Source organism: Perognathus longimembris, chromosome 4, assembly GCF_023159225.1.
Source record: "Perognathus longimembris pacificus isolate PPM17 chromosome 4, ASM2315922v1, whole genome shotgun sequence".
Taxonomy (NCBI): Eukaryota; Metazoa; Chordata; class Mammalia; order Rodentia; family Heteromyidae; genus Perognathus; species Perognathus longimembris.
This window is the reverse complement of record NC_063164.1, coordinates 73,862,772-73,934,860: the sequence shown is the minus strand read 5'-3', so window position 1 is coordinate 73,934,860 and position 72,089 is coordinate 73,862,772. Positions and strand designations below refer to the sequence as shown.

Here is a 72,089-nt window from a genome sequence, read left to right as displayed (position 1 = left end):
CTTTGACAGACTTTGCAATTTTCTGATAGTTTGATAATAGTTAATCTAACAGGAAGGAAATGATGCATTTTTATTTTGACATATTTCCTAGTGTGGAGTGATGATTCAGACTGTCTCATATATCTTCTAATTAGGCACTCATGTTTAAAATAATTTGTATGTAAGTGTATTGCCCATCTTTTGATCAGCATATTTGGTATTAACTTTCTGAATTCTATCAGTTATATATCCTGGATGTTAACAGTTCAAGTATACAATTTTCATTTTTTTCTTTTATTCTATGGTTTATGAAGATCTATTTCAATTTTTTTACTGCTTCCATGGTGGACCAAAGCATTTTATTTAGATGTAGCCACACATATTTTTACTTTTGTCTGTCCTTTGGGTTCATAACCAACTATTATTACCAAAATACAAAGAAAATTTTTCTCTGTTTCTTATATAAGTTTTTCAATTTCTTAAAAGTCGTTAATGTGTTATATATTGACTTGGGTATATGTTGTAAGTTAAGTGTCCAATTTAATCTCTTTGCAAGAAGATATTCCATTCCAATCATATTTGCTTAGCAGATAGTCTTTTTTGCTATCATATATATTCTTAGCATATTTTTAAGGGTTAGTTCACTTTTTATTTATCAGTTTGACTTGTAAACATCTTCAAATCATTTTTATTGTGTGCATATAAAAACAGAGTTAAATCCTCAGCAACCATGGGGCAATTCCTATTTAGGTTTGTCTTTATTTAATTTCATCAGAGCCTGTAGTTAACAGTATATTGACATTCCAACTATTCCTCTTGTGATATCTTATTCTATTGTAAATGATGTTTTCCTGATGTATTTTTAAACTAAACAGTATTGACCTCTCTGTTCTTATACTTAAATCCGCCAAGTAGATAAGATTGTAGGTATGTATGACCATGCCTGACTGTTGAACCATTATTACATGCCAGTTATAAGTCCTATTGCCCTGTTATGTTTATATAAAAGATTATATATTTTCATAAACTTTATATGAAGCACCATATATTTACATATAATCCTGACCTATTACAGAATTTTGGTAGGCATTTTGTACTTGAATTTATCAGGGAAAATGATTTATCTCTGATTTACATTTTGTTCATTCAAGGCTATGGTTATCAGAAAAATGTGAGTATTATAAAGGTTAGAAATTCTGAGGTATTATTAAAATTTGTGGTTGTTATTCTAAGGTTAAAAATTTTGTCTGAAGGAGTAAATTTGAGAATGATTGTTATTCAAACTTTCTAAAATCTTTGTTATAATCACTAGTATATTCATCCATTACAGAAATTACTTTGCTGGAAGACTTTTGAGTACTAATGCTTACTGATTATTACTTGTGTGGTTATATATTTTTGGTTATTTATGCTATTGTACTTAAAGTTTAGGTGTTTGTGTGAACTTATTCATTTTTGTAGGTATGCAAATTGCTATAATTGCTCTTATTCTTTGTGTTTCATATATGTCCCTTCTTTAGAAAATTTACTTGTGTCTTTTATCTTATTCTTTTGTTAATCTAGCCAATGTGTCGCCAGTTTTATTTAAAATAAAAGAATGCTAAATTGTTTATTTTTTCTATTTTTTTTATTCTGTAGTTATTAGTTTTGGTTCTTTCTTTTTCGCATCTTTTTATTTTAATTTAGTCTTGTGATGTAAAATTTGGTTGTTCATTGGAAATAAATGTAATTATTAGAACAAACTTTTTTGTCTGTCATGAGGCTTCAGGGCCTGCATACTGCCCCTGAGCTCTTTTACTTAAGCTTTGAGCGACAACTCCACTCCTTGTTTTCTGGTGGTTAGTTGGATGGAATTACCTGTCCAGCCTAGCTTTGAGCTGTAATCCGCAGATCTCTGCCCCCTTATCATCTAAGAGTACAAGTATAAGCCACCAGAGCCTGGCTAAACTTTATAACTCTTTTAGGCTGTACCTAAAAAAGTTTGCTATGTTGTGTCTCAATTTTTTGTTTGTTTGATTCACATAGATTTTATGTATAGTTAATTTTTAGTTTTTCACTAATTTCCAAGCATTTTTAAATTATTGCTACACAATTTCATTGTGGCCAAAAGAGATGGTATTATTTCAATCTTCCTGAACTTATTAGGAATTGTTTTCTGATTGAATACGTGATTATCTGAGAGAATATTAGGAGTACACTTAAAAATGAGGTGTCCTCAGTTACTATCAAATTGAATTTTCTGTTACTGCTATGTCTTCTGCACTGTAGTTCAAGTCCAATATTCTTAATGATTTCTCTTTGTTTAAGTGGGAACAATACTAAATTCCCCTATAATAACTGTGTAGCTTGCAGCTTCTTTGTCCCAAGATGTTAGGATATAGTTATATTTTTAGGTACTGTGAAGGTGGATACATATATTTATACTAATTGAATATTTTGATGAATTTTATCTTCTATCATATAACAATGACCTTCTTTGTATCTAAAATCAGTTTTGTTCAACTTAGTCAGCTTCATCTGATATTAGCATTGTGCCTTATCTTCTTCAGTTTCCCATTTCCATGAATGTATTGTAAACCATATCTTAAAGATAATATATGTCTTTTCTTCTGAGCAGTCTTTGTATTTTAATTTATTCAATCCCTAAATACCTTTTCACTGGAGAATTTACACCATTTTTATTTAGGATAACTATTGTCAGTAAAATTCTTGTTTCTCTTTCATTAATTGCTTTATGATTATACTGGAATGTATTTCTTTTCCTGTTTTGTAATGCTTTCGGTAGTGATGTGTTTTAAGTTTATTCTTCTTATCTATATACTCCATAGTTTTGTTTTTACAGTTGTTAGGGAAATTCATAAAATAAAATTGTAGTGGACTGTTAGAAACTCACAAAACCTTACCTTTGCTTTTATTCAAGTATATATACGTTTTACACTGTCATCATTTTCCATTTTTATGTTATATGTTACTTTTTCTGTTATAATCTATTAGCAACATACAAAAATTTATAGTTAATAAATTTTAGCTTTTAATTGTTGTACTAGAATTAAAAGCATTTTATACCAAAAATGTACTACCCTAAAATTCTGAACATTACGATATACTTATCATTTCCAAAATATTTAATAATATTATATCTATATATCTGATGCACATTTTCTTATTTTTTACATAATTATTTATTTTTATGTTAAAAATAATTTTAGTTTGCCCAGGTTTGTCAATTATATTGAGAATAATGATAATATTAAATTATTCTTTACATATTATTTAAGTATAATTTTGGACACAGTAAATTGTAATATTTTGTCCTTACAAAATTCTCCTTAGCTTTTTTGGTAAAGTAAGTATAGTGATAATGGACTCTATAAGTATTTTTTCCTGGTCCTAGGGCCTGGGTGCTGTCCCTGAGCTTTTCTGCTTAATTCAGGGCTCTTGCACTTGAGCCACACCTCATTTTCAAACAGTGTGTGTGTCTGTGAGTGTGTGTGTGTGTATATACATGCTTGTGTGCATAGTTAGCAGGAGACATATCTCACAGATTTCTCCTGCCTTGGCTGGCTTCCAATCCCGATTCATGAGCCATTAGTGCCAGGCCCTTATTTATTTATTTGTTTGTTTGTTTGTTCATATGTTTTTTCATCTTTTATTTCTGAAAGTGTTTTTCTGTGGTAGATATTCAGGCTTGAAGCATACCACATTATTTCGTCACTTTGAATATCTCAAAAATTCTTTCACTAGATTTTTTGTTAAGAAATATGCTGATAGGTTAACAGAAGTTTCATTTTATGTAATAAGTATATTTTACATGGTTGCAAGTGCTTTTGATTTTTGAAAATTTGGATAACATAATTATTGATTTCTTTGTTAGAAAGTTTGTATGTTTTCCTCAAATAAATAGTTTTAATGTTTGTCAAGTTTCTATAGACTTTTTTTCAATCTGACAGAGATAACTGGAAGAATATTTTTCTCTATGGGCTTAAATACTTTTGTTTGTCATGTTCTTTGAAGCCTTATATGCAATTTCATAAATGAAGAAGCAACCAACTCATTTATATTTACTGAATGACTTTGATAGTTTATAGGCTAAAATTTCTGACAACTTCTTAATTATCTACTACTACTTTGCCCCAGTGGAGGAAAGTCACCTGCCAAGGGATATGAGCTAAATTTTCTTGGGAATAGGGTTGTACAAATACAATAAAATTATAAGTTTGTTTTCACATATCTTTTCTCATATATTTTATTTTTACTAAGATTGATTATATTCTTACGTTATATAAATCATCTTACACACTTTGAAATATTCATTTTTTTAGTATAACAGTAATTCTCTGTATATCAGTGCTCTATTTTATTTTCCATACTAATTACCCAACTACTTAATATATCTGAATTAGCTACAAGTTTATGAACACATACTATAGTAGACATTAAGGAGATAGAAAATAGGTGTTAATATCCATAACAATGTATTCTGGGTGATGAGAAAATCAGAATTGCCAGAGAATGTGGTATGCTTCTGAGCGGTGATTAGAACATTCCTACATATATTTGTGTTACTATCTGATATCTGAACACTGTAGTTGAATAGTTAAGCTTTCTTTTTTTAAAATCAAAAAAGTTATGATTTTATTTTTTAGTCTTAATACACCAAAATATTTTTCTTATGTTGTGAAATAAGCACTTGAAAAGAACAGTTCCAATATTGCTGTGATTTGCTTTGTAAGGTGTGGATGGATGGGCTTCCATCTGGATACAGGCTCAGGGGGCCCTGGAGAAGCAAAACCTTCCAGTAGTTTCCAAGGAAGTAGAGAGCAACCTACAGCCTAGGGATCCATAGCCCAGAGCTTGTCTGACACTAAGACCACGTGATCAAAGCTCTACCGGGCTACTTCTAGATTTGTTTTATTTATTTCCACTGGGAGAAAGTTCCACATGACACCAAACACTGGGAAAACTATCATATTAAAATACCAACACGGGCTGGGGATATAGCCTAGTGGCAAGAGTGCCTGCCTCGGATACACGAGGCCCTAGGTTCGATTCCCCAGCACCACATATACAGAAAACGGCCAGAAGCGGCGCTGTGGCTCAAGTGGCAGGGTGCTAGCCTTGAGCGGGAAGAAGCCAGGGACAGTGCTCAGGCCCTGAGTCCAAAGCCTAGGACTGGCAAAAAAAAAAAAAATACCAACACAATCTTTCCATGATGTCCTAAATGGGTTGCCAGTGTGGCCTGGTCCTGATCTATGGGATGAGCTTCTCAGTTCACCAGTTACTCCAGTATACTGCAGTGCAGTAGTGGGTGTGAACTTCCGGTAAAACACATCTGATTGTCACTTTCACCTGCCAGAGCTCAATGGCAGAGCTGTTTCCAAGATCTCCACACACCCCTCCTTACTGCTACAGCAACTTCTGGGTGCGACTTCCTTAGAAAACCCATGCCCCAGGAACCCCTTCCTCCCTTGCAGGCTTCAATAGTTAAGCTTTCTATGATTTAATATGCATCTTCCTTTATAGTAATGTGTTAGTATGTTTAGTATGTGTTATAACACATACAATATATACCACACATATAGTACATATATAGTAACAGCACACATTCCAAATAAGCTGTGTAAACAGTGGGATATATTTGCCTTTGAAGACAACATCAGTGTTGGGGAAGAATGTCTACTAAACAGGCAAAATTGATTGATTATAGAGGAGTCAAATTTAGGACCAAAAGCCAGAAAAACAAAGACTTCACGTGAGCAAATAAGGGAAGTGAAGGAAAATAAGCACATGACTCAGGAAATAACAGAGAAACAAACTGAGAAACATACCTAGTTCTGTTCTGTAAGTATTTTAAGTATTTGAACTGTTTCAATAGTGAAAAGTCATGGAAATAATATATTAAGTGAAGTAAGCCAGACACAGAGAAAGATAGGTGGCCATATTTCCCTTATAGTAACAAGAATGTGCCTATAAATCTACAAATAAACATACTGGATCAATAAAAAGGATACACTGGGACATGAAAAATTATACAGGTCTCCAGGCATTCACACACAATGAGACCAAATGAGGATATTTTTATGAGAGGAACACAAAGGGTCAATTCCTATGTGCTTCTGATCATATAAAATAATATTTATCAAAACAAATTCCAGGAAATGGAAACAAGAAGTTTGTCTATTTATCTGCCTTTGGGAAGGTCAGCAGGGGTGAGGAGATAACAGAAATGGGGGCATAAAGGGTGAACAAATTCATCCCAGTTACTCACTAGACACTATGTTGAAAATGAACTGTACAACTTGTAGGTGGATATAGAAGGGGAAAACCTGGAAGAGTGAGGAAAGTGGTGACATTGTTCAAATGAAAATACTTTTTATGTGACATATAACTGTAATTTCTATATCACTTTAAAATAACAATTTAAAATTCATAAAGAGAGATAATTAATCATAGGATTTTTTTTCTCAGTAAGGGTAGAATACAATTTCACTCTGTTATCGCTGTTTTAAACTTTTGCTTTTCCCTTCATATAATACAAAATTGTATGAGGGATGAGGTAACAAACAGTACAAGTAATGTATCCAATGCCTAACGTATGAAACTGTAACCTCTCTGTACATCAGTTTGATAATAAAAATTTGAAAAAAAACAAAATAAACAATAACTACATAATAAATGTGTATGACTAATATTAATCAATGTATACAACAATAAAAGTACATTTATTATAATAAAAGTATACATAAATAATAAGAGTAATGTCCCTACCAGGTACATTTTAATGTTCAACAAATTAGTAATGAATATTTGAGGGTTTTTTCCATATCTCTTAACTACTCAGAATGGAAAAGCTAACCTGCAGGTTCATTTCTTTACTAAGCTACTTTAGGGAGAGACAGTTTGTCAACTCAGGATATTAATGTAGGAGGTACTGAGGAAGAAATCATGCTAATATTTCATTTGCATGGCTTCTGAATCAACCTAACAAAGAATGATTATCATAGTAGACATGGAACATGTTGGAGAGAATCGTGTATGTGATAATTATGCCAAAAGGAAAAAATAACCACATTTCTATGCATCCTAAAACCAAAATTTGAATTAAAATTCTTCCAAAGCTTAGGAACTAAAAGAACTCACGAATAAGTAATATGAAAAACAAGTTAGAAAGAAATTCACAGGGCTAGGAAGGTGGATTAGTAGTAGAGTGCTTGCCTAGCATGCAGGAAGCCCTGGGTTCGATTCCTCAGTACTACATACATAGAAAAGGCCAGAAATGGCAATGGGACTCAGTGGTAGGGTGCAAGAGTTGAACAATGAAAGTTCAGGGATGGTGTCTAGGCTTTGAGTTCCAACCCACGGACCCGCAAAAGAAAAAAAAAGTGGACTTTTGGTCTGGGAATGTGGTTTAGTAGTAGAGTGCTTGCCTAACATGCATGAAGCCCTGGGTTTGAGGCCCCAGTACTACATAAACAGAAAAAAGCCTGAAGTGGTGCTGTGACTCAAATGATAGAGCTCTAGTCTTGAGCAGAGAGAGGCTCAGTGACAGAGCTTATGCCCTGAGTTCAGCCATAGGACTGGACCAAAACAAAACAAAACAAACAAACAAAAGCCAAGCAAGAAATTTTAGATTACATAATTTAGTGGAACCCCATGCAAAATTGATCTCAATTATTGATCAATATTCCTGTCTATGTACTGCTTAGAACAGGATGTAATTGCAGCTTTTAATTATATATGGTACTTAGGAAACATGTGACCTAATACGGTTACCAGGTTATGTGCCTCCTACATGGGAGATCATTTCATTACCCTTAGATTCCTTGTAGACTACATTTTGCTCTGTTTGAGTAACAGGTAATATTCTCAAGAATTATTCTCCATATGCCTTGATGCCAGAGTAAGGATAACAAGACCATGCTGAACTCTTACTAAGTTTTGTTATATTTCATAAAATTAAGTAGTTTGGTGATTAATCATTATTGCATTATATTTTACAGTACTTTCTCCATCAAAATGGAATAGAAGTCATAAGAGAAAACAAAGAAGAATGAAAAAGGAGAGAGAAGAGAAACAAAAATAAATGCTACAACAATGAAAAGAAAGCCCCAAGAAACCTGGAGAAATGTCTTGGCAATTCCAAGTTCTGAAATACATTTAAGAGAAATAGAGAATAATCTGTTTCCTCTACTTTTTAAGTGTTTAAAACTATTAGGTTCACGTATGTATTAAAATAATCTGAAACAGTGATAAAATAAATTACTTGCAAAAATTAAAAATAGACCAACACTATATATTATGCAAATAAATGAGGCAAAGTCAAGATAAGGAGGAGAAAATCTTTTCCTGTGAGCGGTCTATAGAGTAAATCTTTCTAAACTTAATCATTCTAAAAGTTATCAATGTAAATAACAGACAGATTCTCCATATCATAATATTTATTTGAGTATATACAATGGGACTGCACATGCCATAACAATCTATAAATGTATTTGGAGTAGTTGAAGTAAGAAAAAAAAAATAATGCAAAGAGGAGAAATTTAAGTAAGATACATGAGTAAAAAGTTCATTGTTCTTGGAGTTTCTATCAGCTCTTCCGTGGAAGTACTTTTGGTGGGCAATTTTTCTGTAGAGATTATCTTGTCTTAATATGTTTTTCTTAGTTTCTTTAAAGTAATTACCAAAGTGATATATTAAAAGTACAGTGTATAATATGAGAGGTCAACTGTAGCTTCCTTGTGTGTACGGGGGAAGGGGATGTCTTGGGCTTGAACTGAGGGCCTAGGCACTGTTCTTGGGCTTCATTTTTTTTTTTTTTTTTGGCCAGTCCTGGGACTCAGGGCCTGAGCACCATCCCTGGCTTCTTGCCGCCCAAGGCCAGCACTCTGCCGCCTGAGCCACAGCGCCCCTTCTGGCCGTTTTCCATATATGTGGTGCTGGGGAATCGAACCGAGATCTTCATGTGTAGGAGGCAAGCACTCTTGCCACTAGGCCATATTCCCAGCCCTTGGGCTTCATTTTTGACCAAGGCTTTTGCTCTACCTCTTGAGCTGCAATGCCATTTCTGGCTTTTTCTGAGTAGTTCATTGGAGATAAGTCTCATGGACTTTCCTGCCTGGGCTGGGTTTGAACCATGATCCTCAATCTCAAACTCCTGAGTAGCTAGAATTACTAGCATGAACCACCAGATCTTGCACAAGTTATTAGTTATTTAATATGATAGGATTTTTAAAAATAAAAACATTATTTTTTAACGAAGTGCATTTTATTTTCCCCACATAATGCCAGCCAGATCAAATGAGATCACTCGCAAATTCTCTGTAATGATTCTTGCAAGCTACATGGCTCAAATGTATGGCAACCATTTCTAAAACATTAAAATAGAAAAAAATATACATATATGTCCCTCTGTACATCGCTTTGACAATAAAGAAATGATAAATAAATAAATCAGGAATGTGAGGAAATTTCATAAAATATGTTAAAAATCCAATATTTCTCTTTGAGAGACCTTATTATTTTATGAGATTACCTAGAATATGGATGAATTTTCAAAAGACCATGAACAAAATTAAAGCATAATAATTTTCTTATGTAAACATATGTAGCACTTTCTATTTAAAACCAAGTATGTGAAGGAAAGCATTAACATTGTTTTAATCCGTAGCAAAATTTGGAGGAACATCTTTTGATCTGAAAGTATTGGAAAGAAATCTGAAAAAACGTCGACAGTGCAATTGCTAGTACAAAATATTATGCTTTGGACAGGATATTTGCTTTTGGAGCCCTAAAGAAATATGTATCATTTAATTTACTTATCAAATGTGGTGTTTTATTAGAAAAAAAATTTCAGTATTTAACTCACTCTAAGTTATCAACTACAAATACAAGCTAGAGAAATCAACATGACTACGAACATGAGAGTGATGTGAGAAATGTAGTTATATGTAAACATATTTAAGTCTTTTCCTTTTTGGCAGGATGATTAAGAACTATTGCTGTGGTGACACATAAACTATTAAGGAAATTAAGAATTTACAGATAGGCAGGTAATAATAAAGGTAAACATATCAACATTCTCTTTATGAACTGTAGGTTGAAGTATATTCTATGTTAATTCCCATACTATTTGATCAATGAACACTTTTAACTCTATACAATATTCTGAGAATTCAAATAAGTATATCCTTCGTCTTCAGAGAAAAAGTATTCAAAAACATGTATTCATTTAAGGGGCATAGTTGCATCATTAGGCTATTGCAGACAAAGAATGATGGAGTGGGGTTTAATTTCATTTGAGATGTTATTCTCTTCAATGTAGAAGTAGATATACTCTCTTAATCTATACACAGCTTAGTTCTCATAAGCTGTTTAAAATATCTCCTCTTAATTAGTTTAGGAGTTATGGTAGATTATCCAGTGAAAGATTAATTACATGCTCTCCAGTGAAGTACTGTAAACCATAAGTTTAAAGTTGGACCAGATGCATTTAAGCTCTGAAAACACATTAACCATCTGACCATGTTGCACATATGGTAACAAAGTGAAGAATTTATCCAGGCACACACACACACATAAACACTTGTTCATCATCAGAGGACAACCATGTCTTAAAACATGCCAGTAAGCTTCCTATTTATGATATCTAAAAATATTTGGAGGCAATCAATCCCCAAAGTGGTTTCAAATGGTAAATGTGGAAAACTACACCAATATTAGAGTCTCTATGCTGTTTTTCTTGCAAAATTCAGCATTCAGTCTTCTTGATCTCAAGCTTAAATAGACCTTTTAAGTCAAATCATGAAATCCATGGTGGGTGTCAACTTTTCTATTGATGTGGCACCCAGCTGATCTCAAATTTTATTGTGGGGCAAAGCTAAAGTTTCTATTTGAAAAATAAATAACATAAAAAAGATTTGTGGGTATAATCCCCCTGTGTTAAAGCACTTGAATTCAAAGACTAATACAACCAATAAAAATAAAAATATGTGATAACATAGTCAATACATGTTTGTCAAACTGGTTTACTAAAGTAATTTATTCTGCCTTTTGATTTATGTTTGAATTTGTTTGATTTATGCTTGGATTTCTTTTCTGATCTGAAGCTTCCATATGTGCTTTGGTCACTTCCTTTTCATCATAATAATACAATGAAATAATATACTAAATATACCATAAAAATAATCAAAATGTATCCAATATTGAGCTCAGGCAAGGAGTGTGTTGCCATGCCTCAAGTCAATGTTAAGAGAATAAATAATGGGTTATACAAAAATAATTCATGTAAATATGAGATGGCTCATATTTGTCTCACTAAATGCAGAAGGATTGGTCAGATGACATTGCAAGCTCCATTCTCCCTTGCCTGAATCTTATCAAGGAAACTACTCTACCCTATTGATATTAAATGTTGACTTTATTTACACTTCATACAACTTTTAAGTTATTTATGTTATAGATCTCAATGTATATTTATTTTTTTAGATAAATCCATATCATATAGTTTTAGTCAGTTACTTGCAATTTTATTCTTTGTTGTTTATTTGTATCTCTACATGTGAACAATTTTCTTTTGGCTGAAGTACTTTTAAATGGCGATCTTTCTACATGAGCTCTGAAGAATAATTCTCATTTTCATGATCAAAAACATCTTTAGCTTCCCTGCCTTTTTGACTATTTTTATTGGAGAGAAAATTTTACTTTGTAATTTATTATTGTTTATTTTTAAATACTTTATAAATGTTGTTCCAATATCTTCTAGATTCTGTTTTTATTTTAATTTTACTGCCAAGATGATGTACACAAGGATTACAGTTACATATGTAAGGTAGTCATACTTGTTACCCCTCCCTCATTTTTTCTCCTGCCTTCCCTCTCCACAAGTCCTCCTCCCCTGAGTTGTACAGTTAATTTACAACATTGTCTTGTGAATATCACTGTTGCATTGGTTATTCTACCTAAGTTTGGTGGCTGTGATCCAAATACTTCAAATATTTCTCCCAGTTTGGTTTTGATTTGTTCTATTTACTCTTCCAGTTTTTCAATTTAGTCTTAGCAGGACATGTTTACTCATGATATAGGTAACTAGAAGCAGGACTCTTCTTAAATAGATTTTTAGTTGTACATTGAGCTAAATAAAAGGAAATATCTAATTCTATTCTCATGACATTATTTTAAGTATTTATGTATCTTGTGTTTATTTAACTCTGATAACTAGAGCAATATCAGCAGCATTTACCCTTTCTATATATTGTGTACTCATTAAATGTTGTCTTCTGTCAGCTTCTTACACTTTGGAATGAATCATTTAATAAACCCTCTTAGTCATGAATAGATAAGTCAAGTACCTTCACATTATTTTGGCATCATGCCTAAATATTTGTTGAGCGATACAAAAGCCAATTTTCAATAAGAGGTTAATAGTATTTTCATTATGGTGTGAAAGGTGATACCAGCTGCGTAGTATAAAGTGGCCATCTCATTAAAAGAATGCTTAGTCTTGAATAGAAGTGGAGATGACGTGGGCTGAGCTTACAGAATAAAATGAATAGCCAAACAAGATAGGGGGATAACTGACTAGGGGCTTTGTATTAGAAGAATAAAGAAAACACTGCAGGAGAAGGAAGTTATGCTGGATGGTAGAAAATTTTAGTATTTTGTTTCTTCATTTAAATCCTTTTCCTTATTAAATAGTGTACTCTCAAGGAACTGTGTCCTTTATCCTCAGAGCATCTGTAAACACAAACACTTGAGGTGACTCCAAAGGAGAAATGGATAGGAATTTCATATATTTGTATTCTGCAGAGTTCTTACCTAAGAATGTTAGTAGATATTGTACAATTTCAGGAGGTGGTTTGTATGACAACCAGAAAACACAGCCTCAGAATTGTAGAAAGTGTTAGCAAGCATCCATCTAAGGAATTTTCATAGAAAGGTTTTCAAAGGTCATTATATTTAAAGGAACAAAAATGTATACTTGTAACTAAAATAAAACCATAATGCATAATAAGAGCATTGTATAATTATATCAAACTGATCATACTCATAATGTATTTATTGTGAATATCTCCAAGGTAAACTAAACAGTCTTCTCTTTGTCTTTGGAGAACTAGCACCTGTCATAGGGAAACAAAGAATCTTTGACGACATTCACTTGAATGCTGAGAAAGGTAGCTTGAGCTGATAAGGTGTTCAAGTATTTAACACAGACAGCTGCTTAGAATGAATAGGCCTCTGGTAACAGCTTCTAATATGTAAGTTAAGTCGACTTTTAGTTATGCTTTTCTCTGTGATGCCAAAAAATGGAAAAATGTCTAAAATTCAAAAACTTCAAAGCATTGTTGTAAATTGATTTACACTGTAAAGTGACATCTATTAGGAAGTAAAGTAAGTTTTCTTCCCTTTCACTCATACTTCTTTAAAATGTCTGCAGATACTAAAGGTATTTTGGGCAGCTTTGAGAAATAGGCAAAATAACAGTAGGACTTCTCATTTGCTTACTACTATGCAGATCTTACTAGTCCGCTGGAATACACTCTTCTAATATAGACAGTTAACCAATTGGTTATTTTAGTTCCACATTTACATTTCTACAATAATTTGAAGAGATATTTCAATAAATAAGCAAAAAGTTTATGGCTTGCTATGAACATATTTTCTGCAGAGTAAGTGAATTTTAATAGAGTATTTTACACCTTCCTATGTTTCTCTTTCCTTTCCTCCCTTAGCAAATATATTTGACATATATGTAAGATTTATATCAATTTAAATTTAAAAATCTATACTTCTTTTAAAATTTTTTAACTTTTTGTCGCTATTATAACAATAATGTACAGAAAGGCTATTGCATACATCGAATATTGTGTACACATCTTTGTGGACAATGTCATCTCTTTCCTTCCTCTCTCACGTTCCACCACCCCCATCTACACTTATATTTCCTATCAACATATATGCATATATGTATATACATATATATTATGTATGTGTATAAATAAACAAATATATAATAAATAAAATAATATTAAATGGTCTTATATTTTTATACCAGTTCCCAGCACAACCTCAGTTCAATAATCAACTAATAGAAATGTGTTCTGATGTTGGTGCAGCCATGGTCTTTGTTCCATGTCAGTTGTTTTAGTTTAGTCTGACACATAGCTGCAAGGCAGGACAAAACAAAGTAATTAAAGTTCCAGTCATTTACCTTTCTATGTTCCATGTCAACTCATCTAGCCTTACCGTAAATTCCTAGGATTATGGCATTGTAGGGTGTGTGTGTGTGTATGTGCTTGTAAATAATATAGAAATGCATTACCTCTGTGGTGTGAAAAGAATTTGTCATCATTTTCCATTTGCTTAGATATCAAGAAATTCTTTTCATACTAGATAGTTAATAAATGTTCAGGCATTCATTGAATTAGAATCCAAAACAGGGACTTTGTCTTAGTACAAATAATTATAATCACCAATAGGGAAGAGTAGTTTCTTTGCTAAGATTCAGACAAGGGAGAATAGAGCTTGCAATGTCCTCTGACCAATCCTTCTGCATTTAGTGACACAAATATGAGCCATCTCATATTTACGTGAATATTAGTACAATCAGCCTCTTACAGATTTCTCAGATGAAGATATCATTAATAATTTATTCCTGCAGTTCTAAGTACTGTTTTCCTAATTCAAGATTGTATACATAAGAGGGGTCTAGAAGGCGAGGTTACAGGAAAGGGGGTAGGAAGGGTGAGCAAAAGTACTGATTAGATTCAATATACCTTATGTAAAAAATGAACTTTGCAACTTGAAGGACAGAAGGTAGAAATTTAAGGAAAGAAGGAAAATGTGACAATTACCAAGAAGCATTTTACTCATAAACTAATGGATGTATAAACCCTTTGTACAACTACTTCATAGTAACAATAAAATTGGAAATAAAATAATTAGTTCATTTAAAAAATTGAGTTTGCTACAGTAGTTAACTTTATTTACATGATGCTCAAATTTGAATCGCAGCTATACTGATTCACTCAAGGAAACATTTCCCATTATTTTTTAAATGTTTCTGTTTTCAACATAATGAGGCCAGGATTACATTCATATTTGTATTGTGATGGTACAACCAAAATAATGTCAATACCCTAGGATTTTTATTTGTCATACCAAATGATTACATTTGATGTCTTGGTCATGAGGTCTTTTAATATTTGTATTTTTCCACTGAGATGTCATGTGATAACCATCTCCATATTTCATCTTTTAAGTAGATAATTCTTGGTTTGTTTCTACTCTTTTTTTTTTTTTGGCCAGTCCTGGGCCTTGGACTCAGGGCCTGAGCACTGTCCCTGGCTTCATTTTGCTCAAGGCTAGCACTCTGCCACTTGAGCCACAGCGCCACTTCTGGCCATTTTCTGTATATGTGGTGCTGGGGAATCGAACCCAGGGCCTCATGTATATGAGGCAGGCACTCTTGCCACTAGGCCATATCCCCAGCCCCTGGTTTGTTTCTTTATTAGCAATCTAGATGGAAATGAAATGTTCTTATGTTTCCTAAAAAAGAAGCAAAGTATTTTCCAGTAGACTACCAGATCTGATATGACTGCTAAGCTTATTAGATCTATGGTATTACTATTATATTTCAGTTAAATAAGTTGATTATTAGTAGAATTATGAAATAAGGCAACATTGTTAGTATTTGATCAGTGGCCTCTATTAGATACTTCATGCTGATAGATGGATTTAGGATACCATATTTGTTCTAAATTTGATCTATGAGGTATTATTTTGATCTTGATAGTTATTGTGTAAGCTTTACCTGGCCTCTGGCATTCAGTTGCTTAAATGAGCATCTTCACACAGTTCTGAATTCTGGATGCTTAGTATAGAATCCAGTCAGTGCAACTCTGAGTCACATGAGATAAATTTTTACCACAGGTTTGATGTTCTTTGTTTTGTTTTTTGCTGAGAAGTGATCCATTTTTTATTTCTTTTATTTTTTGTTTTCTTATTTATTGTCAAAATGATGTACAGAGAGGATAGTTTCATACATTAGGCCTTGGGTACATTTCTTGTACTGTTTGTTACCTCCTCCCTCATTCTCCCCTCCCTCTTCCCCTTTTCCTCTCCTCCCCCCCTCCATGAGTTGTTCAGTTGTTTTACAGTTTTTGTGTTTTGTTTTGTTTTTTTAATAGAATGATTATGCCTTCCTAAGTTCAGGAAAGATTTCTGTATGTTTTGTTTTCATTATTTTATTAAATAGAACTCACTACAAATTGTCTGACATTTTAGTTAGGCCAACCTTTGTTGGCCCAAGAATTTGTTATAAAAGATAGCCAGAAATGTTACCCTGTGCTTGCCAAATTTTAAATAAATCAGTTGCATATAGAAAAAGAGGACTGACCAATTATACATCTATGGATCCACATGTACACATAATTTTTTGATTTTTTTTTTATACTTTGCAAAGCACAAACAAAAAGTAAAACTTCCACAATGGTCTACTCACAGGATCAATAAATCAAGAATATGTTAATGGAAACTATGCTATAGGTCTGATTTCAGAACTAATGTTTAATTTCTGAAATATGAGCAATTGGCAAGATTATATACAGTTTATTTTAGAACCTTTACGTTTGAATATAAGATATCCAATGATGTTTGCATGCACATAAATTTGACAGTAATTTCTGATTTGACAAAAAAGCATGGAAGGACAAAAGTATTTCACTAGTTATATCAAATTTGGTTAACAAAGAAAATGTTCATAATGTACAATTTGTGCAAATGTGAGATATATTGTAAATTTAAAATCTTCTGGAGAGATTAATCTGATCAAAAATCACATGTAGTATTTCCAATGGTGGTTCTTGTATCTGTGCCTCTGCAAAACATGCTTAAAATTTTTTCTCAGTAATTATGTGGACTGACATAGTCCTAGTGTATGTACGGAAGTGACAATGAGGATGTGAATTTGCATCAATAGATAAACTACATGTACTGAATCAGCTAGTGCAGAATAAAGGCAATTGGGCTCTCTCTCTCTTCTCTCTCTCTCTTTCTCTCTCTCTCTATATATATATTATCAAACTGAATTATAGAGAGGTTACAGTTTCATACATTAGGCATTGGATACATTTCTTGTACTGTTTGTTACCTTGTCCCTCATTCCCCCTTCTCCCTCCCCCTTTCCCTCCCCACCATGAGTGGTTCAGTTCATTTACACCAAACAGTTTGGCAAGTATTGCTTTTGTATTTGTTTGTCTTTTTTTACCCTGTGTCTCTCGATTTTGGTATTCTCTTCTACCAGTATACCTGGTTTCCAATATACTCAGATAAGATACAGAGAAAGTGTACGTACAACCACAGGAAGGTGATACAAGAAGATCATCAATAATAGAGGCTACAATTACATATGGCACACTGAAAGTAGTTACAACAATCATTTCCATAACATGGAGTTCATTTCACTTAGTATTATCTTATGTGTTCATAAGGGTATAGCTATTAGGCTCCTGTGATCCTCTGCTGTGACTTGCCTAAACCTGTGCTAACTATTCCCTATAAGGGAGACCATAGAGTCCATGTTTCTTTGGGTCTGGCTCACTTCACTTAGTATAACTTTTTCCAGGTCCTTCCATTTCCTTACAAAATAACTACCAACCAAGAATAGTGTACCCAGCTAAACTCTCATTCATAGCCGAAGGTCAAATAAAAGTCTTCCACAGTAAGGAAAAACTGAAACAATATATCTCCGCCAAACCAGCTTTACCAAAGATCCTTAATGATTTACTATGCAGGGAAAATAATCAAGATCCCAATGCAGACAGAGAAATGAACCCTAAATAGTAAATCAGAATATCAGATCAACTCAGTCTTTAACAAGATAGGGATAATGAAAGGAACAAATGATCAGCTCTCAATCCTAACTCTCAACATTAATGGACTTAATTCTCTAATCAAACGACATAGGCTCATAACTTGGATCAAAAATCGAGATCCATCTTTCTGCTGCCTCCAAGAGACACATCTATCCAGCAAAAGTAAACATCTTCTAAAAGTGAAAGGCTGGAATCAAATCTATCAAGCAAATGGCCCCCATAAGCAGGCCAGAGTTGCAATCCTAGTATCAGACAAAATCTACTTCAAATTAAAAAAGGTAAGAAGGGACAAAGAAGGTTACTACATACTAGTAAAGGGATCACTCCTACAGGAAGATATAACCATCCTAAATATCTACACACCAAATACAGGAGCACTGAAGTTCATCAAACAAACACTACTGACTCTAAAAACACTCATAGTCCCAAACACATTGATAGTTAGGGACTTTAACACTCCACTATCACCTCTGGATAGATCAACACTACAAAAACTGAACAAAGAAACCACAGAACTAAACAATTGCATAGACCAACTAGACTTAATTGACATCTACAGAATATTCCACCCTGCAACAACAGAATACACATTCTTCTCAGCGGCACATGGAACATTCTCCAAAATAGATCACATCTTAGGGCACAAAGAAAATCTGTACAAATTCAGAAGTATCAAAACCATTCCCTGCATTCTCTCAGACCACAATGGGATAAAATTAGAACTCAACTCAAACATCCACCAAAGAAAATCCTACAGTTCATGGAGATGAAACAACACACTGCTGAACCATCAGTGGGTCATTGCAGAAATTAAAAAGCAATTGGGCTTTTATTTGATACATTTTTAGGGAAAATTATTTGAATGAAGGGATTTTTTATTGTTATAATTCCTCATCTTTATATAGTGTAATTTGATCAAATTTCCCTCCTCTAATGCTCATTATTATCCTTCTTGCCTTCTTGTATTTTAAGTAATTTATTGGTTTTCATTATTACTTTCACATATATAATGAACCGAATAATGTTCATCAATTCATACTAGTCCCTATTTGGCCAGATATTGACATGTTACTTTTATTATTATTAATATTATTATAGGCCTATACTCTGTAGATTTAAAAATAATATTTTTTTATCTCAGCTGAGCTTATGTCACTAATTATGACATCTCAAATATTACCATATTTTTTAGAAAATTATATAATTTTATTCTTATTTATGGATGAATAATATTCCATGGGTTTATGTATGACATTTTCTTAAATTGTTCACTGAATGTTGGTTATCATATTTGATTCCATAGTTTAGCTATTGTGAGTAGTGGTTTGATAAACATCGTTGCAAAGTTATCTCTATTGTATTTTGATTTACCTTTCTCCTGGAAAACATAAGAGTGATAGAGTAGGATTATATGAGTTTTATTTATTATTTTTGAAGAATCACTATACTTCATTCTATAGCTAGTACTCATATTTCCATTCCTAGCAATGGTTTATTGATTTTTTTTCTCCCATATCTTTTCCAGCATTGAATACAGTTAATTTTCTTTATGATTGCTACTCTCACTGGTAGGAGATAGAATCTCAGTGTTATTTTGATTTGTATTTCCTTTATGACTAAGAGTTTTCAACATTTTTTTCTCCATATATTTACCATGTGTGCTTCGTATTTTCAAAACTCTCTGTTCAGAACATTGATCCGTTTGTTCATTGGATTATTTGCTGTTTGGAGGGAAAGCTGGAGGACCATCTTTGCTGAATGTAGGTGTCCCATGGATGAGTCCCAAGATTTCTTGTTCTTCTGTGTATACACATCAATTTCATTGTATTTGGTAAATTTAAGTACCTTTTACAGGATATAAGAACTTGGATGAAGAACAATATTCTACCTTCACTAATTTCTAACTGAAATGAATATTCCTTTTGTTCATGAATAAAGTAATATTTCATTGTGGTTTTTTTCATCAGCTGAAATCACATTTTTATATTCAGTTACAGTTGTTTTAAATATCCGGAAATAAGGTTTACTATGATGAAATTACAGTAATTAGTATCCATACGAATCTTCTATTGAAAATATGAACAAATGCAAGTTTTTTATATTGTTTTTGTTCTTTCTTTACTCTCAGGCTTTCATGGATCTGTTTCTTAACTGTGTTAAGTATAATTGCTGGCTGCAGTTCTTTGTAAATGGCCGCCGACAGACCACTCGTGCTTCAAAAAAGACTCCAAAATTTGACCTCTCAAAATGAGGCTTCTCTATTTTCTCAGAACTTGATTTATATATCAGATTTATGGTACAACAGAGCTGTGGCTCAAATGGCAGAGGTCCTGCCTTGAGTGGAAAAAGCCAAGTTAGAATGCAATGCAAAACCCAGAGTTCAAGCCTCAATACCAGCACACACATATACTAAAGATGATTACAAAGGAAAAGTGTATTAAATAGTAATTGAGACATTTTTAATCTTAGAATCACTATTGAATATTTTGCTGAAGTTTGACTGTCTGCTTCAGTTTCTCTAATTTTAAAGATTTTAATTATGCAAACTTCTACAATCCATTAGAGAGTTTGTTTATGCTCATTTAACTTGAAAGGTTAAAATACTGTTATCTCCCAACGTAGAGACTAACATATATATATATATATATTTTTTATATATATATATATATAAAATAATGGAAAGTAATAGTTAAATGTCATTGTGATGAATAAATTGAAGTCAGTTTAATAAGTTTAAACTTTAACCTAGTTGTGCTTATTTTTTTACAACTATTACTAAGTACGCTGAATCCTATTCATGATGGCTTTGTATTACTTGTAATAAAAGAACTAGAAGATTAATATACAACACCAGAAACTAATCTGATAAATGTTCTCAGATTACTTTAATATTGGCTGTAACTGTATTCTGGCCATATTCCAACACCTCTAAATATGCAGTATGTATTTACTGGAAGCCAATTGACATGTATTTTGAAATTCTGAACAGATGCTTGCATTGTATAAACTTCTGCATAGATAACATTTATTATCTTTCTCATCTGTGCCAGAATATCATATAGGCACAATTTAAATTCTGATATTGAGGCAAACCTTCTATTGTGTTGGACATGGAGCTTGAACTCAGGGCTTTGTACTGTCACTGAGGTTTATTTATTTATTTTTTAAGTTTTGCTGTTTGGTTTTTACTCAAGGCTATCTATTTACCACCTGAGCAATAGTTGTACTTTCTGTTTTTGTTTTTGTTGTTTTCCTAAGGGGGTTAAATTAAAAGGGGAGTTACCTAACTAAAGATAAGAGTCTCATGGACTTTCTTGCCTGGGTAAGCCTCAGATCCCAGCCTCCTTAGTAGCCAGGATTACAAGCATGAGCCATCAGTACCCAGCCTGACATAGAAATTTAAAACCTCTACTTGTTAATGCCGGCACTGGCACAGTGCCCGGCACAGCACCCCTGCTCTCAGCGCAGCTAACACGCACAGTGTAGACCTGCGAGAAATACTCCAGATGGCAGCTGAGCACGGACGACCTGACATCGCAGAGACAGCGTGAGTACCCTACAAAAGATATTCTCACTCGTGCCCACAGACCAGCTTCTGGAAGGCATCCCTGTCCCTACCGCCAGAGCAAAGCACCATCTTTGCCACTGGCATAGGGTCAGACCAGATTGGAACTGAAGCGGGCCTGGGGAAAGCGAGGTCAAAAAAGCCATCTTTGAAAAGGGCAGGAGGGGCGGAATCAGTGAGAACCAGCTCCGCCCAGAAGAATGCCCCCTGCCCTGGTGGCAGGCGAGTCCTGGGCCTCGCCTTAGCCAGAGGTGCCCCGCCCTGCCCGCCAGAATTTCTAAATTTAAAGCAAAAGCTGTGAGCAGCTACCGGGGGCACGGAAACACCAGAGGGAGGAACAAACAGTTCCTGGGACAGATAAATGGGCCCATCACAGAGGAAGCTAATTCCCAGCCCAAAATGGAGCTGCATTCCATACCCACCTATGCCAAGGAGGCCGCCTCCCCCAGGCAAGCAACTCTCAGCCTAGCAAAACAGGCCAGAGGTTCCCCTCTCTGCTGAGTTCACAGCCTAGTCAAGTCCAGGCATCAAAGGCAGTGGCCCCACAGCAGAGAGAGGAGCCACAGTTCCTGAGACTGCTCACTTCCCCATCTACAGAGGATGCCCAAGGCCTGCCTGCAAGCTGTGCGAACCTCAGAGACCCACGATTGCACCAACAGGGGAGAAGGGTCAGAGCAGATCCACCCCTTGCCAACTGAAATCAAGTCAAACCAGCCAATCAGGAAAATAGACTGCAGACCATTGCAGGGAAACCAGAGACTGGGGAGAAACCACCCAAACAAGGAGGACTCCTTTTTTTTTTTTTTCTTTTCAAACATATTTTTAAAACTTTTTTTTAAATTTTCTTTTTAATTTTTTCACATCTGAAACATCATTGTTTTTTTTTGTTTGTTTGTTTTTTACTTGTTTGTTTTCCATTTTTACCAGTTTGTTTTATCAAGTTTTATTTTGTGTTTGTTTATTCGTTTGTGTTGTTCCTTTTCTGTTATTTTCCTTTTTATTTACTTTTTCTTCTTTTTAAAATAATTTTTCTCTGTTTTGTGTATCTGTCTTCCAGTATTTTTACTTTATTTCTCTCGTTGCGTTCTCTTCCTTTAAAAATTACTTTCCTATGAATAACACCTCCACTCTTTTCTGCTAACTCTTCAGTGTCTGTCATTTTAACCTTGTTCTTTCTACCGATTCTACAGTTCTCCACATTTCCACGTCACTGAAACTAAACCAAATTCACCCTCCCCCCAATACACTATACTCTATTCTCTTTACTACCTCCAACTTACCCTCCTGACTTACTGCCTGGACCTCCAGGTTCCATTGACCCCTGGTAATTGGATAGAGGGTATCCCAGCTTAATCCGAGTGAATCAAAGGGGTTCATAGAGAAAGCAAGTCCTAAAAGAACTTAATATAAAAACAAGAATTGCATATAGGGTTGTAACAGTAAATAAGTAACTACTGAATACAGGGCCCAGGATCGGTTCTTATATTGAAATTGTATTCTTTAGGAACACCAAATCTAATTTTATAGACAGGTATACAAGTTATCTGTATATAATTGTGAAATTGTAAGATTTATACAACAGTGCTTGGTAAGGGCTGCTTTGGGTCTAAAACAGTGCTCACAGGTGCTGGTAGACTAGCATTCCCAATTCAAATGGGCAAAGAAACACAAGAAAGATGGCAAACAATGAAGTCTTATCCCCCACTCAAAACAAGCAGGAAGCAGAGCAGTCAATCAAAAACATAGAAGAAAACCCACAAAATGCTCTACAAAGTCTACTGATAAACATGATAAATGAAAAGTTTGAATCTCTTCAGTCAATTATGTTAGAGCATGAGGAGGCAAAGCAAAAATTAGTGGAGAATTTCATGGCATCCACAAATAGAAAGATAAATGAGCTTCAAGAGTCAAATGAAAAGATAGCTACCCAACTTAAAGATTTGAGAGACAACACTCAAAACCAAACTAATGAAGTTAATGAAGTAAAGAAGTCCATACAGGACCTAAGAAATGACATGGAAATCATCAGGAAATACCAGTCAGAAGGAAAAGAGTTTCAAAATCAAGTAGCTAGCCTACAGTCCCGACTAACTGAAGCAGAGGATCGAATCTCAGGAGCTGAAGATTCCGTAGATTCTATGGAGAAAGATCAAAAATCAATACAAATCCAGTCCAAGCAACAAAACATATCGCTACAGGAGATTCAAGACACGATCAGGAAGCCCAATTTAGGGATAATAGGTATTGAGGAAAACGGAGAAAGAGGTTAATGGGATAGGCAACCTATTTAACAGAATATTAGCTGAGAACTTCCCAAACATCCAGAAGGAAAGGCCTATACAGATACAAGAAGCATTTAGAACCCCAAATCGACCAGACCAGAATAGGACATCCCACCGACACATTGTGATCAAAACAGCTTCAGCAGAGTGCAAGGAAAAAATACTCAAAGCTGTTAGGTCAAAGAAAACAATCACATATAAAGGAAAAGCAATCAGAATCACCCCAGACTTCTCAGCAGAGTCCATGAAAGCAAGGAGAGCCTGGAATGAAGTATACCAAACTCTAAATAAAAATAACTACCAACCAAGAATTCTGTACCCAGCCAAACTCTCCTTCATAGCCGAAGGTCAAAAAAAAGTCTTCCACAATAAGGAAAAACTGAAACAATATATCTCCACCAAACCAGCCTTACACAAAATCCTTAAAGATGTACTATACAGGGAAAATAATCAAGATCCCAATACAGACAGAGAAATGAACACTAATGAGTAAAGACTAGATCAAGAAATAGGAAGACACAGCTTTCAACAGGATAGTGATAATGAAAGGAACAAATGATCATCTCTCAATCCTAACTGTCAACATTAATGGACTTAATTCTCCAATCAAACGACATAGGCTCATAAGTTGGATCAAAAATCAAGATCCATCTTTCTGATGCCTCCAAGAGACACATCTATCCAGCAAAAGTAAACATCTTCTAAAAGTGAAAGGCTGGAATCAAATCTATCAAGCAAATGGCCCCCATAAGCAGGCTGGAGTTGCAATCCTAGTATCAGACAAAATTGACTTCAAATTAAAAAAGGTAAGAAGAGACAAAGAAGGTTACTACATACTAGTAAAAGGATCTCTCCCACAGGAAGAAATAACCATCCTAAATATCTACACACCAAATGCAGGAGCACCCAACTTCATCAAACAAACACTACTGGCTCTAAAAACATTCATAGACCCAAACACATTGATAGTGGGGGACTTTAACACTCCACTATCACCTCTGGACAGATCAACACGCCAAAAACTGAACAAAGAAACCACAGAACTAAACAATTGCATAGACCAACTAGACTTAATTGACATCTACAGAATATTCCATCCAGCAAGGACAGAATACACATTCTTTTCGGCAGCACATGGAACAGTCTCCAAAATAGATAACATCTTAGGACACAAAGAAAATCTGTACAAATTCAGAAGTATCAAAACCATTCCCTGCATTCTCTCAGACCACAATGGAATAAAATTAGAGCTCAACTCAATCAGCCACCACAGAAAATCCCACAATTCATGGAGACTAAAGAACACACTGCTGAACCATCAGTGGGTAATTGAAGAAATTAAAATGGAAATTCAAATGTTTATGGACTTCAACCAAGATGGGGACACAAAGTACCAGCTCCTTTGGGACACAGCAAAGGCAGTACTCAGAGGAAAATTTATATCTCTGAGTACATACATCAACAAACTGGAGAAACAGCAACTCAGTAATTTAAGGAAGCACCTTAATTTTCTGGAGAGAGAACAGGAAGCCAAACCCCAAGTCAATAGACGGAAGCAAATAATTAAAATCAAATCAGAATTAAATCAATTAGAGACGAAAAAAACCATCGAAAGAATCAACAAAACAAAGAGTTGGTTCATTGGAAAAATCAACAAGATATACAGAACCCTGGCAAACCTGACCAAAAAACAAAGGCAGCACACTCAAATAAACAAGATAAGAGATGAAACAGGTAACATCACCACAGAAATAACCTAAATTCAGAAAATAATAAGGGACTATTTTGCAAACCTTTATGCCAACAAATTTGAGAACTTGGAAGAAATGGATGATTTCCTAGAAAAAAACTGATACCCCCAAACTCAACCATGAAGATTTAAACCTAAACAGACCCATATCCAGTATTGAAATCGAAACGACAATAAATGATCTCCCATCCAAGAAAAGCCCAGGTCCAGACGGATTCACTGAAGAATTCTACAAGGCCTTCAAAACAGAACTCACTCAATATTTCTCAAATTCCAATGAAATTGAAAGAGAACGTTCACTACCAGACTCATTTTATGAAGCCAGCATAACCCTCATCTCAAAACCAGGCAGAGACTCATCACGGAAAGAGGACTACAGACCAATCTCCCTGATGAACATAGATGCAAAAATTCTCAACAAAATTCTAGCCAATCGACTTCAACAGGTCATCAAAAAAATCATACACCACGATCAAACTGGATTCATCCCAGGGATGCAAAGTTGGTTTAATATACGCAAGTCAATTAATGTAATCCACCACATCAACCAGAGCAAGGTAAAGAACCACATGGTTTTATCTCTGGATGCGGAAAAAGCATTTGATAAAATCCAGCACCCATTTATGCTAAAAGCCCTGGAAAAACTGGGATTCCAGGGAACATTCCGGAATATAATCAAGGCAGTTTATGACAAACCAACAGCAAGCATAACTCTAAATGGTGAAAAACTAAAGCCATTCCCTTTAAAATCAGGAAGAAGGCAGGGATGTCCACTCTCTCCCCTGCTCTTCAACATAGTACTAGATTTCCTAGCCAGAGCAATTAGGCAAGAAGAAAATATAAAGAGGATCCAAATAGGAAAAGATGAAGTTAAACTTTCTCTCTTCGCAGATGACATGATCCTATACCTAAAGAATCCCATAGACTCTACCCCCAAGCTACTAGAGCTGATCCAAAACTTTGGCAAAGTTGCAGGATATAAAATAAACCTTTAAAAATCAATGGCCTTTCTCTATGCTAACGACCTGAAGACCGAGGCTGTAATCAGGAAAGCATCTCCTTTTGCAATAGCCCCCCAAAACATAAAATACCTAGGAATAACCTTAACCAAAGAAGTGAAAGAACTCTTTGATGAGAACTTTAAAAGCTTGAAAAATGAAATTAAGTCAGAACTAAGAAAATGGAAAATCCTCCCATGATCCTGGACTGGGAGGATTAATATAATCAAAATGGCAATATTGCCAAAGGCTATCTACAAATTCAATGCAATACCCATTAATATCCCCACACCATTCTTTAATGAAATAGAGGAAGCAATCCAGAAATTCATATGGAACAATAAAAGACCTAGAATAGCAAAAACACTCCTAAGCAGATAGAACAGTGCTGGAGGAATTACAATACCCAACTTCAAGCTGTATTATAAAGCTATAGTAATAAAAACAGCTTGGTATTGGCACCGGAACAGGCCTGAAGACCAATGGAACAGAATTGAAGACCCAGAATTGAACCCACAGAACTACGCCTACTTAATCTTTGATAAAGGAGCTAAAACAATAGTATGGAAGAAAGATAGCCTCTTTAACAAGTGGTGCTGGCAAAACTGGCTCAACACATGCAACAAACTAAAACTAGATCCTTATACATCACCCTGCACCAAAATCAATTCCAAATGGATTAAAGACCTTGAAATCAAAACAGACACCCTGAAAACACTAAAGGAAGGAGTAGGAGAAACACTTGGGCTTCTTGGCACAGGACGGAACTTCCTTAACAAAGACCCAGAAAGGCTACATATCAAAGAAAGGTTGGACAAATGGGACTGCATCAAACTGCAGAGCTTCTGCACGGCAAAGGCATACCTCACAAGATAAACAGAAAGCCCACAGACTGGGAGAAGATCTTTACCGGACATTCAACAGACAAAGGCCTCATCTCTAAAATATATGCATAACTAAAAAAATTACCTTCTTCCAAAACAAAACCGCAAAGAACCAATAGCCCCCTCATCAAGTGGGCTAAAGACTTACAAAGAAACTTCTCTGATGAGGAAATGAGAATAGCCAAGAGACATATGAAAAAATGCTCTACATCACTGGCCATAAAGGAAATGCAAATCAAAACAATATTGAGATTCCATCTCACCCCAGCAAGAATGTCATATATCAAGAAAACTAATAATAACAATTGTTGGAGGGGATGTGGCCAAAGGGAACCCTACTTCATTGTTGGTGGGAATGTAAACTGGTTCAGCCACTCTGGCAAGCAGTATGGAGATTCCTCAGAAGGCTCAATATAGAACTCCCCTATGACCCAGCAGCCCCACTTTTGGGTATCTATCCAAAAGACCACAAACAAAATCACAGTAATGCCACCAGCACAATAATGTTCATCGCAGCACAATTTGTCATAGCGAGAATCTGGAACCAACCCAGATGCCCCTCAGTAGACGAATGGATCAGGAAAATGTGGTACATATACACAATGGAATTTTATGCCTCTATCAGAAAGAATGACATTGTTCCATTTGTAAGGAAATGGAAGGACTTGGAAAAAATTATACTAAGTGAAGTGAGCCAGACCCAAAGAAACATGGACTCTATGGTCTCCCTTATTGGGAATAATTAGTACAGGTTTAGGCAAGTCAAAGCAGAGCATCACAAGGCCCAATAGCTATACCCTTATGAACACATAAGATGATGCTAAGTGAAATGAACTCCATGTCATGGAAACAATTGTTATATCACAGTTGTAACTACTTTCAACGTCCTATGTGTATCTGTAGCTTCTATTATTGATGATGTTCTTGTATCACCTTCCTATGTTTGTACCTACACTATCTCTGTAATCTTATCTGAGTATATTGGAAACCATGTTTTCTGGTATTGGAAGTAGGAAATTCAAAGGGAATACCAAATTTGAGAGACACAGGGTAAAAAAAGAGAAACAACTACAAAAGCAATACTTGCAAAACTGTTTGGTGTAAGTGAACTGAACACCTCCGGGGGGGGTGGGGAAGGGAAAAGGGGGAGGGAGGGGTATGAGGGACAAGGTAACAAACAGTACAAGAAATGTATACAATGCCTAACATATGAAACTGTAACCTCTTTGTACATCAGTTTGATAATAAAAATTTGAAAACAAAAAACAAAAACCTGTACTTGTTAATCACAGAAATCGAGTACTGGATATTTGTGAAATTTTCATGGAAAAGTAAACCCATAACCAAAAGTAAAATAGTAAAGTTTCATAAAGATTAAAGTATAACAACAATTAAGAAGCCTTAATGTATAACCTAAGAAATGAATTAGTTGCTTGAAGTATCTTTTGATATTTGTAATTTGTATAAAACTAAATGAGAACAGAGATTAAAACATGATCCCTAATGAGCATTAAATACCATAGAAAATTACACTATAACTTAGAAAAATTTTTTCATTGTCAAGGTTAAGTACACAGGTGTTATACTTACATAGTGAGTACATTTCTTGTCCAACTTGTTACCCTCTCCCTCATTTTTTCTCCTGCCTTCCTTCTTCCCCTTTTAAGTTAAGCAAATGAAAACAAAAAATAAAGAGTGACAAATTTTCTTAACATTGTTAGATGTGATAAATCCATTTAAATTTTGGTTATAGAATGAAATCACAAGAGCTACAGTAAATTTTGATGTTCAGGATGCATAAAGATCAGTGCCCTACTTTACATTTTTTATTCATTTATTCATAATACCATACAAATTCTCCTGAAGTCACTGCCTTTCAATAATTGTAAAATTTTTCCAACATTACTTAAATTAAGAAATTTATTTATTTTAAATTTATGTATTATTATTTATTTGTTTTTGGCTTGAAAGTATTATTACAACCCTTACCTTATTTGAGAGAAGAAATTGCTTTTGGAAGGCATACTTTTTGCACAATTTAGAGCTTAAAATATTCAATAGATTTAAACAGTTTACAACATTTCAGATCTGACTAAAAGCTTCTATATGGCCATTAAACTACATAATATGTATATTAGAACTATTTTTTAAAATTTTCCTTTTGATTGGTATGTATTATGTTTAAGTCAAATTTGAGAAATTTGTATATAAACATAGTAGTGGCACATTTATTTTTTAAAATATTTTCATGTATGGTTTTATAACTCAACTGATTTCCAAAGTATTAATGTATGCATGTAGGCATTGTGTATGTATCCTCCTTTATTTACTTTAACAATCTGAAGTCATAGTCTGATATTGAATGTGGTTATGTTGAAGGATGTTAACATTTATTTATGCATATTTTTGTATAAGTACTTGGCAGTGCAATCTTGCCCTATATTTTTTTTCTTTGCTACTCGTGACAAATATTAAGTCTGGGATTTTTTCTAATTAATTAGAAATAAAAGTCTTCTGGAATTGTCTTCCTATGTAGCTTCAACCTGTACTCATCATAGAACAACCACCTGAGTAAAAAATATTATAGGAAGAGTGGCACTTATTAATTCTAGAACACTTATTAATTCTAAGAACATATTGAAGCTGTGAATCTGAATATGCTTGTCTAGACTGATATTTAATTGAAACATTAGAGCAATTGTTATATTTACAATTTTTTGAACTCACAAAATCACAAAAAACTTTAAAAAAATTTATCTATATATGTAATTTTAAGAATACTTTTCAAGGTTCTGAATATGAAAGCGAATATTTTGAATTTGTTTTAAAATTCAAAAAAATTCTGTGGTAAGAAATACCATTTCTGGGGCTGGGGATATAGCCTAGTGGCAAGAGTGCCTGCCTCGGATACACGAGGCCCTAGGTTCAATTCCCCAGCACCACATATACAGAAAAAGGCCAGAAGCGGCGCTGTGGCTCAAGTGGCAGAGTGCTAGCCTTGAGCGGGAAGAAGCCAGGGACAGTGCTCAGGCCCTGAGTCCAAGGCCCAGGACTGGCCAAAAAAAAAAAAAAAAAAAAAAAAAAAAAAAATACCATTTCTGTGACCTATCATTCTATAATTCTCATTTGTGCATCTCTCTCTCTCTCTCTCTCTCTCTCTCTCTCTCTGTCACACACACACACACACACACACACACACACACACACACACACACAGAGTTCTTTTTCATTTCCATGATAGCTTCTGTTGGCAATTTTTCACCTGGATCATGTTAATAAAAGCACATGATGCAGCATAGTAGAGGTGATGTTTAAGCAATCACTACAGTCTAGAGCCAGTCATGGAAGGTACCAGAAAATGTGTTCATACATCTCACATCTATAGAAATAGGAGGAGTTCAAATTACACCGTATCGTGGGACGAGGAATCTTAGAACTTAAACTGCTTAAACCTCTGTGTGACTTGAGCTATGAAAAAGGAGTATTCTATCTTGAAATATTTGTAGATTTTACCACGTTGTTGGTTAATGGTCATCTGTGAGTTCATGTGAGTTATCATGAGACCTTTCTTGGTACATAATGCAAAAATTGTATTTTCAGAATTTTCAATATAGACAAAACCTCATCATTGATTCTCCCAAAACTATGAAATAGTCATCAAAGAGGGTAAGTCAAACATTTTCCAATTGTTTTATATAAATAGTGTATATATTTCAAAAAATGGTTTTCCATTATTAACTTTGACATAAACTGTTTTTCATAGTATTTTAAGTGCACTGCAAAACATTTACATAAATCCATATTATTTTGGAATTTTTTTCATTATTTTTGCAATTTCATGGAAAATTATTTGCTTCTTTATAATAAGGGGAATCGAATAATTGCCACCAGTGTTTTATTTATGCAGTGATAGTACTTTAAAAGAAAGAGCATAATTTGAAAAATGTCTCTATGTAAATAAGTCAGTAAAAATACAACATCTCTTTGTATAAAAGGGTATAGATTAAAATATTTTAAAATATTATGTACAAAAATGTTATTTGAAATTGATTCCAATGTTATGTACTCATATAATTTGTTTTAGTTTTTTCCTTATTGTCAAGGTGAAGTGCAGAGGGGTTACAGTTTCATATGTGAGGCAGTGAGTACATTTCTTGTCCAACTTGTTACCTCCTCCCTCATTTTTCCCACATCCTCACTCTCCCTTTGTCTCCCCAACCCCCCGTGAGTTGTAGAGTTGTTTATACCAAATGGTTTTGTAAGTATTGCTTTTGGAATGGTTTGTCACTTTACCTTTTGTCTCTCGATTTTGGTATTCCCTTTCCCTTCCCTAGTTCTAATACATGTATATACAGTACCCAGGGTACTAAGACCCAGTAAGTGATAGCAGGGGTAGGTAAAAACATGGGAAAGGAATATGAGAGAATAAAAAAGCAAAAAAAAAAAAAAAAGAGGGTGGAGGGTTACTGTTTCATATGGCATGTTGAAAATAATTACAACACTGATAAAACACTTGTTTCCATAACGTGGAGTTCATTTCACTTAGCATCATCTTATGTATTCATAAGGGCATAGTTATTGGGCTCTTGTCATCTTCTGGTATGACTGACCTAAACATATATTAATTATTCCCTATGAGGGAAATCATAGCATCCATGTTTCTTTAGGTTTGGCTCACTTCACTTAGTAGGTACTCATACAATTTTAACATATCATTCATTATGCACATCATGAATTGAGGATGTGTCCTATATTTCAAGGATGGAACATCTATAAGAGAAATTATGGTAACAAAATTATGTACAATTGAACTGAAAGATAAAAGTAGCCTTATGAAACTTGTTCAATGCATGATCAATAACCACAGCTCCCCTATATACAAACACGGGACAATTCTTCATCCATCAGGAACAAGAAGCAAGTCTGGTTTTCTATAAGTGCTAATGGGTTTGAATTACAATGAATAGCAAATAAATAAACCATTTGAGCTTAAACAATAATCTTTTTATTATATATAGATGCTTATATAGACGCTTTTAGTATATCTATAATCTTTTATACATTACCACAGTATTAAAATAATATATAAATACAGAGCAGTTGGGTACATGCATTCTAAGGCAGTGTTCTGGTTTGAATGGTATTCCACAAGAGAGAAAGAGAAACCATTATATTCAGTATTTTTCATCTCTTCATTCAGACTCCTGTGTTAGGTTTATTGCTACCGGGATCTCAATTTTAACCTCAGGCTTATAGCAGCATAATACAGGGATGTGGATACCAAAAATTAAAGTCACATCCTGGCTCTGGCACTTGATATGATTTGGCACTTAATTATGAAGTCACTTGCATTATTTTTTCCATTTGTTTCCCGACTCTTGTTTAACTAGAGATAGTATACCATTAATGAGTCCTACATATGAAATCATTACTGGTTTCCATTAAGCCTAGGACTAGTTAGACACATAGTACATAACCCCAAAATACTTAGACATCACTTCCAAGAACTTTAATGCCAGAGAAGTGATGTAGTTTCCCTACTCTTAGTTTAAGGAAAGGATGGCTGGAAATCTTCATAAAGGGAAAATACTTTGAATGTTCCATTTCTTCTATAATATAACAAGGAATTAGGCTCAGTGGATATTTTCACATATCAATAGTTTAACAGATTCATAGACTTCTTCCTTATGGGAATTTTAGTTGTTATGATTATATGAGAATGTTTATATAAGTAACAATATATGTGTATGTGTGTGTGTGTGTAATTGTAACAAATCTAGAAAAGGTTGAGAATCATAAGTTATAAACCATCTGCATTAGTGATCCTTACCTCTTTAAAATGATATGTATGAATGTCTGTGTGTATGTAATAAGAAGAAGAATTCAGAGGCATTGAGAATCACTGGGAAATTTATAAATTATGTGAATTAGCAATTCTCATCTCCTTCAAACAATGTTTGTATGATACAAGAGATGTATATCTTTAAAGAGTTTTCTAGAAAACTCTTGAAATAGCTAGAGATAACCAGATTGGTATCAAAAAAGATCACACTGATAGCTATAAAGATATTTTTATAAGGCAGTGTGTTTGAGAATGTGATTGCAGAATACTAGTTCTGTAAGTTAATACTAGGTGTACATCAAAGTTCTAGGATCAAATAGGTTTGAAAAACACTGAGCCAAAAGAGATGATTTATCTTCCTTTACTAGGCTAGAAACTCTCCAACAGTCTCACAAACTGATATGCATTATGAATCTAGGTAGGGGAAATAGCTAGTTAGCAATTTCCAAACTTCACTACAGAATATTTTGCAGAGGGCTGGGAATATGGCCTAGTGGTAGAGTGCTGGCCTCGTACACATAAAGCCCTGGGTTTGATTCCCCAGCACCACATATATAGAAAATGGCCAGAAATGGCACTGTGGCTCAAGTGGCAGAGTGCTAGCCTTGAGCAAAAAGAAGCCAGGGACAGTGCTCAGGTCCTGAGCCCTAGGCCCATCCTGGCAAAAAAAAAAAAAAAGAATATTTTGCAGAGTTAAGTGGTCTATGTCATTTACTGTGTGTGACACTGAATTCAAGAACAGGTACAATTTCAGAAGCACTGAAAGTCATATTACCAAAGGACAGTAAAAAGTCATTGCATCAATCTAAATTAAATTAGATCCCACCTGTACAATTTCAACTCTCAAGTGATTTCTCCCAGACCTAGAGCTTAATTACAAAATTACTGCTTCGCTCTAACCACCATACCAGACAAATTAAGGTAACAAAATTTTACTAAACTCTCAAGTCAAAGTTAAAAGTCCTAACTTCTTTATACATAAAAATTCGAATGTCAATGATCCAATTTTTATCATAACAGGCAAATATTTATCTTCATACTCCTGACACATTTTTATTGTTTGACAAAATTCAACTTGTGAACTGGGGGAAACATCTAAAGCTTTATGGTCACATAGTTACTTTTAATAATAGCAGAATGTGTATGGTACTGATAAAACAGATGTGTTAGATAGAAATAATTATCCATTATATTGACCCTACCCTTACAGAGACTGTCATCATTTACATGCTTTGTGTTTATATGTATAATATGGTTGCATTGGATCACAAAACTTGCCACTGCAATAAAAAATGTTGCATACACAGGATAAATCACATGTAGGAATGTTGCAAGAATAGGTAGAACAGAAGTCATGTAGAAGGAAGGTATTTAAAGCTACCATATAAGAAAGTGTTCTTATAAAGTTCTTCTAAAACAATCTACTATAGGCTACAATTTTTTAGGTTAGTGTTAATTTTTGTACAATCTACTTCTTTCCCTTAATAATTCTTTTTTTTTTTTGAAGAGTGTCGAGTAGTTTTTTGTTGTTAAATTTTTATTGTCAAACTGAGGTACAAAGAGGTTACACTTTCATACGCTAGGCATTGGATACATTTCTTGTACTGTTTGTTACCTCCTCCCTCATTCCCCCCTCCCACTTTCCCTTTCCCCCCATGAATTGTTCAATTCATTTATACCAAACAATTTTGCAAGTATTGCTTTTGTAGTTGTTTGTGTTTTTTTACCCTGTGTCTCTCAATTTTGGTATTCCATTTCTATTTCCTAGTTCAAATACCAGTATACACGGTTTCCAATGTACTCAGAAATGATACACAACCATAGAGACCTGCTCTCTGTATGAAGATTTTGAACAATGACTACACTGAGATGGCTTCCCCGCCCCCCCACCACCATGAATGAATAACAAGGCTTAAATGAATAACAAGGCTTGATCTCTGTCTAAAGCTTTTCCCACAATAATTACATTTAAAAGGTCTCTCTTCAGTATGTGTTCCCTAATGCAAAGTAAGTGCTGTCAGCGGCTAATATTTTTCCCACAATTATGACATCTTTGAGGTTTTTCACCTGTATGAGTTTTCAGATGTCTTTTAAGACTCGATCCATGACAAAACTTTTCCCACATTCCAGGCATTTATATGTTTCTTCTTCAGAATGAATTCTCTGGTGCAATAAGGTGTGACCGCTGAGTGAATCGCTTCTTACACACTGTACATTCATAGGGTCTCTCTCCTGTATAAAGTCATTGGTGTCTATAAAGGTCTGTGCTACGGAGGAATTGTTTTCCACATTTAGGGCATTTATGAGGTTCTTCTCTGAAATGAATTCTCTGGTGCCCAGTCAGTTGTGATTTCTCTTCTGGACTCTTATTTTGGAGGCTTAGGGTTGAGAGGCTTCTTCCAGATTGGAGGTCTCCGGTGTCTCTTCTAGAGTAGAGTTTGGAGGAACTACAAGTTTTTCTAAATCTGTCTGTAAATCCTCCGGAGAGGGTTCCCATTGATTTTCTAAGTGGACATAATCTTTCTGTAAAATGGGACCCTGGAGCACATTCCCCTCTAAAGTTACAATAAATGGATACATATTTTCCAGTTATTTTTTTTTTTCTGTTTTGAAGCATCTCCTTCATTTTCTATACCAAGTTCAACCTATTTTGGAATCAAGTAATTGTTTCATTTTTTTTGGAATCCTGTAATTCCTTCACCTATGGCTCTTTATGATCCAATGGGAAGTTTACATCAAGCTTTGGTAATGGATAACCAGGATCCAGAAAGGGCTGGCTTTGGCCAGCAGCACCGTAGTCCATCTCCTGTGGTCCTGGCTGTGGGATCCCAGCCTTTCCTACTGTGGGATCCTGGACATATCCCATTATCTGGAGTGCAAATGACTCCAGGTGCATATTTGGTGGCATGGGTACTGTCCCCACCGGTGACAGTTCTTCCAAGAGCATGTAATCCATGTTGATGTGTTTCTCTAGTATCTCAAGTTCTCTATGTAAATCTTCTTTCAGGGACACAACTCTTTCTCTGTTTTCTGGACAGTGTTCCCTCACCCAGGTCTCTGTTGGCAGAATTGTTAGGAATTGCTACAACACTAGCAGCTCCAGAATTTGTTCCTTAGAACACATCTTTGGCTTTAGCCATTGACAGCAAAGTTCCTACAGTTTGTTGAAAGCTTCTTGAGGTCCAGCTACTTCTGTGTACTGTTACTGCCTGAAACGTTGGCAGAAAACTTCACAGTCTGTGTCATACTCTTGCAGCACAGAGCCCTGATTCAAGGAGGCCTGGATGGCACAAGCCAGGGCCACAGCCATTGCCCTTTCTAGAGGTTTACAACTGACATGGGGCCTGAGGTCTCTGGTTGCTGTTTTTTTTTTGTTTTTTTTTGTTTTTTACTCTAATAATCCAGGGAAGTCACCTATAGCGGCTTGGTGCCCATGGCTCTCTCCAGCTCACTGGCAACTGCCAATTATGATGTTTTATAACAAAGAAACATTTAGACTTTTTCATTTAAACAACAAAACTGTCATTGTTTGGAGCATGAATTTAGAGAAATGTTCTAGAAAGGCAATCTATACTCATCCTCTAAAAGTTTTTTTTTTCCAAAAATACAATTTTCTTTGCCTTTATTCCCTTCTGTTGTGCCTTATTTTTTTTATTTTTAAATTTAACATTTATTTATTTTAGTCTAGGCTGACTTCAAACTACTCATCCTCTACTCCTTCCTATCAGTCTTATGAAGGTGAGAATACAAACAGGGACCACCACCCCCTACTGAAAATTTTCTTGCACTAGATCCTCCAGAATATTTATCTTTTTAACATGTACTCTTATTCTCTTTTTTATTGTGCTGGTCATCATGGGGCTTGAACTCAGAAGCTGGGGGTTCCCTGAGCTTTAGTGCTTATGGGTTAGTATTTTATTTACTTATTGGTTCTTTGGAGATAAGAGACTCACATGATATTCCTGTCAAACGGGTTTTTCAACTGTAATATTCAGATCTCAGCTTCTACAGGAACTGGGATTATACACATGAGTTACCAGCACCTGATTATTTTCTATTCTTAAAAAATTGTAAATTCTCTTTATTTTTTAAAGTTTTATGAGAATAAATTTTGGGAGCTAAAGCTGTGGTCAGGTGATAGAGAGCTTGCCTAGTGCATAAGAGCCTTACTCCAAGCTATAATACCAAAGTTAAGTAATTAAGTAAATACATAAATGTGTTGGTATCTTGTGTCAAGAACCCATCCTCTCGTTTTCTTTGTTATGCAGTCAAGGAAGAATAATTTGAAGTTTATACTGGTGTTCCTTTCTAGGGTAAATGGTATCCTGAAATACATAAATTAAGATTTAAATGAACAAATTAAATATTTTAAATGAAATTAGTGTACATAAATACTAGGTAAACTGCCAATAATATATTTATCAGGCACTCTAAATTTGGTTATGACCATACTTAGAAAATGGTCATATATCTGCAAGCTGTATCAATATTACTTACAAATAAAATCTTGATTCTTTGAAGTAATGACTACAGAATTCACTTTATAATCCTCAAAGAACTGCATATACATCATATATATCATATATATAATCAATTGAATTGGATGTTGACAATATTAGCATTTTTTAATTTCTGTACTTTTATATCTTTCTACCCCCAAAGAAATTGAAATCATAATCCTATAAGAGCCATAAAATGATATCAATATTTTTATTCTTGATTGCACACATTATGTTTTTGGCAATATTCAACATTGTCATAATTTGTCAAAACAGTTTCACATTTTGTATATCTTCTTTCCTATATTTATTTTTAAAGTTTTCTATCAACAGTTTTTGATTTCAATGTTTACAATATGTTTGAAGGTATTTCTGAAATGACAACAAAAGGACTTACACATATTTCTTAACAGTAAAACATGTGTACCTAGTGAAAAGTATACTATTAAAATCTTTAATATATCTAAAGTTTCTCAAAATTGTTCTCATGTAGGAAAGAGAAAAATGTCATAATGTGTAAAATATGCAATGCTTTTCCATTAACATCAGAAAACATGTAAATAAGCCTGAAAATTGTAAAAAGAGAAAGAATCCCCATATATTTTTACTGGGGAAGGTAAAATGGGGGAAACACTTTGGAAAACAAGTTGGCAACATTTCAAGCTGTTAAATATGGAATTAATACACAAAGAATTAATTCCACTCATACTCAGAAGAAATTGCCACTTCACACATTATCTCCAACTGTGGAAACTGCCCAAGCACTAACCTACTGAAGATATATGAAAGCATTTTAATTTAAAATTAACCACTGTTATATTATTTTGCAATACAAAGAAAGTATTGACTAAGGCTATAGAAGAAACTATGGAAATAGTAAAATAAATTTAAGATGCTAGTCACAAATGAATATATACATGTCTATATATCTATATATCTATATACCTATATCTATATTTATCTCTCTATACATTTAGAACTATGCAAACATGTACAGATAAGATAAATTACTTTTATATGTTTATTTATTTATTTATTTGCCAATTCTGGGGCTCAAACTCAGTGCCTGAGCACTGTCTCTGGCTTCTTTTTGCTGAAGACAAGCATTCTACCACTTGAGCCACAGTGCCATTTCTGACTTTTTCTGTATATGTGGTACTGAAGAATCAAACCCAGGATTTCATGTATGTTAGGCAAGCACTCTACCACTAGGCCACATTTCCATCCCCAGAAGGTAAATAAGTAGTCTTTCATAGCCGGACAAAATATGGAATGAGACATGACTATATATTAGTATAAAACTTCCTTTTGGAATGATGAAATGTTTTCAAATTATTTGTGGTGATGACTGAGCCACTCTGTGGATGTTATGTAAACCCAGACACATGCGTTAAATAATGCAGTTAATTATTTTTGTTCAGCTATGTGTGATAATATTCTTTAACCCCCGTATAACCACTATTTTGCTGGGTTTTTTCAATCCTTTATATAAATGAATCCCAAGTTTTCCAATCTACTCTAAAACCATCTTATTTTCTCCATGCATTTAAATATATTAATGTAATATGTAAAATATTTTTCTATTTTTAAAGTTATTTCATAAACTTTCATTTATTTTTCTATTACATCCCACCATTAATGTCCATGACAAAATCAGGCAGGAACTTTTTATCATTTTGCAAATGTTAACTGGATGTATCATACAATGATTCTTCAAAAAGCACAGTGAATTCTTTCCTTTCCTTTCTCCACTTTTTATTCATAATTATCTAAGATGGGTCTAGATTCCCTCGTTATTCTCAGTAAATTTCACAGCACTTTATGTCACTTCAGATTATCTTATAAACAGTTCTGTCTACTAATGCCACGTGTAAATATTTTAGGCATGTGCTACAGATAAAGATAAAGTAAGGTGTTTCCTTATTTTAGCACTTCTGCTGTAACCAGTAACCAGAAAATGGATGGCTTCAAATGTAAATTTATTCTCCCACAAACCTCGAGTCTAGTGGTCTGAAATCAAAGACCATACTTTTTCTTTAAGAAAAAATTCTGGTGCTGGGAATGTGGCTTAGTGGTAGAATGCTTGCCTAGCACTCTGGGTTTGATTCTTCAACATCACATAAATAGCAAGGAACATTTTTTTTTTTTTTGGCCAGTATTGCAGCCTGAACTCAGGGCCAGAGCACTGTCACTGGCTTCTTTTTGCTCAAGGCTAGCACTCTGCCACTTGAGCCACAGTGCCACTTCTGGCTGTTTTCTATATATGTGGTGCTGAGGAATCGAACACAGGGCTTCATGTATATAAGGCAAGCACTCTTGCAACTAGGCCACATTCCCCACCCCAACACCACATAAACAGAAAAGGGCAGAAGTGACGCTGAGGCTGATGTGGTAGAGTGCTGGCCTTGAGCAAAATGAAACTCAGGGACAGTGCTCACGTGCTGTGCTCAAACCCCAGGACTGGCAAAAAATAAAAAATAAATAAAAATCTGACTTCAGATTATCCACCTTCTAGTGGTTTCAGGAATTTCATAGGTTGTGCAAATTTTCTCGTTTCTGCACACATAGTCACTTGGCCTTATAGTGTGCCTTCCTATGTACTCACTCTTTCATAGGTTCACAGTGTCCTATTGTTAAATTTAGGATGGGCTCAGTGGGTAGATCTTGCAGAAGTTATAATAGTGAGGACTTTATCCAAGTGCAGTCAGTCACATTATGATGCTCTTGGTGAGCATGGATTTTGGAGAAAATATCTTAACCTATAAGAGATATGGAAATTTAAATAATAGAAATTACATAAATCAGAAATATTGGCACAAATCCTGTCCCACCATTTACTGGCTTTGGGATAAGAAACAAATCATGTGAATCTTACCATACTCTGTGAAGTTTGAAACTAGGACTGAGAATTTACATTTCATAGCATGATTAAGAAGATTAAAATTGCATATGAAAAATTTAAGATTATATGGAAACAAGAAGCATAAAACAGGGTTTAAAAATATATGAAGTACATTTTTAACAATAAGGTGTAGATCAAGATTTTCAAGTCAATTATCCTTGAATCAATAAAACACTTTCTCACTGATTTTATTCTCCTGGTACACATAGAATTGCATTAAGATATTAAGTCCACTAGGGGACTATTAAGACAAGATTAAGTAAATATATTTATATGTTTACATTAATATTTGTTATGGTTTGTGGTTATTCCATTTAGGGTAAATTGCATGGCCTCTGACTCAACTCTTGCATAAATAGGGCAAAATGTTTATCATATGTAATCTGACTGGAGCTCTTCCAGAACCACAAACCATAAATGATCGTAAGGAATTCTGAAAAGAAAAGTACACATTATGTTGGTGGGTACAAATAATAATCAAACAAAAATGCACTTAAAATGGAAATCTAAATCTATATTACACACATTGTCTAAAGTTAGAAAAAATTTAAAGTCTTTGTTAAAAAAAAAACTGGCACAGGTAGCTCACATTTGTAATCCTAGCTTCTCAGGAGGCCAAGATCTGAGGATCATGGTTTGAAGCCAACTAGGCCAGGAAAGCTCATAAAACTGATTTCCACTTAATTATCAATAAAAGGAGGGAAGGAAGGAAGGAGGGAAGGAAGGAAGGAAGGAAGGAAGGAAGGAAGGAAGGAAGGAAGGAAGGAAGGAAGGAAGGAAGGAAGGAAAGGGAAGCAAGGAAAGGGAAGCAAGGAAAGAGAGAAAGAAAGAGAAAGAAAGAAAGAAAGAAAGAAAGAAAGAAAGAAAGAAAGAAAGAAAGAAAGAAAGAAAGAAAGAAGAAAGAAAGAAAGAAAGGAAGAAAGAAAGAAAGAATGGAAGGAAGGAAGGAAGGAGGAAGGAAAGAAAGAAAGAAAGAAAGAGGAACTAAAAAGCTTGAAGTAGTACTGTGGCTCAAGCGGTAAAGCAATATTCTTGAGCACAAAAGCTCAGGGACAGCTCCAAAGACCTGTTCAAACCCCAGGACTCAGGGAGGACACACACACACACACACACACACACACACACTCACATTCATATGTCTATGAAATTAACTAAATTACATATCACATAGGAAAATTTGAAAACAAAAAGAATTTAACTGATAAGTATGGGGCCTTGTATAATGATATGAGTAACGAAAGTAAGAATATGACTAAAATATTTCACGTTTTGTTTTCTCTCTTTTGATTCAATTATCAGTTTTATTTATTTATGTTTACTTAAAGTGATTTTTAAATTGTTATTGTAAAGGTGATCTGTAGGGAGCCAACCGCAAAGTTCATCTTGACCTCTGGCTATGTTGTTATCTCAAGAAATGTACAAGGATATGGCTTACTTAAAAGACAACACAAGAGTCTTCTTTATGCTAACTATTCAACCCTATTTTATCTGTACTGCCACCTGTTATTGCCAACTTCAAGGCTTTCTTGTTTTCTTGAACTTTAGTAACCCTATGGTATTCCCTGGTTCCTAAAGTACATATAAACTGGAAGTTAAAAATAAATGGGACTACAGTCTTGACCTAAAAACTTGAGCTGCACACCTCCCGAACCCCATCCTTTGTCTTTTGTCTATTGTCTCTTGTCTTGTATTTTTCTTTTTCTTTAATCCTTGTCCCCTCAATCAGGATTCCCTTTCATTGCCGGCTGGCTCCGGCAATGATCTAAAGATGGGTTACCATTTCATGTATCAGGTATTGAGTATATTTCTTTTTGAACACTGTGAATCCTTCCTTCATTCTCTCCCAATTTGGGGGGACAGTATTAAGACTTGTAATTTTCAGTTTTAAAGAAACTGTTTCTTGAATTTTAGTGAATAATGAAGACCACATAATTTTGTGCCTTTTCACAAATGTTATATAGCATAACTGTTCAAATTAACTAATCTATTCATGCTTTGTATTCTTCACAAAATAAAAGAAAAAAATTTAAAATCAATATGGCAAAATGCTAACTTCTGTTACATCTTGGATTTTTAGGTGCTTATCACAGTATTGACTACAGTTTTTACACAGTTATTGTTTAAAAGCAAGCTATACCTATCAAATTGAGGAAACTATGTTGACAAATGTATTAGTGAGTCAAAACTAAAGCAAAATAAAAAATGAAGGTGAAAAGTATATTAAGTACTAATCTGAAAAAAGTATTAAATTTCAAGGATAACAGATCAAACAGGCAAAACCCTTTTCAGAACTTAACATAAAAAAGAAAAATGACCCTGCATTCTGTAATTCTTATGTTCTGTCTTTCTCCTTCGCTGACATTGGTATTGTCACAAAAACAGTCCTGAGGACCAATGGAATAGGTTCCAGGTTCATTTCCGGGTCTTCAGTTCTATTCCAATGGTCCTCAGGACAAATGGGTCAAAGACCTAGAGGTAAAATCAGATACTCTGAAAACATTGCAGAAAGGAATAGGAGAAACACTTGCACTCCTTGGCATGGGATAAAAATTTCTTAATAAAGGCCTAGAAAATCCAAGGAATGTTGGGAAAATGGGATTGCCTCAAACTCAGAGCTTCTGCTCAGTAAAGGACATAGCTTGCAAGACAAATAGAAAGCACTCAGACTGGGAGAAGAGCTTCACCAGGCATATGACAGAAAAAGGCCTCATATTTAAAATATACATAGAACTCAAAAAATTAAATTCCCCCAAAACAAATTCTCAAAGAACCAACTTGCTCCTTAATAAATGGGCTAAAGGCCTAAAAAGAGACTTCTCTGAAGAGGAAATGAGAATGGCCAAGAGACACATGAAGAGATGCTCAACATCACTGACCATAAAAGAAATGCAAATTAAAACATTGAGATTCCACCTCACCCCAGTAAGAATGTCCATTATCAAGGAAACTAATAACAACAGATACTGGAAGAGATGTGGCCAAAAAGGAACCCTACAACACTGTTGGTGGGAGTGGAAAATAGATCAACAACTCTAGAAAGCAGTAAGGAGCTTCCTCACAAGGGTAAACATGGAACTCCCCTATGACTCAGCAGTCCCATTTTTTGGGCATCTACCAAAAGATTACAAGAAAGATCACACTAATGCCACCAGCGCAACTATGTTCATCACAGCAAAATTTGCCATCGCTAAAATACTGAACCCCCTAAGCCAGGATGGTAGAATAAAGAGAACGGATTCTACATCAACAATGTAGGGTGGTGGGTATTGTAGTTGATTCAACATACCAGGAGAATTCAAGGGGTTAGATGGATTTTTAACAATAATCTAAAACTGGCTATAAGGGCCAAGAAGGGGAATGTTTACGCCTACCTCCAGAATACCTTGACATTTGTATGACAAAACAGTCACAAGAGAAGATTCCAAAATAATTCTTTTCATTGAATGACCAGGTATTCAATGGAATAAAGTGAAATTGATGTGAAAATAAAATATGGAATCACCTCAAATTGTCCTTTGAAAGGGAAGTTGACCAGAAATGATTGAAATCAATGGAACCTCTGATCCATGAACTTCTGACTGATGTTGCATATTCAGCTTAGCATCCAGAAGTCAGTGTTGATCATGACTTCCTTCTTTTCCACATATGTACACATATCTCCCACAAACATGGCTGCAGAACTTCATCTCCAGACCCAAGGCATACCAGCAACAGAAAGTCTTAGAACTGAGGAAAAATGAGAAGCTATAGAGTCAAAAGGAAAATGATGACACCTTGTCATTTGGGACTTGAGGAATATAGAAAATGGAACTTCAGACTCTGAGTAATAATCAAAAAGTCAAATGCTGCTTATATCCACCTAGAACTAAATTGAAGAATAAAATTTATTTGGATTTCAATCAGAAAAACTTGAAAAGTAACACTTGGAATACACACTACTAAAGAAGAAGAAATTAAAATTCAGAATTGCCTAAGTTAAAATATGAGCTGAGAATGGTGATAGTCACCTATAAACCCAGCACTAAGGAGGTGGAAGCAGGAGGACTCTGAGTGCAGAAGTGAAATGGAAAACAAATGGTTAGTTGTATCTATTTCTTAAGTTATAACAACTGCTTGGACGTATATATGAATTATGAATGAGCAGATAAGGTTATTGTTTTACCAGAGGAGATTTTGAACAAATTAGGGTTATTTATTTTACATCATGACTTACAAATAATGTACTACATCATATTTCACATAGTGATGGTATGCCGAAGTAGGTTTCCAAATTTATTTCTATAATTAACTACTCAGCTGCACATGTAGGTATACACATATGTATACTGTGTGTTTCTATAGTATTATATAAATACAATGATATACATATATAGAACTGAGAAAGATTAGTTTTCACCTATTTTGGATGATTAGTGTAATTTTTGTAATTTAATATATGTCTTGTGGAGATAACAGTCTTAATTTTTACAAAAATTGGTTCCATTATTTTTTTTTCAAATTCTAATTTTGTTGAATAGTTTTCTAATGAACAAGAAAGCATTATTTAGCAAGTGAAATAAATCTAAAGACATGGAAAAACAATTTGCAATATCTGATTTAGAATGGATTAATCTAATTATTCATTTTTTTCATGGCTTGTAAAAGTTGACCTCCTTCTAAGTGAACTGGAAACAATAATGAGAATAAAAACAGAATTTGGCCACTTTGGTTTCTTAAGGAATTCTATGAAGGTAATGAAAATATTTTAGAAAGCCAGCTGTAATTTTCAGACATTTTTTTGAGCTCCTGCCCATTCAACTTAACATTTGGAAGGTACATTTATGTTATTCTGAATTTATGTTGCGTGGATTTTTAAAATCATTTTACCAATACTTTCTCTATGCCTAGACAAATAAGACATAACACAAACTGCTTCTGATAATTAAGAATTTTATAACATAACTAGAAGAGTTCTACTTTGAAATTTTCCTGAAGATCCTTTAATAACATACATACATATATTTTCCCCATAGTTTTGTTATCAACAGTTAGTTTTACAAGGAGTTTCATTTGTTATGCTGTACTGTGCATACCGTGTTCCTTGATCAGACTTATCTCTTCTATCACTCTCCCTCATCCGCTTCCTCCTTCCTCAAACTATTCTCAACAAACTTGATTGTTACATTTCCATAGGCAAATTAAGTGGTCACATCCCCATCATAATTTACTGGTTAAACAGTGGATTTGTAACTTTTCACAGTCTATGATAGGCATTCTGTTAACAACATCATTTGTATGTTGCATTCCTTTCTGTTTAGTATCAATTGGTTTAAAACATGTTGGTGGTATGTGTGAATCAATAATTCATATGTTAGACTTAAACATTATCCCCAAACAACAATAAACCATTTGCATTCCCATTACAGGGGAATTTCTCTTTTCTGCATGAATAACTGTGAAGTGATTGACTATTCTGACTTCCCTAGTTCTCTACTGTTACTTCACATGACCAAACTATGTTCAGTTTTAGACTTTTTGCATATGTTCTTTCATCTACAATGTACTTCCTATGAGTCTCTATTCTAAGTAATCAATCAATCACATGGCTTCATCAAAATTCTTATCTCATTTAGATGGGACTTTCTTGAAGAACAAGCCATGAGACCTGTCATTTTTCACAGTTTGAAATTATTTATCTACTTGCTGTTTGTCTTTTACACCTCCCCAACTGAACCATCTGTGGACAAAATATCAGAAAGGCAAGGATTCTGCATCTTCTTTTTTAATTATTAAAACATGATTGATAGATATCAGGTTCTCAGAAATTATTGTTCACTCATGGAATAATTTTAAGTAGTAGTAGGGTATCATACTATTAAAAGAATTTTAAAATTACCCATTTTGCTTCCTTGGAGCAATATATTTTCCAGTTTCTATTATATAGAAATGCCAATGCAAGCAGTTATTTACATATACCAATTATATTATAGAGATAATGTTCCACTACATTTCCTTTTGCAAAAAAAAATTCCCCAGTAGTACACTGTAGTTTCCTTACATCTCTACCATAATTTTTTTACTTTCTTAAAGTATGGTGAAATACATTTAACACGCTACATAAATAATCCCATCAATTTTGTGGAAAAAAAGTTTGAATAGCAAGCATGAGTATGGATTCAAGAGTTAATGTTCCCATCTCTATTTCATACTTATTCACAGTATGAAGATAAAATAATAATGCTGAGATTCAGATGATGTAAGTGCTCAACATTTTCTTGTATATTGATATAAAGTGCTTATATTTCTTGATGGGACATTGACTAGGAGGCAATTGGCATGTTTTGAATGATTATAGTTGATTGGAATCAAGAATTGTATCATTCCCCCTCCCAGTCTCTTCTGTTACATTACCAGGAACATTATCTGTCAGTGCCTCAGGTTATACCATTTGAATATTCAAACTTACCTCCACAGTTTAATTGTATGTAGCACCATGAATCCTTTAAACTAAGCAGTGTAAAAGGTATAAAGATTATTGTGCATTAATTACATTAGTTCTTGTTTATTACCACTTTGTTTTTGCCTCATTGAATTTCAATAAAAACTCCAATTGAAGAAGAGAAAGGATAGTGAATCTCATCCTATGGGTTTGTGGAGGAGCTACCTGAGAAAAGATTTTTCTGGATATATGCAGATGAATCTTTGTAGTCAGAAGGAAGAATTCTTCCTCTTTAACCAAGGACTTTGGCAGTACTTTTGCTTTCAGTTGGTCTTCAGTAATCTTGACCTCTGTACCTCCATTAATTGCTGGTAGTATTGAATATTATCTAAATCTTTTACTGAACGAATTATGAGAACATCATCACTTGATAAATTGCTTCCTCATTATGTAAAATTACTACTGTCTTTTAGTTAGGCTTATAAAATATGTGGCTGAAATTGAGTTGAATTAAGGTAAAATGCAAGAAACATCACTGAATCCTTTTAGATTATGGCATTTAATGGCAATTGTAGAATTTTCCAAGTAGTCAATATTCTCATATTGCATATTACATATACTACTTTCTTTTTCTCCTAAGATATGGTGTATTTATACCCTTTTTTTCTCTTGAATGCTGCTGTCTCTTTTTGCATGTATGACCATACAGGCTCTTCATGATGAGTAGCATATACACATACACAGTGGTAGTCACCATTACCTGCTGAGGCATTGGTTTTGTTTTCTGATTTTCTGAATTCAAGGCTTCTCTTGAAGAGTGGTTTTTAAGGTGACAAGCAAAAAGATCAACCAAGTACTGTAGTAATTCTTGTTTAATGCAATTTTCTTGATATGTAGTTAACAAAAACAGTGCCAGTAATATAATATTGTTTTTAGATATGTTTGCCTTTGGAGTTCACTGGCACCCCCAAAACTAAACAAATGACTTCTGGGCTGAAGCCAGAAGGTATTCAAAGACTAGTGTGTCCATTAGCTCCCAAGTCCTACTTTGAATGGGTACTTATGCTAGTAGTGATGAGTTAACCAAGTAATGAATCAATTAAAGAAATAATTATAGTGTAGAACAGGAGGAAGGGGACTTGTTCTCAAAAGATGCTCTAATACTTAAGGTTCAGTCAAATCAGTTTACTTACAATTATGTACATAAAAAATCCTCTTCATTGAATGTTTCAAGCTTGTGAATATTGCTATATGCAAAAATTTGACTGGTTTGGCTGTGAATTATTTCCATATTATTAGTGAAAAATGGCCATCTTTATAAATACTTGACAAGAACATTTAGTAACTAAAGGATATGCAACAAGAATAAAAATATTTAACCTTCACAGTGATTTAATAATGTCCCAAGATTAAGAGAATCAATAATTTATTTACAACACTGAACTATAGCATCCCAATGAAAAACAACAAATATACATAAACTTAATTTGGCATTACCTACATACTGTGGAATGCAGGACAAACATGCACCTTGTCCCAAGGTCATACACTATTTCAATTATTTTACTAAAGTTCTTATGCTTATTTTATACTACTTGTACATATCAAGAATCACTGGACTTGATGGAAGCACAAATCTACAATTGTTAATGAGAGAAAATTTAAATTTCACTTTAAACTTTAGTGTTAATACTCGGGGGAGAAAATATTTTTAATGGAGCAGGAAATTCAGTCACTACTGAAGTAGTGACTTCACTCACTACTTGAATAAATAGGTGTGTTTGCAACTCTTTTGCTGGACAATTCGAATAACTACTCTGTTTAGAAGAGTTCAAAAGCTGCCCCCATCCTTGAGTTCAACATTTATATTAAATATGGATGCCCAAAGTTACTTTCTACTTGGCATTACTTTTTACCAAGGCTATATTAGAACCCATTTTTATCTGTGAATCACTTTAAGGCAATATTTTATACCCAGTGAAATGCATATACAGGAAAAATTGTACTATAATATAAGCTTATAGATGTGTACATACATATGTTTTTATATCATTTGGTTTATCATAAAAGGTGTCCTGTAACATATTTTTAACATTTCAGATGATTTCCTAGCTATGGCATATTTTCATTTTGAATACTTTGGAAAAACTTTAGTATATTATTTCTGTTTTATATAATAAACACATTTAAAGTAATTACATTTTAAGAAAACATCATTTATATTTGCATTCATTTTCAATGTTTTTGTCACACTGATCAAGGTTACTGAATGGGAAGTCAAATTGGTCCTCTTACTTTAGGACCATCCTCCAGTGCATCTTTGTAGTTCAATTTTGCTGGACATACTATCTTTTGTTTGCTGGTCCTTATTTGGAAAAAAGTCTTGAATATGTCCCTGTTGTTGATTATAATATAAATTTATATTTATTTATCACACCTAATATAAAGAGTAGATATAGTTTCTATTTAAATTTGCTAGACATTTATCTTTTTGCTGTTGTTTACATAATATTTTAAAAAGCATATATTGTATATTAAACTTTTAATCTACATCCATATTTTTCTTGGTAATATTTGCATTTGAACTCAGGGCATTGTTCTTGCTAGACAACTACTTTACCCATTAGCTCATGAGCACAGTCATTCTTTCTTAAGGTATTTGTAGACATTGTCTCATGTTTTTATTTTCATAGCCTATCTCAAATTGTGATCCTCCTGCTTCCTCATCCTGATTATTGACATGTACAATGATGCCTGCATCTTTAACATTTTTATAAACTTTATTCAATGGAATATTTTTTCATCTTTTCTTCAGATGGTTTGTCACTTTTCATGACATAAATGACATTTTTATTTGATTGTTACATATGCACTTTAACTCATCAACTGCATGTATCACATTTATAATCCCAGAATAGTTTTATTTTTTCATATATTTTTCTTAAAAATATTGATATTTTTCTTTCCTAAAGTAAGTGATAACTCTTATTTGTAATGATCACCTTTTTCTATTTTTCTATCCTCAATGCTTTCTTTTGAAATGTACCCAAGGCCTAACATATGAAACTGTAACTTCTCTGTACATCACTTTGACAATAAATAAAAAAAAAGAATGAAAAAAATCCTAAAAAAAATTAAAGCCTCTATTGTGAAGTTCTTCTAATGTTTTAGAAAGCACTGCTTTGTTTGACAACAAGCTCACCTAAAACATTTTTTACACAGCACTCTTTACGTACTATTTCTTTTACAGGCAAAGCATGTCTAAAAGAGTTTCTGATACCCAGTTTTCTCCTATTAAGGATATACTCTATATTTCTGTTCTTGCTGAACATTCACTCTGCTTTCTCTGTGGTAGGTTATTCAATATGTCTTGCTTTCTTCTAAGCTTCCATTATTTCTATGGTATCATATTAATGTCCTTTATGAATTCATGCTATCCTAGAAGTTTTAGCCTTGTACTTCATGATATTACATGTTAAAAGTGTGTAAAATTAAAATTGAAGACTTAGGTTAGGAATGGATAAATGTCTAGGTAAACAACAACTTTCTGTCACAATCTGTGTTTTACTTTTGGTCTTTCACATCTTGTCAGTGATTGATTCACAGGGACTTTCTTATTGACAGGTCTTTCCATGATCATTGTCTATGGGTTACAAATATCTAACAAATGCTATGAAATAAATATCAGAAGGAGGAGGTATTAAGAGACTCACCTCTGTACATGTATTGATAACGTTCCCTGAGGTGGCTATCCAAGCTTATAATGAAGATTCTTTTTCCTTCTTCTGTCACACTAACATATAATCAAGTATAAGCTTGTTTCTATCCACATAATAAATAAAGATGTTAGAAGTGGTTGTTTCAAAATAAATTTTGTTAAGCAATAAAATACTGTGCAATAAACTTTTGAAGAATGAGTCACCCTCTTATTGGAATATCATAGTTTTATATCCAATATAGTTGAGATTTTGAATGTATTTACCATTGGAAAATTCTTACATTTATGCAGAATGAACCCCAAATAATAAGCTTGCATATGTTAAGAGAGTATTCTAATATAATATATCATATATGCTTTCTAGAATATGAGAATATGAACATGTATGTACAAAATATATTACCATACCTTTTCTAACAAAAGAGAAGTCTTGGGTTTACCCATAACCATTGTGATTCAACACTATGCTTTTAAACATTTGAATTTGAAATAAACAGATGGAATTGAAATGAATTGACCACTATGATACTCACAAAGAAATTTAGTTTACCTTATGAATGAAACATACTTGTGCGTGTTCTCTCAATGGAGGGAAAATAAAAGGCAAGAATTGTCTTCTGTAACAGAGATGTGCTAAATGAAATGTGCTAAGAGATGTGGTAAAGAATGTGAAGGAATAAAAATAGTTCTGTGTTGTCAGTGTTTTGTTTTGCCAAGTTTGTTTGCTGTACTGGAGTTATGCTTGATATTATTTAGAAATCAAGTTTTTTTATGGCTCGCAATAAAGTTAAGAAGATATTTTACAAAAATAAACTGTATGGGGAAAAGGCAGTGAAAACCTGGCTCAGGGATTATATCCTCAGCTTGCTTTGTTTGTAATATTTGGGAGCTTTGTAATTTAGAAAGCTCCTTTTGATGTATTAATTAACAGAAAACAGGAACACATTGTGTCCAAACAGTGCATATATTGTGAGGATGCAATTTGCTGAGAGGGCCTAAGTAGGCAATTGTGTTGTCAAGTGACAATAAAAAGACACAGGCAGAAAACAGCTTTTTGAAAATTGCACTTTTTGATTTGTTACTGACATGAAATTGATGGAGTTAGGATGAAATAATGACTTCTTTCCTCAGCTTGGCTACCTCCTTGAGGTACACGTTAGGTCCAGAGGATTTAGAAAATTCCATTCTTTTTACCTTTGACAAAATGAATAAATACTTTGCATGTGTGATTAAAGGGTTTGGGAATTACTTGGAGTTGGGAAATGTGGGGAGAAACTGGTCAGAATGACAGAGATTGCAGACTGGTGCATGATACAGAATGGCTACCCTCTGGAGAAACATTTCTCATTCATTTATTTCAAAATGTTTTTACCTACCAGCTTTCTCTTCACTCTCTGTAGCGGAAAAGTTTTATAATGGCTGTGATTCTAGGTGCCTGAGGTGCTTCTCTGTGTGTGTGTGTGTGTGTGTGTGTGTGTGTGTGTGTGTGTGTGTGTGCGCGCGCGCACGCGTCATGTCTTGAACATTATCCTAGAGTTTTCTTTCTTTTTTTTTTTTTTTGCCAGTCCTAGGCCGTGAACTCAGAGCCTGAGCACTGTCCCTGGCTTCTTTTTGCTCAAGGCTAGCACTCTGTCACCTGAGCCACAGCGCCACTTCTGGCCATTTTCTGTATATGTGGTGCTGGGGAATCGAACCCATGGCCTCATGTATATGAGGCAGGCACTCTTGCCACTAGGCCATATCCCCAGCCCCCTAGAGTTTTCTTGTTCCAGTCCAGCACTCTACCACTTAAGGCATAATTCCATTTCCAGAAGAATTTTGGTGGCTAACTGGAGCTAAGAGTCTCCTGGACTTTCCTGCTAGACATGTCTTTGAACCACAATCCTTGGTTCTCAGTCTCCTGAGTAGCTAGGATTGCAGGCATGCGCCATTAATGCCTGAATTCTTCTGAAATGTTTCTTATGCCGTATATTTTAGTGGAAATTCACTTTACATGTTGTAAGATTTGGAAAGAAAGAGATAGCAACTTGTTTGCATATTATAGCTTACCCAGTATTTTCACTCCTGTTTTAAGGAAAATTTTTATGCAATTATTTTTAATGTCTTCCCAAGGAATTACATTTTGTTTTGAACTTGCATAGCTTGTGAGAAAGAGATTTAGATGCCAATGACATTTCAGGTGTAATAAAGGTTGTAAAGAATTTGAATAACCCAAGGAACACCAAAACTTTCACATTGAATGATGACTAACTTATTGACACTCATGCTTTAACTTACAGTTTTAGAATTATCATTGAATAATGAACAAGCAAACAATACAGGTATTTTATCACTTTTTTTATCCTCTAATGAAAGGAGACTTCTCTATAATTTTGCATATTTAAAAATAATAATTAAAAATAACAGGGAATATAAGGTATGAAGCTGGGTAGAAACAAGCAAAAGGAAAGGCTTTAAATGCTATGAGAAATTTTAATCCACAAAGATTTTACTTTGAAAATTTTTTCAATTATTGCCTGTGCCCCTAGATGGTATTATTGGTTTTATTGCCTCAGACTTTCAAGGAATGTATCCCCAGATACAATTCAGGAATGGAATGTTTGGATGTTATGTTTCCATAAAGAAATGGCCTACTTGACGTAATTTTGGGGGTCTTTTACACTTTTTCATTTTCTCCCTCTATTACCACTTGTAGAAAAGCTGCATGGGAAGCAAAAATTTTTCTTCTCACTATGTTTTGCACATTGTCAGAATTTATTAACACAGTATTTTCAGGAGAATGACAGGGTTATTAGACATTCCATGGCAGCAAATCAAAAACAATTCTACATCCTTTTTGGTCAAATCTTGTAAAATTTTCAAGAACCATCCAAGCAAAAGTGGTCATCTGATGTATGTGTTAAATGCAGATCTGCCAAGATGAAAGATCTTGAGATAAGGATAGAAAGCTGAGAGTCAAGTACAGGAAGTCACAGTGTGAATTAAGATGTGTGGGGTAGATGTTATTAAGATTCATGATAAGCAAAGACTCACGAAACTGGACACCTTTTATGGAATGTGATCTGTGTCTCCCAAGCCAGAATAATAAGGTAATTTTTATTTTAGAATAGTACAGATACCCTTATTAATGCAGTCAGTAAATTGATACGTTTTGTCCTTTGGTCTTTAACTCACTTATTTTCCACATTTCATGTTACTTAACTGAGTGGTAAGTATATCATGAAAATTCACCCAGATTATTTATTAGCAAATAACACTGAAAGGTTTTCTATAATCTAAACAAAAGTTATTTCTTTTTTCAATGGAGAAACTGACACTTAGCTTTTTTTTTTTCCAAATCAGCTTTTGTCTTATTTCTACTTTTTCCCCCCAAAGGAGGCTGCATTTGGTAAGATTATTTTACTTTCTGCTATTGAATCATTATTTTTGACAGTGTAGCTCCTGGCAGAAGGCTATTTTTGCATGGGAGCAATTCCTTTGAGTTAATTGCCAGCATCACATCACACCACATACAAATTAAAATTTAAAAAGCATATTCAAGACAGGATAAACAAAGGTGACTATTCAGCTTGATTGTGAAAAGAGAAAACACTTGTTATACACATATATGTGTATGTATTACATATAATATATATATTAACACACGTCTGGTTAATTTATTCATTAAATAACTTTTGTTCTTGTTCTAATATATAGTCAAAATATTTTGACAGTTATTAAGAACTCAAAGATAAACATGTATCTGTCTCTTTCATTAAGGACTGTAGACAGAAAAATAAAGATATAGCATAAATTTGTGAATGGATTTATAACTGACCTATATTAAAATGAATATAAGCAAGAGTTCAGGCAAACTCATCAGGATTAGAAAGGATGAAAATGTCTTGATGTGGGTGGTTCACACCTGTAATCCTAGCTACTCAGGAAACTAAAAGCTGAGAATCATGGTTCAAAGTCCAACTGAGCAGGAAAGTCCATGAGCTTCCTGTCTACTAATAATCACCAGAAAACTGCAAGTTGAACTGTGGCTAAAAGTGGTAGAGCACTAGACTTGAGCAAAAAAGCTCAGAGATAGCATCCAGTCTCTTGCTTCAAGCTCCACGATTAAGGAGGAGGAGGAGGAGGGGGAGAGGGAGGGGAGGGGGAAGGGGAGGGGGAGGGGGAGGGGGAGGGGGAGGAGGAGGGGGAGGGGGAGGGGGAGGAGGAGGGGGAGGAGGAGGGGGAGGAGGAGGGGGAGGAGGAGGGGGAGGAAGAGGGGGAGGAGGAGGAGGAGGAGGCATCCTACATATGTAGATGTGCCTGTCAGTACAAAGAGGAAACTGTCAAAATTATGTGATACATTATATTTTATTAATAGCAGAACATCACCTCTGTTAATTGTACTTACTATTTATATACCAGATACCCAGATTTCTATGCTATTGACATACTCTGCTAAACCCTTCAGAATTTCTTGTGATTTGGTTCTCATCCTCTCCCATCTCTCTAGTTTTGTGCTCCATTGCTCCTCACCTAGTGGTTGATGAAAAGCAATCTGATACGCTAATTCTCACTAAAGTTTAATTACTTAACAGCATGATTATTCAATCTCCAAGGGTATTTGGATTTTGAATAGAAGACTCCTGGATGTTAAAAGTCTTAATTCAATACAATTAATCAGTGGGTTTTTACTGGAGAAAGACATTTTGTTGAGGCCAAAAAAGCAATAGACAAAAGGATTTCAGAAATATTCAAAAGTCTTCACACTTCAACATGGTCTAAGAGAGAAATTAATAGTCAAGGATGTGTTTTTAAGAAAGAATATGGCCCCATGAAAGCAGAATTATGTTTGGAATTCAAACCCCCACATTAAATTATCTGAACTATTAACTTTGGATACTGTCAGTTTAAGAGTCTCTGTTCTTATTGTTTGAATTAATATAGTGACTATGTTATCAATGGCAGTTATGAACAACAAGAAATAGGGAAATGTACCTTATAGAACGTAAATGCTCATTATTATTATTCCTAATATAGTATCCTCATTTAACTCAGTGACATTTGTGCTAACAGGAAGATAATTAATATTTTGCTAGGTTTTCTTAATTCAATATAATATGACAACCACAACGGAGTACTATATTTGAAAACAATGAAGTGTATCTTGCTTTGTTTGGTTGTTTGTTTTCTTTGTATTAATCCTGCAGCTTGAACTCAGGAGGACCTGGACAATGAGTTTTTTTCTTTTGCTCAAGTCTGGTGAGCTAGTGAGCCAGATCTCTACTTCCAGAAATTTGGTGATTAAATGGAAGTAAGAGTCTCACTGTCTTTCCTGTCTGGGCTCGTTTCAAACCTCAACCTTCTGAGCTCTTCCTCCTGAGTCACTGTGGTTGCTGGTGTGAGCTACTGGTGCCTAGCCCCAGATAAGTGTTTTAAAAATATGCTGGCAACATGTTGCTCTGAATTTTTTTTAATTTGTGTGATTTATTTTATTGATCAATTTCTTAGACAGATGAATCAAAGATATGTCATAGATATATTTGTTTTCTTTAAGCAAGGCATTTAACAAAATCTCCATATTCTTTGGGATATTTATAATTGCTTAGTAAAAATCTTTGGAAACAAAATATGAAACAGGGGTAGAATGACTGGTGGTAGAATGGACAGGTAGAATGGACTGAGGTAGAAGGAAACCTGTGGATTAAAACTTGGACTTTAGACTCACATTTAAAATAAGAGAAAGCTTATCTATTCAAACTTGGATCACTTTGGTTTTGTTAAATCTGTATAACATTATGTTTCCTCCCACATCATTTAAAATTAGAATGATTTACTAAGTCTGATGAGAGAACCAAGCAAGTGATAAAGTGATAGATGCTTATTAATGTGGCACACGTCATGGACTATCATAATAAAACCTTCACACAAGCCATTATTGATCATATGGATGTGGGTGTGTAGTGAAATGTGTCCACTAGGGGGGGTGCTAGCAGGAGCATTTGAGTGAAGACCATGTTCAGTCTACTACTAAGAGAAAAACGCTCTGTCTGGATTAGCACAAAGCAACCTATGGGGCTAAAAGTGACATATTAAAGCTACTGAAAATCTGCAGACACAAACTCTTTTTGCTTGGAGGTTTGTATCTATCTTCTCTGATAGTTTTCCATTTTTTATTTCATCAAGAATTTTATAACAATTGTTTCCATAACATGAACGTGCCATATGTAACTGTAGCCTCTATTATTGATGATCTTCCTGTATCACCTTCCTGTGGTTGTACCTTCACTATGTCTGTATCTTATTTGAGTATATTGGAAACCGGGTATACTGGTATTAGAACTAGGAAAATGGAAGGGAATACCAAAATCAAGAGACAAAGGGTAAAAAAAGACAAACAACTACAAAAGCAATACTTGCAAAACTGTTTGGTGTAAATGAACTGAACAACTGAACAACTCATGGGGGGGGAGGGAAAGGGGGAGGGGGGAGGGGGAATGAGGAACGAGGTAACAAACAGTACAAGAAATGTATCCAATGCCTAATGTATGAAACTGTAACCTCTCTGTAATTCAGAGAATATAAAAAAATTTAAAAAAAGAATTTTAAAGTAGGCTGGCTTTGAACTTCAGTCCACAGAACACTGAATCCTCAGTTGCTAGGATTACAAGTGTGAGTTACCATTGCCCGAGTGTTATTTATTTTAGAGGCAGGGTCTATTCCGAGGCTAACCTTAAATTTACAATCTTCCTGCCTCTACCTCAGAAGTAACTGGGCTTAAAAGTATGTGCTACCAACCATACCTGGTCTTCTTTAAGAATTTTTATTTTACTAAGTAGAGATTTTTCAGTGAAGAATGGCATGACCTGACTTGATGTTTAAAATGATCATTTCAGTTGCTGAGAATAGATGCAGGAAGCAGAGAAACCTATTAGGAATTGGCTTCCTAATAGAGGAGGTCAGACGTTTGTACAGATAATCATAAGGCCCAGTATAGTTGAATATACTAACACTGAGAAGCCTGTTTAAATAAAGGGTAACCATTAGTAACAAAAAGACTCTACAATACAGCAGCTTAACTGAGGCAAATGATTTCTCTTTGCACAACAGGGTAGTTAGTCTCAGGTTGCTAGATTATAGACACCTCCTCATTGCAGCTCATGGAAAGGGGAAAAGGAAGAAGTCTAGACAAGGGATTTCCTTGCTTTTCAGCAAGCAATGTAAAATTTGTCCATCTCACTTTCGTTCATATCCCCTTAGCAAGACCTAACTGCCAGAAAGTCTGGGAAATGTTTTGGGAGGTAGCTCTGGGTCCAGGAGGAGCAGATATAAAGCCTAAGGTGTTATGTAATTCCAGCAGTTAAAAAAAAATCACTTGAAAATACTGATTGCTTCAGGCTTCAGATCACAGAGGCTGAGATCTGAGGATTGCAGTTCAAAGACAGCCTGAGAAGGAAAGTCCGTGAGACATCTCTAATTACCCACTAGAAAACCAGAAGTGGAGCTGTGGCTCAAAGTGGTAGAGCACTAGCTTTGTGTGTAAAGGCTCAGAGACAGGGCCAAGGCTGAGTTCAAGCCCCATGACTGGAAAAATAAAATAAAAAATAAATACTGATAAAAAAGAATTTTAAAGTAAACCTCAAATGTCAAAGTTAAGTTTAGAACATGTGTTCCTTTTCTCTTAAGATAGTATAATATTTTTGAATAAAATCATAAGCAGAATCTGAATTGTTTCTAACAAATTAAGAAAAAGAACAAAATATCAACTGCTTGGGGCTTTGGTTTGCAATCTGAAGATAAAAAATAAGTTATGGGGATTTAAAATCACATGACCAAGACAATATTCTTAGTATATTTTTAGTTTCCTAATAATATAGTTTTCAAAATAGTTATTATGATGAAATGAGAAAATCAGTAAGCAACTAGAACTTGGAACAAATAGGAATAATTTAATTTTTGAAAAAGTCTAGATGTTGTTAATGGTAAGTCAGTTTGATTCTAGAGAAAAAGCATATAGGAAAACAGGTAACATACTAAAATTTCATGCATTGCATGACAATAGCTCATTTCAATAATAATCATTGATTACTTTGCACAATTAATATATTGATTTTGGGCTCACAATTTTGGAAGCATCTTATAAAGATTCTGTTATTGTTAAGTTATTGTAATAGTCAATAACAAGGCAAAACAATTGATGAATTTTGATCTGAAAAATAAAAAGTCCAAAGAGGAAATAGTTGTTAATCCTCAGACATTTGCATATTTGCTTAGTGTAATAGCTTAAGGAAGACTGAGTGGTTAACATGATATTAAAGAGATTTTGAACTAATATATAGATGCATATTAAGAAGAAGATCTTCCTGATAATTAAGTGAAGCTAATTTAGGGATTGAGGTCCTGTTGACCAGCCTTGAGTGATCTTCATATTCTATGTGAGCCACAAATACATAGCTTGCCCATCCAGTACCATAGCTTATGTTTTCATTTAGCACCCTCACTACTATTATAGATAACAACAGAAGCCTTCATACTGTATTCTGTAAATTCATTTTCAATCAGTTAGCAAGTCATCCCTACCTAAATAACCTCTACGTTTTTGTAGATTTAATACTTTGTGTGATTATTGTTAGAAGTACACGTATTCATTTAAAACCCAGGGGGCTTTCTGCCCATTAACTTATATCAAAATAAACTACAAAATTAAACAAGTGTTGTAATATCTGTCTCTAACAATAAAGAAATTTGAGATAATTCTCAAATCTTAACAAAATTACCAGATGGCATGTTTTCTAGGCAAGTTAAATTTATAACAATGTATTTTTACATTTTTTGCAATGGAACATAAAGCCTAATAATAAGATCTGAATTCTGCAAATACTAGACAAATCTGCAAGTATAACATTCTTCTCTTCCAGTGAACATCCTGTGAATTCATAAATATTTACACATTACAAGTTATAATTATGTAGCTCTGTGGAAAAGGGAAATGTAACTATATATTTATATCCTACAAGAATATAAAAGAACATTTATAAATTACAAATGTGCATTGTTATAACAAGTGTACCTACTGAGCTTTTATGTCTTAAGGCCAATACATAAGACAGTGCCTACATACTGCACCACAGTGGAATAAAATATATTATTATAAGTTTGAATGACTTTTGTTTATTATAGTTTCTATTAATAGTATGAATTGTTATGTATGAGCACATTATTGTAGGTATTTGATAATGTAAAAAGGAAAGTTTACATCGCTCTAGGGATAATCCTCCTTGAGGAATTGACAAGCACAATTATAAAAAATAGTACAAAGGATGCATTTGCTTTGAAACAATTGCCTAAAATAGTACAGTTAAATGCTATCTTGTTATTGCTGTTCTTATTAGAGGCTTGGCACAGCAATTTCTATATCATACTTTAGTCCGAACACTAATAAAATATGTTAAACAAAAGTGCTTTTCAGTTTTGAAATTTCTGTATGTTCTGTGTGTTAGTCTTGAATTACATTGACATTTTAAGAAATAAAAGTTAAGAAAGATTTCCTATGCTCCTACATCACATTCCCTAAGAAATCATCATATGCCTTCATTTTTATCATTTATTTTTATACTCTATTTTATTATTTTACAAAAAAAATGTGTTCTAACACTGAGTGATTTTATACCTATAAACCTATGTTTTATGCCTATCTCTGCAGGTGAATTTATATATTACAGTAAATTCAGCTTTTAAATAGTCTAATCGCTAAGGTTAACTGAAGTTAGGTAGCTGTGACCTCCAGTCATCTGATCAAATTTGGGGTTACTTACTGGCTATAATCAAATATATTCTCATCATTTAAACAAATCATACAGAAATTGAATACCATTTTTTATGAACGCTAGCAATATGTTCACTTCTCTGATAATTTTGACATTAAAATTCCATCTTAATAATCCCATCCTTCAGGCCTTGAAGACTCTTAAGGTATTAAAGCAAAAATTATCCTAAGCAGTTAGATTATAATGTATTTAAAGATTAGACATTTCATGTTGAATATTAACTGCTCCATTTCCCACTTTTACAATTTATAATATTTCAAAGGCTGACTATTTGAGTTTTAAACCATAGTTGCAGTTTGGAAAAGTACTTTAAATAGACTTAAATTATTCTGCATAGGGTTTCAAAGGTGTGTGTAATGTTATATTTTGGTGAGTCATAAGTGTTTGAGTATTTTAGCTTCATTTCAAATTATGGCATCATTTTAAAAAATTAACTACAGTGCATTTTTCACTAATTATTAATAGTGAACCAATTTATGAATTCCTTTATTGAAACAACCATTTTGTGTTTTATTAATCCTAGCCCTTCTTGTGTGTTGTCTTTATTTTAGGAATGTGACACACTTAATATAAATATGATTTACCAGATGGGGAAATGACCAATTACATTGTTTCCACAGTTTGAAGGTAGATAACAACAGTTATGTTTCTTTACTTCTAGGATGCCTGTATTCCATTCATTTATAAGGATGAAAGTCCTTTCTATTTTGATATTTTTTCAAGAAACATTTTGAGGCTATTTACAAGTTTTGAAAGCAATAAGAAGTTCATAATCCAATTCTTTTGTCCTGTTTTGTTTTATGGTTATGTATCTGCAATATATGTTCATTTACTGTGATAAATCTATTGTTTAAATGATGAGGTTTTGCAAATTAATTTTAAAAAGACACTTCTCCAATAATCTGATCCTACTTTGATTTTTCCTTACAGAAAAGGAATAATAACTTCAAGTAGAAACATCACCAATATACATTCTATTCATATTGATGTCATTATCTTTTGTGTGTGTGTGTGTAGAGACAGAGAGGGAGGGAGGGGGGAGTGAGGGAGAGAGTCAGGTGTAGGTCTTAAACTCAGATCTACTCAAGTCTAATGCTCTACCACTTTGAGCCACAGTTCCACTTCCAATTTTCTGGTGGTTAATGGGAGATAAGAGTTTCATTGATTTTGGTGCTTGAGCTGGCTTTGAACCATGGTCCTCAGATGTCATCCTTCTAAGTAGCTAGGTTTAAAAGTGTGAGAGGGCAGCACCCAGCCCACTATCTCTTTTGTATATATTGCTGGCTAACTAAATTCTCACCAAATAAGCTCTGCATCCAGCAAAGGAAAATTAGGAAACAATTATTTGTGATGTGTATGTAGTAACAAAATAACTTCATTGTATCCTGATTTTTCTTAGGAATTCTTCATACTATTTTGCATTGGACTTCCTAAAAGTAGACTCAGAGCCTCAGTGTAGAGAATTAGGAGCACCTACAAATAAATGAGGAACTAAGAGCAAAGAACTAATCTGGTTTAGTCTTCTGTTCCTGTATAATAAACTAGTCCAAATTGGTGGACTAAAAAACCCAACAATGTTTGGTGTGACACAATTTCATGTGTTGACTAAGGTCACCTTGTTTATCACTTTGTTGACTATGGAAACTGGTCTATCATGGGACTGTGGCTGATAGTGGCTGCAGTAGATGTAATATTGGATATTGGAAGACAAGACCTTCTTCTCTCTATTTAATTGTGTAGTCTCTTTGTACTATTTCTCTGTGTAAGAGTAGTCAGAGTTTTTAAATGTTACCTCAACTTTCAAAGATATTGAAGCAAATTCAGTCAAGTCACTGTAAGCTAAGGCTTGAGAATGACTGTACAGCTCCACTTGAACAACATTATGTTATTGAAGACAAGTCATGTGGACAGCCCAGATCCAAAGAGACTGGAAGAACTTGAACTTTGTGAGTTGTAATTCATTGTGGACTGTCTTCAGAGACCAATAGCCACAGAAGCAAGTTGATAATTTGTAGGTAAGTGGAGACATTTAGGGTAGGCACATGATTATTGGAGAAATTGTGGGGTGGGGGGAGATCTAGTTACCTAAGAAATACCTCAGTTGAAACCTTAGAAATACTTCAGTTTAAAGGTGTGCAAGTTGGGGACTTTATTCACCAATTTTTAGTTGATATTTTGTAAGGAATACATTTGTGGGAATTAACTTCCGTGTAACTTAAGCCTCACAGAAACGTTGGTAGAAAACATAATTTCGGTCGGAATAATTCTCAAAGTATGTTGCAAACACTTGATAGAAGCTATGAAAATAGAGTTAAAAGGAGATATATGCAAATAGTATGCCTAGTGTCATCACCAAAAAAGAAACTCAGAAACTCTGTCTCTATCTTCTTGGTCCTCTTTTTTCTTTTCCCCATCTGCCGGGGTCCTTTGCTCCAGCGCTCTCCTGGCAAGCAGGAGAGGTGGGAAGTGCACCCAGGCGGAGGTGAGCCCAGAAAAGGCAAAGAGTTTGCGAACCGCCCATACCCAGGCCCCCTTTGCCAGAGGACAATCAGACACCCCACGAGAAAGTTCTCTCAGTCCTGCTTTATTGAAAAGGCTTCACTATTAATAGGTCGGAGAGCAGCAGGAAGGGGAGGGGTTGTAGCACACTTAACTAGGGCCTATGAGAGGCAGCCTGAGCTGTCTGTCAAGGGTGGAGGGCCGAGGAACCACACTAAGGGGCGGCCCAATTCTACTTCACTGCCCACAGGACCGCCTCTGCGTTCACCACCAGCCGCCATCTTGGCTACACGTGTTCCGAAGGCTGGGAGGCGGGGCCAGTTAGAACTGCCTTTCTGGTTCCAACCCAGAAGGCAGGCGTGGCTAACAGCCATGCGGGCCCTGGGCTTGAAAAACAGTCCGACCAGCTGATTGCCTCTTAATGATGCGGGGCATGCCCCACACCCATCGTGTGTAATTGTTCCTGTACTAATATTGTTTTAATCATAAATTTTAAAAAGTATTTCTGGCTGGGGATATGGCTTAGTGGCAAGAGAGCTTGCCTCATATACATGAGGCCCTGGGTTCGAATCCCCAGCACCACATACACAGAAAACGGCCAGAAGTGGCTCTGTGGCTCAAGTGGCAGAGTGCTAGCCTTGAGCAAAAAGAAGCCAGGGACAGTGCTCAGGCCCTGAGTCCAAGCCAAAAAAAAAAAAAAAAAAAAGTGTTTCTGAAGTTCCTCATAGTGTGCCTCCAAACTATAATCCCAGCTCCCCAAAAAGCAGAGATTCAAAACACACCTATGCATTTGGAGCTAGCAAGTCTCTGTCTCTAAGAAAAGCAAGGTATGTTCAACTCTGTAGTCATGGCTGTGAGGTTGAATAGATATTGAAGGCCAGTCTAGGAAAACAGTATGAGACATTCTGTTAAAAATAAACTAAAACAAAAGGCAAAAAGACAAACGACTCCAAAAGCAATACTTACAAAACCGTTTGGTGTAAACCAACTGAACAACTCATGAGGGGAGAAAGATGGGGGAAAAAGCGGGGAGAAATGAGGGAGGAGGTAATAAATTGTACAAGAAATGCACCCACTGTCTTACATATGAAACTGTAACCCCCTCTGTACATCACTTTGACAATAAGTAATTATTCAAAAAAAAAAGAGATATATGTCATACAGGTCAATTGGGAAAAGAGAAGGCTGGGTATGTTTCAAGTGATAGAGTATTTATCAAGTGGGAGATCCTAAGTTTAGAACCCCAGAATTTCAAAATCAAAATAACTTCTTTGTGAAAATATCTGGTTTCATCTGTTTTGAGAACATACATAAATGAAAGGATATTGTATGCATCCTTCCATTACTTTTCTAATCAGTTTACATTGTTTTTCATATCCAAGTGCCCATAACTGATGTTCATTTATTTTATCAGCTTTATAATACTTCATTATAAATAACATATCACATGACTCCCTCCACAGGATTCACTAGGAAATGAAGCACTCATACTACCACTATATTGGAGAGGATAACGATGTAATCTTTGCATGGGAGACAAAAAAGGCACAGCAAAGACAGAGGAAGTAGAAATAAAGAACAAATGATTTTGAGCAAGTCAGAACTTTCAAAGAAAAATCCTAAGGGATACCTCTAGACAGATTTAAAGTCTCTAGGATATCTTATGGCAATCTGCTGGTTCATGAGATAGAAAAAGCAAATGATTTATCCACTAGTCATCTCCATGTCACATTTACCCTTGTTTTAAATTATCTCACAATAATACACTGACTTGCTGGCATTTCTGAGTGGAGTCTTCAGTCCTTATCGAGAAATGATGATGAAGACTGATTTCAAACCCTTAGTGAAAATACTCCTAGGTGTCACAAAATGACAGTAGAATACAGACCGTCATGGGCACAATCAGGCTTAGGTTTGATACTGAAGATTTGGTATTCATGGTTAAACAGTTGCATGGGTAGGTAATAGGCATCTGCTATCAAGTAAAAAATAATGTTCTGTGCATTTGTAGCTTGCTATAATTTATTGAGGATTCAATATTATTGTTCAACTTTATAGGAGTATCACATAACTTCGTATTTGATTTGTTATGATGAATTATATTTTGTCAAAATTTTTGATGATTGAGCTATTTCTTCCTGTTTGAAGCAATCTCAGCTTGACACTGTAGTATCATTTTAAATAATTTAGAGTTTTGAGTTTTATTTATTCCTTTACTCAGGAGTGTGATTAATTTTGAACGCTTTAATATATTACTGCTAAATTATATTCAACCTATAAAAACTTGTATTTAAAAACTTACATTTAACAGAAAATTGGTCAAAATCAACAGACTTTTCGAGGAAGCATTGTCATGTTGTAGAAAGAGTCACAAGTTATTAATTTAACTGATTAAGTAGATATGAGACTGCTTGGGTTAGTATTATTTTTAATCGTTTTGATTAACTGGATTTATAAATCATAAATGATATATTTTCAATTCTACTGTGTGAAATTCATATATAAATCTATATCTGTACCTTTTGTAGGTATAAAACCACTTTATTGCTAATACTGAATCTTTTTTCTCTTTTTATTCTTTCTGATTATATTATAAAATTAGACTTCATTTCTTTGGAAGATCCATCTTTTCAGTAGTTAAAATTCTTACTAATGCATTAACTTCCAAATTTGTCTTATTACTTTTCTACTAGTTCTTTTGTTTGCTTATTTGCTCATTTATTTATTTGTTTCCAGTACTAGTGATTGCACATGGAACCTGGCCCAAGTGACTATTACATCACTTAAGGACAATTCTTTGGCTTTACATTATCTTTTGATATGTAGTCTCCATAACTTTCCCTGAGCTGGGCTCAAATTCCTAATTCACCTCCTGCCTTTTCTGAGTAGTTGGGATTATTGGTCTGTACAACTATGTCTATTCACTTTCTATTTTTTTGTCTTTATTCTTCTATTTATTTAAATATACTCCAGTGTATTTTGTTTATACTTCTGGAAGTTTCTCATGTAATGAGAGTTTGAAAATATTTTCCATCAATAATGCACTTTTTTAGTTTGTGCTATCTTACAAGTGCCAATCAACCTTCTCTTATAAAATTGGTTTAATTTCTAATATATATATTTTTTCTCACAACTATTGACTGCATTTTGAATTTTGTTAATATATGGATTTTCTTTTATGTATAAATATTTCTGTTTTAACATTGAAGTCAATGATTTCTCTGTATGATATATTTTAATTACCAGGGGAACATTTAATACCGATAAGCTTATAGTTGTAAAATATGTGTTACTAATAGTTGAGTGCATTGTTTCATAAATTTCTACAATTGAATGCTTCTTTTATTATTCAAGTAGCCTCTATTCTTAGTACCTTTTAACTCATTTTAGTCAATGAAAAACTATATTAACATTTGTCATGATGATAAAAGGTTTAATTCTGGCACAATTATTTCAACTTTGCTATACATCTGTATTACTATGTGCATATAATTTAGAATTATTATAAAATATTGGCAAAAAGTTAAAACCATTTTCTTTAAAATTAGGAGAACACAGAGATGTCTGCACTCTTCACTCTTCTTTAACATAGTACCAGAATTCCTAGCCAGATCAATAAGGCAAGTGGCAAATATAAATGGGATCCAAATAGGGAAAGATGAAGTAAAACTCTCTCTATCTTTGCAGATGACATGATTCTGTATTTAAAGAACCCCACAGACTTTACTCCAAAGTTACTTGAGCTGATCCAAAACTTTGGGAAAGTAGCAAGACATAAAATTAATCATAAAAAACCAATGGATTTTTCTGTATGCCAACAATGTGAAGAATGAGGCTGAAATCAGGAACGTAACATCTTTTGAAATAGCCTAAAAAAAAAAAAAAAAGAAAACTAGGAATAAACTTAAGCAAAGAAGTGAAAGACCTCTACAAGGAAAACTATAAAATCATGAAAATAATATTATAGCAGAACTAAGGAAGTGGAAAACCTCGGAGGCTCCTAGATTGGGAGGATTTATATCATGAAAACAACAATAACATCAAAAGCTATCTACAAATTCAATGCAATATGCATTAAAATCCCAACACCATTCTTCAGTGAAATACAGGAAGCAATCCAGAAATTCATATGGAAGAATAAAAGACCCTGAACAGCAGAAACAATTCTTAGCAAGTAGAACAGTGCTAGGGTAATATCAATACTAAACTTCAAACTCAATAACAAAACTATACTTAAAAAAAAAAACAAAACAGCCTGGTATTGGCATATGAACAGGCCTGAGGACTAATGAAATAGAAGTTAAGACCCAGAAATGAAACTGCAGACCTATGCTCACCTAATATTTGATAAGGGAGCTAAAAAGTAGGATTGAAAAAAGACATCCTCTTCAACAAATGGTGCTGGCAAAAAATGGTTAAACATCTATAACAAACTAAAGCCTGATCATTATATATTAACCTGCACAAGAATCAATTCTAAATGGGTCAAAGACCTTTATGTAATAGCAGATACCCTGAAAACACTGCAGAAAGTTTTAGGAGAAACACTAGGGCTCCTTGGTACAAGTCAAAACTTTTTTAATAATGCCAAGAAACACAGCAAATCAAAGAAAGGTTGAACAAATGGGACTGCATCAAAGTTCAGAGCTTCTACATGGCAAAGGACATAGCTTTCAAGATAAATAGAAAGCCCTCAGACTGGGAGATCTTTGCTGATCATACAACAAACAAGGGTCTCATATCTAAAATATATGTAGAACTGAAAAAATTAAATTTCCCCCAAACAAATCCTCAAAGAAGCAACTGCCCCCTCAACATATGGGGTACAGACCTAAGAAGAGACTTCTCTGAAGAGGAAATGAGAATGGTAAAGAGACACATATAGAAGTGCTCTCCATCACTGGTCATAAAAGAAATCCAAATCAAAACAACATTGAGTTCCCACCTCATCCCAGCAAGTCAGTGTATGAGTTTTTTTTATTAGTTGTTGAAGTTGGTTGGACACTAAAGCTACCGGCACTGCTAGGTTCATGGCAACATCGTTTACCATAACTAAGAAATGGAACCTGGAATCCAGATAGGAGCCAATAACTCACACCTGCAATGTAGCTACTGAAAAATTTGAAACTGTGGGGATCCCAGTTTGAACCTTGTGTGAGTACAGACTTAATAAGACCCATGTGCTACTCCCATGTAATCTACTGGATGGTCTCAATGACACACACCTATTTTATTAATTATGATGGGAAATGTAAATAGGACTACAAGTGTAAATAGGACTACAAGCCATGATAGGTAAAAAGCAAGAGCCCATTCCCAAAGCGAAAAAGAAAGAAACAGGAAGAAAGACAAAGAAGAGAGAAATAAGGACAGAAAGAAAGAGTAAAGGAAGGAAGGAAGGAAGGAGGGAAGAAAGGAAGGAGTAGGAGGGAAGGGAATAAGGAAGGAAGGGGAAGAAGAAAAACACAAACAGACAACACCAACACCAAAACATTATCCTTATCTAAAATGGCTGGAGGCATAGCTCATACCAAAGAGCACATATCTGGTAAGCTCAAAACCTTGGATTCAAACTCCTCCACACAAACAAATACACAGGCTATTACTAGAATAAACTATTAAAACCAAAATAAAATTATTTGACTCTATCATGTTAACAAGAATAGGGAACCAAACAGAAAGTACTTCCTATATTTCTGTCTCATATCCATATTTTTATGATTCCTTATTGAGAAGGTCTATCAAAAGCCAATGGGCTTTACAGAAAGGAATTTGAAGAATCCTGCTCCCATCACTAACTTGGACTGGAAACTGGACGACAGTAATCTATCAGTCAACACAAAATCATTCTTCATTGTTGGGAAAGGACACTTGTTAGTAAAATTTCCTTCCTAAATATTCTCCAAGGATTTGGTACAAGAGAGTAAATTAATGAGTGTAATAGAGAAATAACGAAGCTCAGAAATTCTACATTGATGAAATACTGGGGCTAGAAAAGTATATAATCAGTAAGCGTTCCCAAATTTTAACTTATAGTTCCTTATAATACTCTTATTTTAAACTATAGCTTTGTAGCATCTTCAACCAGCAGAGAAATTGAATCAGAAATGGAAGCTACAGATTGGCACTGCTGTATAGTGATTAATATATTTCTTCAAGGCAGTGGCTAGTGGCAACTAACCTACTTTCACAGCTGGCAGAATCAGTGACTTCTACTCAGTGAAGTTTTAGTGGCATCATGAGCTACTATTAGCATGTTTGGCATGTCCTGTTACGATTCAGGCACAAAATCTTCCTGGGAGAATTTGACAAAAGTCTCACACATTTACATTTCTGCAAACATGAGTTTGGCACATATAACCTGGAACAAAGGAACATTTGTGTTACTTCAAAGCTTCTATTTGCTAATTGATAAGTTTCTATGTGTTACGTCCAGATAAGCAACAAAACAGCCTTTTATTTGTTGTCAATTTGACTGTGGTAAAGATGTCTTCAGCTATGCTCTTGTTGACCAGCAATCATTTTGCTTTTCAGAAAACATCAAAGCCTGACACATTTTTCAATGGGTAAATTTTAGTTTATATTTCCTTAAAAACAGAAACTTAGTTCTGTGACTCTTCTCTGTGGTACTTGGTACTACACACTCTTAACCCAGTGAAGCTTTAGGTACCTGCCAGAAATACGTAAGAAGTTTTATGAACAATTGGAGATATATGAAAAACAGTATATATATATATATATATATATATGCAGTATATACACTGTATATATACTCTCTATATACATACATATCTTAGACCCTAACCAATTAAAATATTTTGTGTGCAATATAAGTACAGATTTGAAGCAAAATTTGATTTCAGTATTAGTAACTATTTAAAATATAAGAAATTTATTTAGTACATTTTAATGGAAAACAACACAGATTACTGTAAATAAAATATCAGTTGATTCAGACATATGTATGGTGAAATATTTCAAGTAAGTTTCAGTAAGTAGGAAATAACATTAATTGCATATTTAGTTAAAATTAAAAATATTTAGCTTTTGTAACTGTGTAGAAATTCAAACATTAACTGTCTCAATATAAGCTTTTTTATATTATGCCATGTAACAGGAAGTATGTAATTATGTTAGGACAGTGAAGTTAATTTTTAAAAAGTGTTATTACTTTTGTTTACTAGGTTTTCTGCCTAAAGACTTGCTTGAAATGTGATATTGTTTCTTAATGCTAACTAGATAAAAATAGTCACTGTTAACCATAAGATCATCATTTATGCCCATCCTAGTAAATATCACTTTAGATGACATTAAAATTAATCAGTGCTGATTAACATGCATTGCTTGCATAGTCTTTACCATATGCACATATAATTTTAGCCAATGCTATAGTGTTTGTATGAGTCTAACTAGAAAATTTTCCATGTCATTTTTCGGCCGATACTTAAGAAAATGCAAAATTGTATTTTTAATTTTTCTGTTCTGTTTCTAGGAGGTGAGCAGATCTGTAACAAAATTTTAATTTGAAAATTAGTTTCTAATATTCTACTTTAAAAAGAAGCCTCTAATTTTTTTATTAAATATTTAAAAAATAGCTTTACAATTAATTTTAATACTGCTTTTACTTATCTTTTGATATTGTCATTTCAGTTTATGACTAAAAATATTATTTCCATTTTCCCTGCCAACTTCACTTTTTCCCCTAAAATGAATTTCCCCCTTTCTTACATTTACATTTCCCTTCTTTAAATTGATATCTTAAATTAGTAGTTGAGTTCAGACTCCAATCTAATACTGACTTGTTCATGAATAGATTTATCACTATTGTCAGTTTCAGATATGTTATTCATTCCAAATTATTTAGGTAGTTTGTACATAGATGAAAATAGATGAGTAGTGTGGACTTATTTTTTCTTACCAAAAACTGTATCATTTTATATTTGATAGTAGATGAAGATCTAAAAAACAGTATTTACTTACTCTATAGAAGGTTTATAACAGGAGTAGACTACATCTTTCCTCCTGAGATAATAAAAGGAATTTTCCCCTGCTCCTTTTTTTTTTTTTTTTTTGTGCCAGTCCTCAGGGCCTGAGTACTGTCCCTGGCTTCTTTTTGCTCAAGGCTAGCACTCTGTCACTTGACCGCACCACTTCTGGTCGTTTTCTATATATGTGGTGCTGAGGAATCTTATCCAGGGCTTCATGTATACAAGGCAAACACTCTTGTCACTAGGCCATATTCCCAGTTCCTCCCCTGCTCCTTGCTATCCTGTTGTTCAAATAATTCGTGGGCATTGCTTGTAGGCAGAAATTATCAAACGCCAAAATGAATTTCTCAAACCATTTCCTAGGTCACTTTCCCAGGAAAGAAGTTAGTGGCCTCTGAAGGTTTATGCTCTGAGAGGTTTAACTGATATCTGAGATGTTTAAATCTCTATTGCATTCTATTTCTGGTAAACATGTACTGGCTCACACACAGGAGCTTTGTTTGTTCATTGTAGCAAATGTTTTCCATGTAAAGTAACATCACTATGTTTGCTAAATAGATTGAAAAAGAAAAGAAAGACAACAGTTTTGTTAGGAACTCTGCTATGTGGGCTCAGTGTTTACTTCACTTAACTTAAACATCAAAATGATTTGAGTAAAAGCATTTCAATGAAATCAACATCATTTTTATAATTTTTACATGAGCACAGTATTTCATTTCTAAGTTGACCTGGTATTGATGGGCATAAATATGTTCTTGGGCTATTACTTTTTAATAAAATTGTTATAAGAATTTTTAACTAGAATGCATTCCCTTTTGACTCATGACTTACTATTCACTACTTTGTTTTTATTAATGCATACCCATTTTTAAACACATACACTGTGTGCTGTAAGGTTCCTTTCATCTTCCGCTCTCTTTCTAAACAGTGATATTTTTCAGAGATAAGAGTAACTGCATACTTTTATATCAGACCTAACTTCCCAATACCACCAACATAACTATAGTCCTAACATTTGTATTCTCTTGCTTGATCAGGCCAAAGGAACATGTCTCCTAAATGACCACGGGTGTTATTGCAATTCCTTGTGGC

At 34.2% G+C, this 72,089-nt stretch overlaps 1 pseudogene; it reads right to left on the bottom strand.

Annotated features, from left to right (window-relative positions):
* Positions 1-34,971: 34,971 nt before the first annotated feature.
* On the bottom strand, positions 34,972-36,480 carry LOC125350882 (annotated as a pseudogene).
* Positions 36,481-72,089: the final 35,609 nt, after the last annotated feature.